Genomic DNA, 72,089 nt, shown 5'->3' with positions numbered 1-72,089 from the left:
AGTTTGTTCAGCAGTTCATCTAAAAATAATTATTGTCTTGGATAATATGTTAAATATTATCTGTGGTGTGCGACTCAATAACCAAAAGGTTCTTCGTGCACCAGGTCCTGGGAGAAAATATTTTGAACATTTTTATTTGTCGTTTAAAAAACTATAAGCACTTAAACAAGAATGTGCAGTTTTCTAGTCGGCGGGCCGGACTAAACAATTAAAAATCTTTTGACAACCGGACTTCAATAAAGTGTTAATGGGCTACTTAATTCTAATTAACTGTACTATAAAAACCAAAAAATCTAATGGAAAATATAGCAATAAATTGATTTTTTTTTCAAGAACTAATGTATAATTTAGATGTAGCTAATTATAATATAATAGCAAAATTAAGCACAGTCCACAGATTTTATTAAATATTCAACTTTATTCAAACTACTTAAAAAATTTTCAATCTTAAATCTACGTCTTTTAAAGTGTGTTTATGGTGCGAAAGTTTACATTGCAAACCCCTAATTTAAACAATAAAAATTTTAAGTTTATGTCATTTTTTTAAATTTGAAGGTGAATAGTAACTCCCGCTTCCCACTAATTTGAATGTTTTTACAATTTTTGTTCGTAGGAAGGAAAAATAATTTTGTTATGAAATGGAATCTATCAAACTTCACCGAAAAGTTTACTTAATTATGATTAACTGGAAATAAAACATTAAAGCTGGTGTGTTGATGTTCTGATATGTTAAATATAAACCTTATTACACATTTTAAGTAGAACTACACTAAATTGAAAACAACAAGTATTATTACAACTATAATTTGATTAACGTTAGAATAGAAATGCAGAAATAATTATGGTTTGAAGCAGTTTATTTCTCAACTTAATTCTTAATTTTGTAAAAGAAAATAAGTGTTTTGTGTAAAATACAACTTTTTTTTCTACTAAAAATATTAACTTATTCATGATTATGCCTTAATCGTTAATATTTACGGTAGCTTAATGATGTCATAAGGTAGTAGCGCAAATAAACTACTTACAATCATGTTTATACTTAAAATTTGTACTTACATCATGTTTTAGAAATTTTGTCTTTAATTAAATATCTTATTGTAAAACAGTTTTCGAAATAATTAAAGGTTTCTTTCTATGTATTTAATTTACGACGCTATCCTGCGACGTCCCTGAATCTAGTTATATAGACAAGTTGTTTTTGTATTGTAATTTTTATTATTATTGTTTATTAAAAGACAAAAAAAGCGCTCGAAATATTTGGTCTTAGGAACTGGTGCACGAGTATCTTTTGGTTATCGAGTCGCACACCAATTGGATACTTTTTAACGTCTTGTTCAAAACTTATAGATTGAATTAGAAACGGAAAAGTTCAAAAATTTTATAATTTGTAAATACCAATTTAAACTTACTGTAATAGTTGCTATTTTATATTATTCACATTTTTTTTAGTTTCACGGTTAATAGTAATGTGAAATGCTAATGAGCTTTTGTAACGTAATAAAATACTGTTGACCGAGCATAAAGGAGAGAGGAGAAACACTTCTCTGCTAACCATGTAGGATTTAAGTGATAGTTATAGTAGCTTTGAAAGAATTTGGTTTAAACAAAGCTGTTATAAGTAAGATTTTTGTTTAAGTAATATTTATGTTACGTATTACTAGATTTGTTTAATTATAATAAACTGAAAAGTTAATTTTGATTACTAAATCGTTGCTAACTTTGTGGTATATAAAATCTTAAAATACTTTTATAACAAAAGTTTAAGAAAGAAAAGCGTTTAGTGAAAACCTGCCTCTAAAAGATTAGACATACTATGTACAAAAGAATTCATTTTGCCTCAAATATATATTCGGCCTAACCCTTTTTTACATCTTCACACTGAGAATAAAAGTTTTCTTTAGAAAATTTTAGTTAATAACAAACTTAATCACTATTCTTTTTTCTATTGCACTAATAAATGTTACTGTGTGTCAACGGGTTTTCATGTGTTTGTATAATACAGAAAGAACATTGTTTAAATTTGTTTTTATTATATATTCCAGTGAACTTGATTCACTAGGATCTTTATTCTCAAACGCTTAGATTTATATTTTAAGTAGAAAATTTTAATATATATTTTTTTGAAATAATTAGAAGTTTACGAAGTTACCTACTTTAAAAAGCATAAGTTTTTATTTTGTAAGAAGTATCATAAGTAAAATTTGAAAAATTAGTAAAGTTATCTTAGTAAAGTTAGTAAAGTTTAAGTTGACAAATTGTAGATTGATTGATTTTTATAGATAGATCGAATCTTCCTAGCTTAACCATTATTACCTCTTATTTAAACTTGTTTTGAGAATGTTATGATTATGAAATTATAAATTTTTCATTTAAAATTAGCTACATAGGTGCCTTAAAGACAGTTTAATAGGTATAAGTTGAAAATTTATAAATTGTTAATATTCTACAAAGTGTCAATTTTATTCGGGTGTCGATTTAGCACAAGTCATAACAAAATGATAGTAATGCAAAATTGACGCTGAAAAATTGTCCATTTATGAATATATTATGTATACTAAGTTAAAATAGTTGGATATCTTAAATACTAAAATTTTCTATTTTAATTCTCTTTTGCAAACAGTATATTTAAAATGAATATTTTGAAACAAAAATACGGAAACGGGTCACTTTTGCACGGTGTCATTTTTCCCGAAACATTAATTTTGCATAATAAGTCACTTTTGCAATAAGTAAAGGCAAGGATTAGAGTTAGGTAAGGGTCAAATATGAACATGATCAAAGTAATTAATCGCGCTAAACTTACCTCTGAATAAAAGTGACTATGTTAAAAAGTGAGTCGCGCAAAAGCGTCTTTTTTGCAAAAGTGTTGCTAAATGCAAAAGTGCACCCTTGTGAAAAGTGACACCTACCTATACAATGCATAACATTCGAGTTGGCTCAAAATGCCTACTACTTCTTATGACACCATCACCTGTCTTCCCGGTTATATTTTTTGACTAGTTTAATTTTGTGTTTCATTTTTACTTTTTAGTGTGAACTTAAGATCATCAAAAACTATAATGTTTTTTATTAGTTTGATTATCTTCATTTAACATAAGTTTTATAAACACTTCATGTTATATATGCTTTGAAATAATAGTTTAAACTATGTATCATTTTTATAATATAACAACTGTATGATATAATAGTATTGAATTTTACCTCTACTTAATGTTTATCAATATTGCATTCTTAATAAAGTAGCTTGCTAGCGAGCGCCTCAAGTGATGAAAACTTACATTTTTGCATGAATGAAAATAGTCCTTAGGCCATTATTATATAGCCTTGGGGGAAATATATTAAAGCAGATCCGTTATAAACAAAGGTTCTCTATTTCTTTTTTTTTTCTATCATTAAAAAAAAATTTTAGTTCTTTATTTCTAAAAATAAGACACATTGCACTTATGACTTAAAAAATGACATAACAAAACAATACAGCATAATATGTTTGCCAGTAAATATTTTTTTTTACCTTATAAACATGGCCTAGACCTATTTCATTAATCGAGCATTTTTGTAAAGATAACATTGAATTTTGTTTTATTACTTTAATTTTCTGCTAAATGTAATACTTCTTTGTTTAAAATACGCTTTTATTTAAACAAAAATAATTATTGAATTTTGTTAAGCGCAATTTATATAGCCTAGTAAAGTTGTTGAAAATCTTGAGAAAACTTAAAAATTTTTTGAAAAAAAATATTTAGTAAAAAGTTCAAAAATTGTATTATCCGCTTCAGTAGGTTTTTATTCCTTACTCTGAGATCTTGTGGTAAAGTTGTAGAATCTAAATCAGTTTTAGTTCACTTAAGTTGTTTAGTTGACGGGTATCAGTGGTTGTTAATAAACAAGTTTTTATGTTGTGTATTCATTTTTACAATTAGTTTTTATATACATTATGCTACGAAGATAGCAGCTTTGTTGTGTTACACAAAAATAGTAATTGCGGGTAAAGTTGTAGCGTCATACAGCAAACAGGTAAAATGTAGAACCCAGTACCGCTCTGTTTAACAAGATAGTTTGATACTTCTTACTAGTTGATATCATAGCAAATGCTAAAAAATTTAATTAGAAACAGCTAGTAAAAATTCTACTTTTCAATTTCGCAACTAATTACAACGATTAAAGGTTAATGTAAGTGAAGCGTAGGTCTTGGACTACTTCGCATGTGTTGTTCAAATGATCCAAACAATGAGTCAAAATTTTTGCTTTTATCTGGGGACATTTAAAAATCTAGGCTAAAGCTTAAAACTTTAATACTTGTTTCTTTTACTATTAGAATGTTTTAATTAACCTAGTTAATTTACAGCAGTTACAAAAAGTTATTTATAGCTAACTACAACATATTGATTTTCTTTTTTCTAACCTACTATTTCTACATTTTTTTAAGTTTAAAAGTTCATACTTTGACATGGTGTCTAGTTCTAACAAAGCATTAAAGTTTCCAACTTTCTTTTTTTACGAAAAATCAATTATGCGAGACTAAAGTTTTTCATAAAGCTTAGATTTTTCATGCGAGAATTTTTTCATTTGGCGTAACTTGTCATGGAATGAATCATTTTTAACGTTTGCATAATTGAAATATCAATTCTTTTCAACAGTTTGCACGTGTCATCACTTTTTTACAATTGTTAATCTAAAATCAGTATAACAAATTTAACTAAAAGTTTCACATGCAAAGCAGTTCAATTATTAAATTTAAACTTTCAGTAAACCTGTTTTTTTTTGAGTTTTGATTTGCTTTAAGATTTATTGCTACTCATCACTTTATTAGCTGAATTTTCATTATACGGTTCTGAGAAAAAAAATTTCAACTACAACTACTAATTAAGTTTTTAAAACTAGTACAATGTATTTACAATTAAGTGAGTTTCAAAGCTTTTATACCAAAGATATTATTTTAAAAACTAAGTATAACTAAGATCAACTAACAAAATTATCTCAGACTATAATAATGAGAAGTCATTTAAACAAATTTTATCAGAGTAGCTTTTGCAAAGATGTATATTTAAAGTAAGAGTTTTTTTTGACATTTATTATAACTAAACATTTTTTAAGTAGCATAGCTACGTCAGTAACATTAAAAAAGGTAAATTAACAGAAATATTAAAAAATAAAATTTATCAGTAGTCGTAAAGCTAATCAAATTCTGTGTACACTAAGCTGCAGAAAATAAAATCGGTGTACCTCATAATCAAATTTTAATAAGTGCAGTTAGTGGTGGGACTACGTAAACTTTTTTATTAGCGCATTTCTCCTATAGTCCTTAAAATTCGTAACCCAGTTTGTACTTATATGCAAACCGTTCAACAACTGAAGCTGATTTTTTTAATTTTATCCTATTTTTAATTGACCTCTTTATTTGCTTTACCTTATTTTCACATTGATATTTTAGTTATATGGCTTTGTCTTATATACTTATTAATTGAACACTTCTCCGCAATTACTATGAAATCCCTAGTTCAGTATTCTCTAAATACTTTATTAAACATTAACTACATATTTAATCTAACTCTAATTAGTTTTTGTGTAATCTCAAAATATCGTGCACCCCTAAATGAGTTTCGTGTACCCTAAAAATTTCACGCAACCCAAAAAAGTTTTGTGAACACCTTGACGACCACTGCACTTGATAATACGTGTACTGAAATATAAAACCTTTTTTTTTATTTTAACATATAAAAATTTTTTTTTATAAATAATTATCCTTATTATTTTTTTAATTTTCTACTTTATATATGTTTATTTATCATCATTGTTGTTTTATATTTAAAAACACTTTTCAAGAACAAAGGATTATTTTGAAAAGTGTTTGATAGATTATATTTTAAGTGTGTTTATGGAAGCAGTGTATATAATATTTTCCTATGATTAAACAGCTCATAGGACTAAAATTAACTTCCAGTAACAACATTTTCGTGACAAGATGCAGATTGAAATTAAACTTAGGTAACATTTAAGTTTTAAAATTGCTTTTATTAATAATATTACTGATTTAAAAACTTGTTTGTAGAACAATTTTTAACTAAACTAAACAAGTTTTTCAAACCATCGGTTATAATAAATATTAGAGAAAAAAAAGAGTATTAGCATTAAATCTTGGCTTTTTTTATTATAATTACATTTGAGTAGTAATTGCCTTGCATGTTTAAACCACAGCTGCAATAATTTTAGATTTTTTTTATTTTAACGGTCGCCAAAACAATTAGTTCAGTTTTCTAAATTTTAATTTTTAAGACATGACGAATCAAATACACACCTTAAAGGCTTGAATAAAGATAGTTTAAACCTAGTCTTTTTTGTACTACAGAAACTAATTTGAAACTTACGTAAGTTGATTATTTTGCATAAAATTTGTAAATTATATTTTCTGTAGAGCTTTTGGCATTGCAAACTTAATGAAAAGTTATTTAAGTTACTATAAAAATCAGGATGTCTTCATCAAGACTATATTTAGTAAAAAATAGTATTCTAAACGATTTGTCTAAAAATACGCATGTTACAACCCAGAAAATGATACATATTAAATATGTAAACCAATATAATCCAAAAATTAAAATTTTCTTCCTGTAAATGTTTTTTATCAAACTGCAATATACCGGGAATGAATTTATTCCTTATAAGTCTTCTGTATGTTATTTATCCTATATTAATAATAAGTAAAAAAGAGACAATAAGCCATTTTAGTTTAAATTTTGTTGATGATTTATACTTCACAAATTAAGTAAAGGTATCAACTTGATTTTTTAAATACATTGGGGTAAGATATCACTTTAGAGCAAACATTTTTAGCATTAAAGCCTTCTTAGCTCAAATTCTACAGATGAATGTTACGTCGTAATTATACAAAGTATTAATTTTGAATTTTGAAATCCAAAATGTTAAAATAAGCGAAAAAACACTTTTTGTTATCTTTGTAGTTTTTAATTGTTACGTCACCAAGTGTAAAAGATATCATAATAAATAAAATTATGCTTCAAAGTGTCAATGTTTTTACCGTACATAATTTTTTACGACCAGATTCTTTTAGTTTTCGTTTTTTTTAGGTTTGGACTTTTTTTTCAATATTTTTTGACAGGATGTATGTTTCAGGTAAATGAGATCTATTATTGATAAACACGCCTTAATCGTTTTAACAAAATTAAGTGAATGATATTGTTTGTGGACCAGTATCATAAAATTTACAATTTACAATATCTAGAGTCTTATGCGTTTTTTATACAAAAAAAAGAAAATATTTAAGTTGTAATTTAAATTATTAAAATTGACCATAGTTTAAATTTCATTTACCTATGACTACATTACTAAACAACTTTACACTAAATGTATACCAATTTGAATAAATTTTTTTAATTTAAGTTTTTTTTTTTGTTATAATACGATGTAAAGCATTGTTGAAAACCGAAAATTACATTGCTAACTTTTTGTTGGTTTAATATTGCTCAAATTGAAAAAATAGCAGAAATCAATTTGATGTGATCAAATACCTTTTTACTATTTTAAAATGTTAAGTAACAGTTTTTGTCTAAATCTCACCCAATTGTTTACAAGTGTGCAGAATAAATCACGTAATCCGTAAGAGGTTTTGTCAAAACAATTCAATCAAACAATCTTTTTGTCAATACTGAAGTGATTTTTAAGCATATCGTAGCATTCTAAAACTTTAACTTTTTAACAATCTGCTAGTCGGTATGTAGCTTAAAAAGTTGTTTATGTGTTTTATGAATTTTTGAAACTACTGTGGCATACTACTTATATTTGAATCAATGTCTAATTATGTTAGTTACAAAAGTAAATATATGTATATATATATATATATATATATATATAAACACAGTTATTTAAAGTTTTTTATTTAAGTTTCGGTAAACAAATAAAACTAGAGCTAAATATTTAATATACACTATATAAACTGCATTTTAAATATAAACACAATTATACTTAATTAACTGAATAAATCTTCAAAAAGTACGCTTAGAAAGGCTTTTGAATCATTTATTTAAAAAAAAATTGTTTCATGTAGTTTTTTAACCGATCTTTGCATTAATACGCCATGAACAAATTAAAATATATGAAATAATGTTTTAACTTCTATAATGTACATTTAATTTTTTATTTCTAATTTAAAAAGCTTATGATTGTAGCAATAAGCTACATGAAACAATTGTTTTTTTTTTTGTTTTTTTTTTAATAAATGTGTTTTATATTTAATACAAAATCTTTAGTTGGTAGATTATACAAAATAAATTAAAGCTTTAAAAAATATTTGTACTCATGTCATTTCTGTCGTAATTTATACCAATGCTGAAAGAAAACAACAACATATAAATATAGGGCAAAGTAATATGGTTAATAAGTTAAATCTTACAAAAAACACTATTAATATTAAGAATTGTAATATCAATTATCAGTTGTAATAAAATAAGCATTATCAGGTCTTACATTATATTTTAAATTTTTATTAAATTTTCTATAAAATGATAGTAAGCTTTTTAGTTTATAAAGTTTAAACAGTTTTATACAATGTTTTAAAGGATAAACTTGTTTAAACACATTATATATAAGTAAATCTTATAGATAAATAGTAAATTTTTCTTAATAATTTTTTTGATTTAAACTTTAAATGTAAATTTATATATTGAATGTAGTCCTGAGTTTTCAAGTTATAGATCCTAGACAAGAAATTAACAAAAACAGTTGCTTATAATCGATTATGTCTAACACTTCAATACAAACTAGATTTTTTAAAAAGTGTTCACTAAAGTTCAATACTATCCATGGTTACTGAATAAAATTTGTAAAGTTTTTTATTCAATTTATTTTTGTTAACAAAAAATATTAGTTTTTTACAGTAAAATCTAGTGCATATTATTCAAAACAAACTACAGTTATACTTGAATAAATTTTACTAGCTATTATACACAATAGTCATTTAACATTCAATACTTACATATATACTGTATTTATGACAAACTTTATTTAGCTTAAATTTTTGTAGAACTATTTTAAAACTATGTGTGGCAGCTTCAACCTTAACTTGTTCAAAATTCAAAAGTTTTTATTTGTTAATGACCAGATTTGAATAGTTTTTTTTGCACCAAAGTAGTGAACGTCAACAAAAAACATTTGTAGTTACATAATTTAAAGAATGACAAAAATTTTGTTGTAACGTTTAAAATTTTAAGAAGTATTAAAATATTTATATTATTTAAAAAGAAGTAATAAGATATTCAGCATTAACAAAAAGTTGTAATATAACGAGTTTTCTGTACGACTACGCTTATAAGAAATTTTTTTTTAATTATATTTAAGATATATTAATAAACTTTTAATAATTAATTTCAAAAACATATTTATAATCAAGTTAAATTTTAACTAACAAATAAAATAAAATGAAAAAATTGAAAAAGACTTAACTTTTTTTATTGCTTTCAAAAAAAAAATAAAAACTGTGTTTTCAAAATAAAATTATGATTAATTTATTTTGAAAATTATGAACTTTACTGCACTTAAAAAATAAAGCATTTTATTGTAATGTAATTTTACAAGATTACCTAAAGATAAATTGTTTTTTTTAATAGCATTTGAAATGAAACATTTGAAAAGATTTATTTGTAAATTTAATGAAAGTTTTATCTTAATATTTTCGTATTGTTGTTGTAAAAATTGCTTTTATTGGTTTTAGGTGATAAAACAAATATAATAATATTTGTTAAACTTTATTCAAGAAACGACGATTTACTGCAAAACCAGTTCATTAGACAAAACAAAACTACAAAAAAATTAAGCATTTAAGATAGTTTACAAAAAACAAAATAAAATGCGTTTACTAAGCAAAATACATATTCAGTAATTGTAAAAATTTAAAATATTACAAAATAATATTTGTTAATGAAATATAAAAAATAACAATTGAGTTACGTTTCTGCGTTTTCCTCGTTTATCTTATTTATCGACAAAATACAGCTTTATTAACAAGCAATTCAAGGGTTTTGCGCATAAAACCGTCAAAACATTTGTTTTCACTCGACTTTTAGAAGGTTTAGCAGCTTTGCATTACGATAGGGTTTAGCACTCGGCAGGCACTTGGTAGACGAAGATCAATTTCAAAAAATATTTTTTTTTGGCGGTTGTTGAAGTTTTAGTTGCAACGTTTTCTTTTTTGTTATGTTTTCAGTAAATAATATTTATTACTTTTATAGTTTTTATGTACCATATTTAAGAAATTAGTGTAAATTTATATAGTTACTTGTCCCAGGTCGTAATTTTACCTTTCATGGGCTAATGTGGCCCGCAGGCTGCAGTTTGCCGATCCCTGGAAAGCGACATTAGACTCAAACTAAGTTTCTAAGCGGCGACCGAAGAAAAGTTTTAATCTGCTAGGTCTAATCTAAGCTTCATTTCTTAGCAAATGAGGCTGCGTAAAAATTGATCTAACTAAACACACCTAAAAACAAAATTAAGTTAAACGATAACTTAACTTATAGTATTCAATTTGAACTACATGCTTTTACTATTAACTTCATATATATGTAAAAATTTTACATATTCATTATAATTGATTCGATATATAAACATTTTTATCGAAACAAAAAGTTTTTCTTCAAGAAATAGTTCAATTTGTACATACCAAAACGTTAAAGAGCTTTCGTTGACTTAATCTAACTATTTTTAAGAAAAAGACACATCTTGTTTGAAGTATTTATATCACATTTTTTGTGAGGACTTTTAGCCTAATAATCTTTAAGAAAATTTCATATAAAGTTTACTTCATTTTGAACTCAATTTAAAGCTCTCAATTTTAAGCTTACTCTTAGATTTCAATTAACTAAAGTGGATTTTAACTGAAATAAAATTTCTCAATAATAACAATATGACATGTATCTGAAATTTAAATTATTCAATAAAACCAGTTTTTCAACTTTGCTAGATACCAGTTTATAGGTCAGAAAAATTACACAACTCCAAACTAATAAGTGTAAAAAATGTATTAAAATGTGATAAAAAACCGCAATTGTTACATATGCTTATTTGGTAAAAATATTGTATTCAACTTCCTCCTTTAAAAAATATCAATTGATTTTAATAAGACAAAAATAAGTTTTCATCAAAGTTTGTTAAACTAACTGTATCCCAAATTTAAAAAGTGCTTTTAAATATGAAGCACTAATAAAGTTTGTCTTATTCTATACATGGCCTGATTGTGTAGAACTCCTAATAATGGATTTGAAATTTTCTTGAGTTGAACATTGCAAGATCAAAACTCAGTTGTCAACACATATACAAAAAAATAATTAAAACTAAGCTACTAATTGTTTTTACCATTTCTCAAAGTTCAAAGTTACTTGAAAATTGTGAGCAATTGAAGTTAAACAAGTTTCTAATGGAAGGCACTAACTAAAAATGTGAATGTAGGCCTTTAATGTAATTTTAATTTTACTTTATATTCAGTTTTCATTTATAATTTAGTTATATAGAGAAATTAAAAAACCTAGCATGATGTTGCACTAATATCAAACTGAAATCATATTTTATTCCAGTTCTGTTTTAACTATAATTTTAGGCTAAAAATCTGTGTTTAATGCCTAATACGTTTAGTCAAAAGGTATTTTTTTAACCAAGCTTTATAAATAAAATTTATTTATTATAAACCATAAAAACTAGAATATTAAATCGCTTTTATTTTACAGATTTGTAGTTGAAATGAAATATTGTATTGATAAAATCGATTTATATTGTAAAATTAAAGCAATTAGATGTTCAAAATAAATATTAAAAAATAAGCAAGGTTGATTTTATTGTTTATATACTTATAAAATGTCTTTTTTAGCCTAAATTTATGGTTATTATAGAACTGGAATAAAATATAATTTCAGTTTGATATTGGTGCATCATCATGCTAAGTAATTAACAAAAACTTTATTTTACCTAAAAAAATTAAAAAATCAGTTAAATATTTAAATATTTTGTTACCCATTGGTGTTAGGGTCCTAATAAAAGGTTTAAAACTCTCTAAATGGAACATAGTAAGATTAAAACCCAGTAGTTGACAAAAACTATGGCCACCCGGTAATAATCAAAAAGAGGTTACATATTTTGAAAAATACTCATAATTCTAAGAAAACTAGCAATGAAATTTTTACAATGCATTAGTACTTAAGAGTTAAAAAAACTGTTTAAATCTAAAAGTTGATTGTTTTTTTTCTTCTACAACAAATGTCATGTACTTAATATTTTTAAATATATAATAAAAGTTGATGTTGATTTTCTTAATCATATGTTAAACCTCCCTGTGGCTTTTGGTTGATTTAATCTTACACATATCTTAATAGTTTCCAAAAATTAAAATTGATAAGGTAAGGCCTTAAAGGGGTCCAACATTTTAGTTTTCAAAATATTATATTTGCTCTTCATTTGAAGATTAGAGTATATATTGTAAGATACTGATTGTAGAACTTCAAAGTTTCAGTTAAATTTTGATATATAACTAGACTTGTAAAAAATCAATACAGCCATGTGGAATAAAATGGTTTTTAGTCCAATTTTCTTCGATATTGAAAAATTCACAAAAAATTCTATCTTCTCTTTTACTTATATTGCAATGTACTAAAATTTTTTAAAATGTTCTTTTTAATATTACACACAACTTGGAGGAAAAATATTATAAAATCTTTATAAATTTATGAACAAAAAAACTTGACTTCCTTTTGTTAAGGGCATAGGGGGAGTAAACACCCTTTTTTGGTTTTTGATCTTATTTTATATAGTTTTTACTAAGCTACAAGATGCTTTTTACAGATATAAAATATTCAAAATATTTTTTGAGATATAGCCGGTCAAAGTCGGAGGCAACAATAGGATCCTTATGGGAGGCGCAAACTAAAACGGCAAATAACTAGAAATCACTGTTTTTTTTTTGTTTATTTTTTATATAATTTTTTTTTTTTTTCAAAATTCCTTCCGACAGAATTTTCTAAATATATCAAGGAACATTTCCTGAAAGTTTAAGGTAGTTATCTCAAAAAACGTAGGAGAAAATAGATTTTTAGTAAAATAGTCTATTTTGCCGTTTTAGTTTGCGCCTCCCATAAGGAACCTGTTGTTGGCTCCGACTTTGACCGGCTATATCTCAAAAATTATTCTAATTTTTTTTAATCTGTAAAAAGCATCTTGTAGCTTAGTAAAAACTATATTAAATAAGATCAAAAACCAAAAAAGGGTGTTTACCCCCCCTATGCCCTTAATTTAAAAGAAAAGTAGTTAGTAAAAACAAAAAAATCTGTTTTATAAAATTGGTTAAAACTTTAATACAGATTAGACTGAGAAAGTTTTAGCAATTATACAAACACTGAAAGGGGGTTAAATTTTTCTTAAAATAGTTTGTTTTTTGTTACAGTTTGCTCTTTAATGAACCTAAAGGAACTTTTAAGGTTTACTAAGGAACCTATTCAACTCTCTATCTTAGGTTGCTTGTATCTCAAAAGTAAAAGTTATTAAAAACAGCAGTTATTAAAAAAGCTGTGCCAGTTTTTATTATAAAAACAAATTAAAATAAAGTCATAACAATTTTTCTTTTGTGTATACTTAGTAGGATAAAATATAACAACTCAACTTATAAGTTTTCAGGAGATCATTATACTTCCTATTTGAGGAAATTTGGAAGACAGCTCTCACAAAAACAAGAACCTAATTTTTGAAAAATTACTGCAATTGTACTTACAAAAGTTTGTATATATATATTATTGAAAACTTATATGTTTATTACTTAGATTTCAAATCAATCTATTCAGTAGTTGTGATTTAAAAAAAAAACATATGTAAAATTCTGTATGAGAAAAAAAAAATTCAGAATCAAATTTGAATAACACAATGGTCTTCAGTAGTATATAACAATTTTTCATATTTATTTGTGCAGTAACTATAAAGAAATAAAAGTGATATTTATAATAAAAAAAATCTGGCTCCATAATCATTAAATGGATTGATTTTATGTTTAAATAAATGTATTGCAAAAAGGTCTTCATAACATGATTGCTAAAAAACCTGAAATTCTTTAAAAACCTGGAATTTGACAATTTTAGCTAAAAAACTTGGAAAAACCTGGAATTTTAAATAGTTTTTACATAGATAAAATGTTTTGTCATCATCAAAATTTTTTAGATTTTATTTCTAAACTAAAATAGACCTAAACATGTACTTTTAAAAACCTGGAAAAAAATTTCTTAAAATTTAGTAGCTACCCTGATATACTATTTCTTGAAACTGTTAGACTAGTTTAAACCAGAGAAACGTGCTTCAGTTTCAATGAAACAACTACTTTGTAAATGTTGTTTCTGAACTTCAATGATCTTTTAACAAACGTGTTACCAATCTACTGTATTAGTAATCAGTAAATGTGAGTAAAGCTAAATTACAAAGTGATACTTGAACAAAAAATATTTTAGGTTAGTTTAACTATGTCAAAGGGTTCTTGTGATGTAACTTCCTAGCTTGACTTTTTAAACAAAATTTAGAGAAAAAAAGTGTAACTGATGGTTTTCTACTCTTTAAAAGATTTTATAAAAAAAGGAATTTCAGGAAATGTTTTTGTGACATTATAATTTTATTTAGAACAAATATCAAATATATGCAGAATTAAGGGCATAGGGGGGGGTAAACACCCTTTTTTGGTTTTTGATCTTATTTTATATAGTTTTTACTAAGCTACAAGATGCTTTTTACAGATTTAAAAAATTCAAAATAATTTTTGAGATATAGCCGGTCAAAGTCGGAGGCTACAATAGGATCCTTATGGGAGGCGCAAACTAAAACGGCAAAAATAGACTATTTTACTAAAAATCTATCTTCTCCTACGTTTTTTGAGATAACTACTTCAAACTTTCAGGAAATGTTCCTTGATATATTTAGAAAATTCTGTCGGAAGGAATTTTGAAAAAAATAAAAAATAAAAATTTTATATAAAAAATAAACAAAAAAAACAGTTTTTTTTTTGTTTTTTTGTTATAAAATTTTTATTTTTTTATTTTTTTAAAATCTGTTCCGACAGAATTTTCTAAATACTGCAAGGAACATTTCCTAAAAATTTGAGGTAGTTATCTCAAAAAACGTAGGAGAAGATAGATTTTTAGTAAAATAGTCTATTTTTGCCGTTTTAGTTTGCGCCTCCCATAAGGATCCTATTGTAGCCTCCGACTTTGACCGGCTATATCTCAAAAATTATTTTGAATTTTTTAAATCTGTAAAAAGCATCTTGTAGCTTAGTAAAAACTATATAAAATAAAATCAAAAACCAAAAAAGGGTGTTTACCCCCCCCTATGCCCTTAACAATTACTTTAAAGTTGAACTTAAATTTTAAGTAATTTGTTGTACTTTTTTATTTAGTTAAATTTAAAAGCTTGACAAAATAGTAAAGTAGTTTATTGAAGCAAAATGGGGTGAAGGTTTTGAAAATACAAAAACATTTGTGCTCTTATATGAAAGCAGGGATTTGTCTGCTAAGCATACAAAATAGTCCATTTGTTATTTTGAGGAATTTACATGTTTTAAGTACATATATTAAAAAAAAAAAGTTATAAATGTGTTTATAAGTTATTTGTAAGTTAGTGCTAGGACTGTTAAAGATATTATGCCATAAATTGTCCTCTAAAGAGTATTTTGAATATACTAAGGTGTAGTATTAAAAAATAAAGGGTTATGAAAAATCTGTAAATTTTTTTTTTGAAAATTACTTGAAAAAGGCTGTTGAGTGTTGGCTCCTGGCTTAAATGTATAAAATTTAAGTCACTTCTTGTTGGTAATAAAAAATAAGGGTATTTAAGAAACAAATGGTTTTTTTTATAGTATCATCTCCTGCAATATGTAAGCAATAATTTTCTCAATTTCCATTCAACTGATAGATCTCAAATTAGTTGAAAAACATTCCTTATATAGTTTAAAATATTTATAGAATTAGAGTTTGAAAAGAATTTAATTATAATAACTTTAAAAGAAATAAGAAAAACAAAATAAAAAGTTGTATTTTTTGTTATTTTTTTATTTTCTTTTTTTAAAAGTAAAAAATCAACCTTAATTTGATGAAAATATTTAGGTATTAATTGTGGACTTGCTTTGTAGTGGTAAGCCACTTTTTTAAATGTTGATCTGATTTAAAATTTGTTAATTTAGCTATCAGTTGCTTTTTACTGTTTTGTAAAAATCAAAATAGTTTTAGAGATATGAAGGTACAAAGTCAAAGATTTTAAATGGCTCCTTATGGAAAGAAAGTAAAAACGCAAAAAAAGTTCTTTAAAAATCTATCTTTTCCTACAGTTTTCAAGAATCCTTTCTGAAGTTTTTTCAGTTTAATCTCAACTAGATAATATACATTTTTGTTGTAAGATATATTTGAGTAGTTATAAAACAAAAAATAATTGATAATTTTTTGTTTGTTTTTGCCATTATATTCTAAAATTTAATTTTTATAAAATTCTACAATAAATGTTTTTTAATTAATGTAAAGAAAATTTACTGAAAATTTAATGTAAATTGTCCAAAAAATGAAAAAAAAGATAGATTTTTAATGAATGTTTCAAAATTTCAAAAAAAATCACAATGAAAAGATTTTTCTTTATGCATTTGTATTAGAAACTTTTTACACAACTGACAATGTCTCAAATGTTGATTTTTGTTTTTTTATCTAAATAAAAGTGTTTTATAATATAAAATAATAGTTTTCATATAAAGTCTAATGTCTATTTTGGAACCCCAATGGCCTTACATTTAATTTAGATATCTTAAAACTTAAATGTTACTTAAATTATTAAATGTTAAGGCCATAGGGGGGGGGTAGGCCATGTTTTTTACAAGTTGATCTTATTTTATAGAGTTTTTACTAAGCTACAAGTTGCTTTTTACCGTTTTTAAAAATTCGAATTAGTTTTTGAGATATGACCGGCCAAAGTTGGGCCGCATAACAGGTTCCTTATGGGGAAGGAAAAACTAAAACGGCGAAAAAAGACTAATGCATTCAAAATCTATCTCCTCCTTCATTTTTTAAGCAGTCTTCTTCAAACTTTTACAGTCTATTCTTAATACAATAACAAAAAAACGTTATTTGTGACTTTAAAAAATTTCAAGTAAAAATACCTTTTTTTTGAAAAAAAAAAATTTTTTTTGATAAAAAATCACTTTTTTTTTTTAATTTTTGTCATAAAATTTTTATTTTTTTAAATTATTAAAATTCACAAATAAAGTTTTTTTCTCATAATGTAAGGAACATTTCCTGAAAATTTGAAGAAGATTGCTTGAAAAATGAAGGAGAAGATAGATTTTAAAGCCGTTTTTAAAAACTTGAGAAAAACGGCTTTAAAGTTACCCTTTATATACCCTTTATAAAGACAACCCTTTATATAACCGGTCATAAAAAAAAAGCTACTTAATATTTTTAAAATCTAAAAAAAGCATCTGAAAGATTATGAAATTTACTATAATATAAGTCTATATGTTATTTTTGGTCAAAAAATGGCTTCTACCCCCCCCCCCCCCCCCTATGGCCTTAATCAAAATAATCTGCAGCTTAGTTATCATTGAAAAAATAGAACGATGCGAAAAAGAGTATTATACATCTTGCCCATACCCTTAACAAGGTTGCCATTCACTCAAGCTACTCTGGCTGGGTTGGAATTTAAGGAAAAACACAATTCAACTCAGGCTACTTTGAATTAAAAAAATACTTAAGCTTGTTTTTATATTTCTTATAAATCTCATGACTAGTTTTTGTAACTTAGTTTTTTATGATAATTTTATTACAATACTATTTTAAGTTTTTTTTTAAGTTTTCAAGGTTGGTTAATAGCTTTTTTGATGTATAAACATAACTTATAGTTTTCAATTTAACTATCAACTCAGGCTGATTAGGTCTTTCTATGATTTGCTCACCAAGGTTGTCTTTATTGCCTCAAAGAGTGGTAACATTGTCTTAATCTTTTTATTTGTTATTTTTATATTTGTCATGTTATAAAAATACTGCAAGCTAAAGTTGAGCTTTAGTTTTATTGGCCACAAATTAGCTTATTTATTAAACATATTTCGATTTAGTGTTTAAGCAAATGGAAAGTCCAGCAATTTTCACAGAAACGATAGTTGATATATGAAAACAAAAGGTACAAACAAAAAGAGTATATCCTTTGTTTAATATTTTATGAATAAACAACCTTAAAAAATATATTGTGTTCAACTTATCTTTTAATTTTATTTGTAAGTTAAAGATTATCTAAAAATCAATCCAATTTATTACTTTGTTAGCTAGAAACCTGAGGTTTTCAGAATGAAATGAAAATTGAAAATATACTGATGGACTTAAATTAAAACGTCTTAGATTACAATTTAAGTAAAGAAATGAACAATAACTTATCAAAAATAATTTAGAAATTTCAGTAATTGGTATATTGAAAAAAAAACAGGTTAAGGCCATCGGGGGGTAAGCCATATTTTTTACAAGTTGATCTTATTTTATAGAGTTTTTTTCTAAGCTTCAAGATGCTTTTTATCGTTTCAAAAAATTTGAATTATTTTTTGTGATATGACTAGTCAAAGTCGGGCCGCATAATAGGTTCCCTATGGAGAGGTAATACTAAAACAGCGAAAAAAGAGTATTTTATTTAAATCTGTCTCCTACATTTTTCAAGCAATCTTCTTCAAACTTTCACAGTCTAATCTTTATACAATAACAAAAAAACATTACTTTGGAATCCATACGTTTGTATTGGAAACTTTTTATAAAAAGTAAAATATCTCAAAAGTTAATTTCTATTTTTGAATTCTATAAAAACTGGCTTGTAGTTTGTATTTAAAGCTTTCATATATAAGCTAAAATTAATTTTTATATAAAAAAGTGTTGGAACCAACCTATGCCCTTAAAATGTTTAAGAGAAGAAAAAAACTAATATATAATTAAGTCCTAATTTTTTGCATTTCAGGAACCTTTATTTTATATCAAATTGCTGATATTTGACAACAAAAAAGTTTAAATACTGAAAAACTGTTTTCATTGGATTTGAAAGTAATACCTGATTAGCATGCAATGTTGTTAAAAAACAATGTTACAATAATGAAAAAAAAAAAAATTCTTAAAAATTGTAAATTATGACAAGGTACACTTAAAATTCCAAACTGTTAAAAAATTTTTAAGTATGTTTATACAAATTAAGTACAATATATAAAAAATGTAATCACTAAATTGATTTCTGTTAACCTAATTTTTTGATAAATTTTGTGTTTTTGAAAACATTGTAGAGCTGGGTAAATTTAGTTGATACAAGCATTTAGTTAACATATTAAGCCAATTTTATATTTTTAATTCTGTTTTCACATTAAGTTTTATTTTAATTCAATTACCATAGTAAAAAAATTATAATTTAAAAATTTTAATTCAATTCTTCAGGTTATGCAAATAATTGATCATTTTTAAATCCTAAAATGAAAACCTTTATTATTTTAATCTAATTTTAGCAAGTGAATTTATTTTAAGTAAACTTACATGAAAATATATTTTTTATTGCAATAGTTTTAGAAGTTATTAAAATGATATTTAATTTTTACAATAAACACAGATTAGATTGACTTATTTTGTTTAATTTTTCCAATTTTTTTGAAAGTAGGAATAGATAGACAAAATTTTAAAAAATTGCTTATTTTTATAACACAAAAGTGTGTCATTTAACAGAAAAAAAAAGTTAAACAATAAGTCTGTGAAAAACATTTAACATATTAAAACTTTTTATTACTGGCTTTAAGCAACTGTATTTTTTAGTTTCGTTTCATTAAAACCTTGTTAAATATGTTACCAACAAAATAAGTCAAATTATAAAAAAAAAATTAACTATGTACAAGAGGGAGTCGTGTAGTATTCAAAATATTTCATTCTTAAAAGAATATAATAAAATTTACCAATGAAAAATTTTTATATTTTACTTTAACTCAGAGTAAATTTTTTACTTCAACTACTAAATTAAATACTGAGAGACATAAATAAGTAATTATTATATTAATTTTCCTAATAAGAATTAAAGTATAGTGCAATTGTTTCATTTGGCAATCTCAGTTTACTTGAATAATTGAAATTTTATTGTTCAAGCTGTATGCAAAACTCCAAATGCAAAGTTTTATATCTTTGTCAGTAAAGTTAATTTAAATAGAAAATCAGGGTTGTCACTCTCTCAAGATAACTTTGGCTGTTTTATAATTTTAGAAAAACTCAGCTAACCACGTTCACCTTGTTTTATATTAGGATGAACTAGTAGAATTAAGAACAACTTGTAGGAAAGGGAACTTTTAATTTCCAACTATAAATACCATTAAATAAAAAATATTTTGTTTAATTTTGGTTGTATTCTCTATTTTTTCAAATATTTGCTTCCTTTAAATTCTATGTACTATTAAAAAAAATATACCTTAAAATACTAATATAAATTTGAAAATGAACTATTAGAGGAGATAAAATTTTAGTGAAATTATCAAACTTCCAAAAAAATTAGCCTTATAAAATTTCATTTTCTGTTTGTATTAAAAATTTTTTACAAAGCGCGCCTTATTTTAAAAGTAAAACGATTTCTCTTATTTATAAAAAAAACATCTTATATACTTTAAGTTTACAAGTTTATAAGAGCAATTTTTAATTTCCACTGTTATTAGTTATAAATTTCATTCCCAATGGTCTTAACAAAATATTATTTTTAGTTTCTCATTGTTGTGGTGCGCCCCTGTGTGCAGAAAGTATTTTGAAGCACTGCTCTAAAATATCTATATTGCTTCATTAGTAAAAATTGCTTAATTTTTATCTACAAAATTGTATAACTTCTTATCATGTGCAATAATAATGTTCAATAATATATTTTTTTATAAATGAAACCAAATTAAATAACAATAAATATAAAGTAAAGATTTAGATTGTACAATATTAAATTTTTTAAAACTTAGTTTTTACTTTTTATTCGATTTCTTATCATATAAAGTGTTTAAACCTGTGAGTTTTTGTGACTAAAAGTAGCTAAGACACTGAATCAATAAATATTATAATAATTTCATTCATCAAATAAATTTTTATTTCTTTTTACAGTTTTTAATAAAATGACAAACTTGAACAAGCACTGGATGTTCAACGAGGTGCTGAAATGGAGGTTTGTCAGCTCCGCTTTCTGGTCTGCATTGAGTGGGTTTGCAGTGTCATTTATGCTTCTTTTTCTGTGGAAAATTGACACCCTCAACCCCCTAGTGCACGTGTTTGGCTCGTTAGCATCAGTGTTTTCAGCCCGCTTCATCGTAGTGTCCTTGTTCTTTTCATTGCATGCCGTCCTGATGTCGCTTTACCACTTGTTTGCTCAAAATCCTGGCAAAAAAAGGAAAACGACTTTGCTGGGGTGCATTTCTGAAGCTTTTAAATATGAAAACATAAACAAAAGTCTGCTTGAAGCGCTGCTTGGAAGCTCCTTCATGTTTCTTACATTTACTTTCTCCAACAGCTCATACTCCTCACTTTTCCTTGAAGGTGGTTGGAGCTTGAATGAGAAGCACATCATTGGGCTGTCTTACGGCTTCATCCTTGGCTTCTTCATGTCAGTGACAAGCCAGGTATGTGGTCCATCAAAACCTTTGATGATGTCACAATCTGCTTTCATTCAGAGGATTAAGCACAAACTAAAAAGTCTCTTTTTTGACAGCTTCAAGGAAAACTACAACTTTTTGTTCTGCTTCTTGCTGTCATACTACTTTGTAGGTCAGCACTTTTTCAAGCTGGTGACCCAATCTCTCCTAATGCTCCCTGACCAGTACCAACCAGCCCTGTCAATATGGAAACCCCTTCAGCTTTTGACCCTCTTGTGGGCATTAGCAGTGGGAGGGTCCCTATACATTTTCACTAGCAAAACAGTCAAGCTGCTTGTGAACTTTTCAATGTCAAGGAACCACAAGTTTCAGATACAGACAGCTTTTGACGATAAACTGAAAATGTTGGTTACTTCCAACATGGGCAAGAAAAATCCAAAACTTATTCAACAAATTGCCTTTTCCTCCCTCTCCCAAATGGTGGCCAACAGTCAGCAATGCAGGAAGCAGATATTCGAAGGGGATTCCCCCAACCAGGGAGCTTTTAAGGTGGTGGCTGAGGAGTGCCTGGGTCACATGAAAAATTTCAACAAAGTGATTGGAGAGTGCTGCAGCCAGATTGCAAGCGGCAGCATGTTCAAGAAACCAAAAGAGAAAAAGGTAGTTGTTGATTGGTTTGTTATTTTGTTAGTTATTTTCATCACTAACATAATTTTATATTAAGGCCATATGGGGGGGTCCAACATTTTTTTACAAAAATTAACTTTGGCTTTTATATTAAAGCTTTAAGTACAAACTACAAGCCAGTTTTTATAGAATTCAAAAATATCATTTAAATTTTGAGATATTTAATTTTTGTAAAAATTTTTCAATATAAACGTATGGACCGCAAATTTTTCAGGGTCAATTTTCTTGGAAATTTTAAAATTCACTAAAAATCTATCTCCTCCTTCATTTTTCAAGCAATCTTCTTCAAATTTTCAGGAAACGTTCCTTACAATAAAAGTAAAAAACGTTATTTAAAAATTTTAGTAATTTAAAAAAACAAATATTTTATTACAAAAATTAAAAAAAAAAGTTTTTTTTTTCAAAAAATAAATATTTTTACAAAAAAAAAAAATTAATTCCCAAGTAACGTTTTTTTTTTATTGTTTAAAGATTAGACTGTGAAAATTTGAAGAAGATTGCTTGAAAAATGTAGGAGGAGATAGATTTTGAATGAAGTAGTCTTTTTTTTTGCTGTTTTAGTTTTCCCTTACCATAGGGAACCTATTATGCGGCCGGACTTTAACTGGTCATATCTCAAAAAATAATTCGAATTTTTTAAAACGATAAAAAGCATCCTGAAACTTAAAAAAAAATCTATAAAATAAGATTAACTTGTAAAAAACATTGTTTACCCCCCCGCCCCATGGCCTTAAATATTATGCTGAAACATTATATAATAATTTTTCTTTTAAGAGAGTTTTATCACAACAATGTATTTTTACACTTTTTTTTAAATGTTTTGTAGTTGGTTTAAATTTAAGTATGTTATTTATATTTCTTTGTTTTTTTTTCTGAATTAATAGTTTTCATTAAGTTTTAAGTGTTATAAAAAATTTTAACAAAGTGCATTTTAGTGTTAGCACTTTGTATTTCAAGTATACTCTAGTTGCTAGACACATTTTGTTTATAAATCACAAAATAAGATGGCAGTATTGAAAAACCGTTTTTGTAAACTTTTATTAAAAAGTTGTAACCAATAATTTGATTTATTTATGTTGTTAAACTGTTTGTTTAAGTAGGAAGTACTAGTTTTTCAATAGATTTTTACTTGATACTTTGTAATCACATAATTTATAATGTCCGAAACTATTACTATATTTATGGTTTTAATATTAGGAGTGTAATTGTAATTTTTGAATTTAATTTAGAACTACTTATTTAAAATCATTTTGAAACAAAATTGTAGAATCTATTTTTATTAGGATTTTTTAATATTCTATAATTAACAAATGTTGCTGTAAAGGTTGTCGATGAAGAGCCAGTTGTGACTTCAGCAATTTCGCCCATTTTGAGGAAGAGGGCGATCAACCTGAACAGGAGGGAAACGCCGACCAAAACCGAAATGAAAAGTGAAGTCACTTCCCCAAGGCTGTGGACCACCAACAAGCACATCAACGAAATTTCAGGTTGATATTTTGAAATTTAAAGCTTAAACAGTTTATTATTTAGTTGATCTGAACAAAACTTTGTTTTGTTTTCATATTTGATTTAAATGTAAATTAAAGCATCTTGCAAAGTTTATCTGAAAGTAAAGGTTGTTATTAATGTTGTTAAACAAATTTAAAAGATTGTAAACATATTTAGATATGTTTACAATTGTTAAACTTTTTAATAAATGAATATTTCAATTCCAACTTGGTACAAAATTTCAGGCAGTCCTTTCGTAACTGACAGCGAAATAAAGGCTTCCACCAAACCCAAGCCCACCAGCAGTTTCGTTGACAAACAAATCGCCAGACTGGTCGACTGGCTCAAGTCCTTGTCACCAGTCAAATTGTTCATCACTGAAAACCCAAACACCCACTTCTTAAACTGCTACAGCGACCACGAACTGGTCAAACACTCGATGAGAATCCTGTCAACATTAGCCAGTTTTTCAATACAAGAAGACAAGTACGGGTTGGTGCAGCAGAGACTCCCAGACATCCTGAACAGTTTGTTCGAAACGCTCACTGTGTTAGATAAGAGCTTGAAGCACTCTGGTACAGTTGAAGTCACGAGGCACCAGCAAAGTATGAGGGCTGAATGCGTGGCTTCGGTGTACAGGGTGGTAATTTCATTCAAGAAGCAGTTGGACAGTTTGAGCTTGAAGCCCGAGCACCAGAACAAACTGATGGCGTTTTCGCAGTACAAATGCTGATTTTTTGAATTAAAATACTCACAAACTTTATTAATTTTTGTAGAAAAAAGGATGTTGAATGGTATGCAGTAGGTTTAGTGGTATTTAAAGTTGTAAATGCTTACAAGAATATTTTTTATACTTAACATCAATTTTTAAATAGTATAAATTTAGTGTATTTATCAGTTGTTAAAAGCGTTTATGAAATAAATAGATCTATTGTTTTTATACATGTATGTAAACCAACTATAAAATGTTAAGACTATGCTTTATTGTTTGAAATGTTAAGCTGTATGATATTTGTTCTTCAAGCTTAAATGCCATTAGTTGTTTCTAAAAGTGTTTGATTATTGAACATGTATTTATTTAAATATTTTAGTGCAGTTTTCTTAGATAATTCTCTTTACTTTACATTCTTATTGTTATAGCTGCTTTTTACAAAAATTAAAACATGTTTTTATAGGTAAATATTTCGACATCAACTAGAAAACTTTTTTTTTGTTATGTTGCAAGTTTAGTTAGTAGATATTAAAAACTTTTAAGTGTTAATTGTAAATGTTATTCATTATTATTGTGCACATTCTCAAATGTCTTTTTCAGAGTAATGATTAGATGTTGTTAGCGAGAGGTATAACGTTTTGTGTCTAATGTTAGGAAATTTCAAACAAACTGTATGTAAAGGTTCAATAGAAGCTGTTTTATATTTGATTTTTTAGATTTATAACAAAGCCCATACATTGTCATATGGAGTTGAAGTTTTTAATATTAACCGCATGTTTATGCACTTTCGCCCATGGAGTCATGCAGTCTTCGAAGCCGAGACCTGGCAAGTACGAGTTCGAACTGACTCAGGATAAACCTACATCACATCCAGTAAGTTACTGTATAAGTGTTTGGAAGTGTATTGTTACACTTTGCATAACGTGCATCGTTGGTTTTAAGTTATTTAAACTTTATAGGTGCATATTTGAATACAAAAAATTTAAATACAACTTTCGGTTTTCAGGTTTTATGTATTTTGTAAGTTTTTAATGTTAACTTTCCAACATTTTGGTAACTGCATTGTATCAAATATTTTTTTTTGATATAATTGAATTTTTCATAGTCAGTAAAATTAAAAAATATCCTTAAAACAAAATTTGTGACAATATAAAACTGTGTATAAAAACGTATAGATTGTCTTTATTGTGCAAAATAACTAAAATTTGTCCACAATGTTTTATACAGTTTATTCTAAATAGGCTTTATAAGTATAGCTTTTTATCAAGAAAAATGTTTTTTTTTTTAGTTTTATCAAAACTATCATTAAATTGTGCATACCAGTTTAATAATTATTAAACAAATTAAATAAAATATTAGTTGTAATAAAAATGTATAAATAATTTAAAACTAATTTAGTCAACTTTTACACAATTCTTAAATTTTGTGATAAATAAAAAAAATTTTTATGATATTTAAACATTTCCACTGTTTTGTTTCATAAAAAGAAGTTCAACATGAATAGCCGAACAATTTTGTAAAAGTTTTTCCACAATAAAATCATTAATATAACAGGTGATATCAACAGGATTGTACAAAAACTCCACTGTTTACATCACAGTTAGAACAATTGACGGTGAAACTTGCACCGAAGGCTCGAGTGTGGATGTTTGCTGGACTATGCAGGTTGATAATCAGTCATTGTTTGTAAAATAAGAATTAGACCTTTAATTAGTTTTATTGTTGATATACTTGAAAGTATGCAATTGTATTTTCATTAGAGTGTTAAGTTGATTATAATTAAATAATTATTTTCTAAGTTTGTTATATCATGATTTTTCTTTTTGTAATTTGTTTGTAGACTATTTTAAACTATTGCAATTACCGAAGTAAACAGTAAATCATTAAGGTTTTTTTTTTTTACTAAAGTTAATTGATAAACTAAATCTGTTTAAGCTGGTGTATTATTAAAATTAAGTTAGCAGTATATATAGTCCTTGAATTAGTTAATATTTACATATAACTCTTAGTTTGTATTCAACTTGTTTTATTATATTGATTAAAAGAAAATTAAAACAAATTTATTGTTATATGACTTTTGATTGTTTAATATAACTAATGATACGCTAAATAACTTTTTATCTTAATATTTTTAGGGTGTCTATTTAAATCAGTTGTAGTCAAGTTTTAATATACTTGTAGTATTTTAGGTTTTTATGGCTTAGAAATGAGCTTCCTAATAAAAATGTTTTTTTTTTTATGCAGAAATTTTGACTTAAGTAACTTGAAACTTTATACAATTTTTTTAAACAAAAAGTTTTCAATTGCTTGCTTTTGTGCGTGACCTGCACTGAATGAATAAATTTATTTATAAGAAATATTTGATAAACAGTAACTTTATATTTTCAAGCTATGTTTTGTTTCTACTCAAAAGTAAATTTCTTAAACTATGCATTTATATTTTAAATGTTTCAAATTAAGTTTTGTTTAACCTTCAGAAAAAATATTATGCAATTAAAATTAAAACTTTTTAATAATAAGTTATGACTGATGTTGATAAATCAAGTTCTGTTGCAATTTTCAATTTTATTAGTTTGCTTATTAAATCACTAGCATGCTATGTCTAGGTATAAATTGATTATTATTCCCTTGCCCTCTGTAAATATTGTATAATTGCGTTTAAATTAACTTTAAATTCTTTTATATTACGTAAAACCTTTACAAATGATTTTGTCATGACAACAGTTAGTTTAGTCTACTAACTAATAATTAAATAGATATATATACTTATGTATATTAATAAAACACTAAGTTTTCAAATACAATTTTTCACTATTCTGTTAAACAAAACAGATCTTCAGTTTGTTTATATAGACTTTTATTTATAGTTATATATGTATACTTTATTTCCAACAAGTAAACATGCTCAACTGAAAAAAAAACCTTACAAACTAAATCGCACAGGGACTGAAATGCATGATTGATTACGGAGAATCGGGTGAAGAGAGCATCTTGATGGCAAAACCATGGGTTTCCTACCCACTAGACGTCGAAGGGGTGTACGCTTCCAATTGCGTTAACAGGTGAATATTGTATTCAAATATACACCACTAATCATGTATTGTTTGATTCACAAGTAAACTTAACAGAAAAGTGTGTTCAATACATAATGTCAGGGTTGCCAAAAAACTTGGAAAACTGGAATTTGAATTTGACAGTTTAGGCTAAAAAACCTGGAATTTGAGAAAATTTGAAAAAAAAAACCCTGAAAATTTAAACAATTTTTAAATATACTTTTCATTAGCATTTGAGTGAGTTGAAGTTTTCTCAAACATTAAATTAATCAGTTAGATATTTTAAAGCTTTGAAAAATAATTGCATTTGCTGGTAGGATCCGTGTAGTTATAGTTAGTGCAAGTTATAGTTATCATAAGATGATAGAAAACCTTCATTATTACTGCGTCACTAGACTTGTAAAATTTTCAAGTTTAGAGTTTCTGTTAAACGTTTTAGCTTTACTGAAGAGTATATGGAATGTTACATTTCATATACGAAACTGTCGCCTAAATATAAATAAGTATGTAATAAAGTATAATATAATAACCTCATAAACACAAAAATACATGTTTACATCGAATCTTCCACAACAGAAACAACGACGCCGACCCGATAGTGGTGAGCTGCGGGAAGAAAGTGACGCACGTCGACACTGTGAAGAACTGGTACAAGACGGGGGCCAACAACGAGGACGCTTCGGTGACCACCGAGGAAAGCAAGAAGGAAAGGAGGAGGAGGCAGGAACCCGCTGGTGAGGAGAAAGTGGCTGAAGATCCCAAGGAGGAAGTTTCGGAAGTTGCTTCTGATGTTAGTGAGGAGAAAGTCGCAGATAATGCTCCTGTTGATGCCCAGCCATCTGTGAGTTGTTGTAATAATAAGTTATATGTATTTAGATGTTATAAGTTGTACTTATGTTTTTAAAATATTTAACAGTTTTTAATTACTTGCCAAAGTGTTTTTTTATGAATAAAATTATTCATATTTAAAAAAAAATATCTGATGTTTATAATTCACATTTTGATAATGGTATAACTCATAAGGTTTGTATGTTTTTAAGCTTTTTTTTTGTAGAGAATACTTTCCATGTATACTCCAAGAAATTTAAGTTGATTAAACTTGGATAAATAAGCATAGAAAGAGATACATTTACTAATTGGTATTATTTATACTTATGTCTTTATTATGTATATACGTCTTTCAGTTGTTTTAGTTTTATTATCAATAAATACTTGTTTTTTTAAAAACTAAAATAAAAATCAAGCACAAATAAAAAATAATCCTTCACTAGTATGAATTGAAATTGTATGTACTTTTGTTTTGGTTAACAAATAGTTCTTATTATTAAGATAAAATGTGAGTGTGCGGCTATTCTAATATTTCAGAGTTACTGAGAATTATCTATTTTTATATATATTTATTACTTTTGTAATCTTAATAACTAGAAAGACATGGATTACTTTTGTTTATATCTAGTTAAATTTATTTTTTGTTAAATTCTAAAAAAGTTCATTACTACCTACTCCAATAATCAAGTATTTAAGGCCATAGGGGGGGTCCAACATTTTTTTTTACAAAAATTAACTTTGGCTTTTATATGAAAGCTTTGAGTACAAACTACAAGCTAGTTTTTATAGAATTCAAAAATATCATTTAACTTTCGAGATATTTAATTTTTTATAAAAATTTTCCTATATAAACGTATAGACCGCAATTTTTTTGGGTCAATTTTCTCGGAAATTATAAAATTCACTAAAAATCTATCTTCTTCTTCATTTTTCAAGCAATCTTCTTCAAATTTTCAGGAAACGTTCCTTATGATAAAAAGAAAAAAATGTTACTTTAGAATTTTAGTAATTTAAAAAAATAAAAATTTTATCACAAAAATTAAAAAAAAAGTGTTTTAAAAAAAAAAAAAAAAAATTTTTTACAAATTTTTTTTTAAATTCCAAAGTAACATATTTTGTTATTGTATAAAGATTAGATTGTGAAAGTTTGAAGAAGATTGCTTGAAAAATGTAGGAGATAGATTTTAAATAAAATGGTCTTTTTTTGCTGTTTTAGTTTTCCCTTCCCATAAGGAACTTATCATGCGGCCCGACTTTGACTGGTCATATCTCAAAAAATAATTCGAATTTTTTAAAACGATAAAAAGCATCTTGAAGCCTAGAAAAAACTCTATAAAATAAGATCAACTTGTAAAAAACATGGTTTACCCCCCCCCCCTATGGCCTTAATATTTACTTGTGGAAGGTATTTTTTTAAATTGTGTTTTATTATATATTTTTTAAGTTTTAAAAAGTTCAAATTTTTGTGAAACTGTTTATACACTGCTTTATAACAAAATCTAAGCAAATATAATGCCTTTACTATTATAAAAATGCTCCCGACTAGTTTTAGTATAAGTTTTGCCATTCAAAATTTAGCTTATAATTTATAAACAGTGAATCGACATATGCTAATTTTAACAGTTTACACGTTGTAAAAATATGAAAATTTTCACACCAGAAATCTTTCGTTCCTTTTTATTTTTATTAGTCATAAATTAAATGCAAGCATTTCCGTTGTTAAAATTGCCTTTGTTTGTTTTGCATTGGAAAATTGTATAAGTGTATTTTCATAAAATATATTTAAAAAATTCAATAGTAAGGTAGTTTTATTTTTTATAGTATAAATAAATAATGAAGATATCTGCATTTAAAGTACAAAGTTTTGCTTTTAGGAAATAAAGTAAAATTTTCATAAATTTTGTGTGAAAGCGTATGTATAAATCAAATAAGCATAGTAATTGTATTTTAAAACTAAAAAAATGTTCATTATCTAAACATTTAAAAAAATAAAAAAAATAAGTAAAAATAGTCTTTGACATAAGCTATATTAAACTTTATAAATATATTAATAACTGTTTGTAATTCAAGTATATACAACCAATTAGGTTATAAATCTATTTTAAATAGTTTTTTAACAACCTAATATAGTTGTTGATTACGAATAAGAATAACATTAATAGGAATAATTTAACGCGCTTTTCAAATTAATTTGTTATAATGTATTTAGTCAATTATTTTTTTAAATTTAAGTTTTGATAAAAGTTTCAAAATGAATAAAGTTTATCTGTAAAAAAAAGAATGATAAAAAATTAATACATTATATTGTTAGTCAGTTTTTAGTTAATTTATAAAATATCTATAATATATGGCAACTATTGTAATTTTTACTTGAAATTACTTGTAATTTTTATAGAAACTGCCGTATCTTATCAATTTATATTCTAATCATTTCAAATACAGTATAAGTAACAAATATTACTGCAATTAAAATAAATATATTAATTAAACCTATTTTACATGTGGTCATGAAGTTTTTCTTTATACTTTAGTATGCTTTTACATAAAAATTTGCTTGAGTATTTCGTTCGGGTTCTATTCACTCACTTATTAAACAAACAATTACAAAAAAAAGGCTAATATGTACTACTCTTCAGTTTAGCATATGTTATACAGTAAATTAAAAAACAATTAAGCTAGGAGCGCTTTTAACGCCACAGACTACTTTGAAAATAATTGCTTGACTTTAATTTAATTTCATAAGTTTAATAAATAAACTTTAATTTTTTTTGACCTACATCAGCATGAAGCTTTCTTCTCAAATATTTAATTTCAATACTTAAACTAGTTAACTAAAAGCCTACGATTTAAAAGTAAGAGAACAAGTCAGCAAAAATATGTTAATGCATTTAGAAATTACTCCATTAAAACTTAACAATATTTTCCATAGCAACAGAACTCGAAGAACCAGGTGGCAACGGTTCCCATGGAAGCCTTCTACCACATGATGACGTGGCGTAAAACGTCACAACAGAGCGACCCCAACGTAACAGTGCTACTGACTGTTGAGCTGAAGAACCCAATTTCAGGTTGGTAGTTTGTACATATTTTTATAATTTTAAAATATGTTTGTGAATATATTTAAAAATGAAAATTCAACTAAATGCCTATATTCATAGGTTTCCCTAATTATTAAAATCATTTGCAGAGAGTAAATAAATTAAAATATTAAAGTTTAAAAGATATTTAGTTTGGCCATAAAGTTTTATTAATGTTTAAATGCATCTATAAATGACTTTCTGTGTGTTTACAATAAAAAATAATGCCTTATATCAAAGTTGTTACATTCGAATAAAGTTTTTTTTCTAAGCCTGGGTAAAACTGTCTTTAATACATTTAAAGTTAGAAGAACGTTTTACAGCGTTAATAAAAGTATTTAAGGTATAAATTCAAATTTTCTTTTAAATTAAATGTTTTTTTTTAGCTTTTTTTAAATTAATGCATAATTACATTCAGGTGGATACCTGTCCGCACTGGACTACCCACTTAAGAATTTTTACATGGTGATGTGCATATTGTACGTGTTCTACGCGCTCGTGTGGCTCGTACTATCCGCAAAACACTACAGGGACCTGCTCAGGTACGTTTTGTTGTTGAAAAGAACAAAAATAACAAGAGTTTTTTCTATATTTTATACAGGATAGTTAAATAAAGGGATCTGCTCAGGTACGTGGTATATGTATAAGAACGAAATCGTCAAGTTTATATTTTTAATTTTATTTATTTTAATTTTGGTTTAATAATTTTGAACGTAAGTTTTGTTGTCTTAGTTTACCATGATATAACTGTTTTCTTTGTTATACTTATGTTTATTTTTTTATGAAGCCAAATAACAGTTGGTATTTCTTTATGGATGTTATAAATAAACAAAGTATAAATATTTATTAAATTCAACTGTGCTTGTTCCAAAAGTATTTGTTGGTTAACAGTAGTAACATTTGCATTTGCAAGTATTTAAAATGTTTACCTCAAATACTTGAACACTGTTAGTTTTAAATACATGGTTCTAAAAGCGAATATATTTAAAAACAAATTATATAAAAAACATTTATTTGTGTGTCTATAGCTTAAAATTGGACACAGTTCAAATTTAAAAAAATATACAAGTTAGTACATCAATTGAAGATGAAGAGAGCAGAAAGCATTCAGAATCGTTAAATAACATAAGATCAAAAAAAACTTTGCTGTGGGTTTGAAATTAATATCAACTCTAAGCTCTTTCAATGAGCGAATTCTAGAATAAACTGAATAAAAAAGGTATTGTTCAATTAACACAAAACTAAAATGAATGCAGGGTTCTAACAAACCTCACGTTCAAAGTTCAATTCAATAATTAAGTAATGTTTGTATAGTTATTAAACAAGTTGCACTAAAAGCCCCTTTTACATAAACTCAGGGTTCAGATCTGGATAGGGAGCAGTCATTCTACTAAGTATGATCGAAAAAGCCGTAATTAAAAAAAATTGATTAAAAGTACACAATTAATATTTTAATATAATTTTTCTAGAGTTCAGTTCTGGATAGGAGGAGTCATCCTACTTGGCATGATCGAGAAAGCTGTGTTCTACGCCGAGTACAACAACGTGGAACAGACGGGGATTTCCCTAGTTGGAGCGGCGAAACTGGCCGAATTCTTTTCATCCTTGAAGAAAACATTGTCAAGGATGCTCGTTGTGGTGGTGTCATTGGGATTCGGTATTGTCAAGCCAAGGTTGGTTTTATACTATTTGGTTTGTTTATTATAGTGAACAACATAAATTTATTTGTCTTAGTTTATTTTAATTTTTTATTGATATAAACTTGTTGTAAGTCATGAGTAAGTGTTTTTCAGTTATATTGTTGTGTGAACAAATTCTGTGAACTTAGCATATTTTTTTCATTAAATGTACTTGATATTCAATTACTTGATAATAATAAACAAATGAATACAATCATAACTTCAACTTAACATTTTGCAAAAGCTGAACATGAAATTTTTACATACACTAGTTTAGTTTAAAAAAGTATTTCACTGTAAACAGGCTAGGGCCTCAATTGCAGAGAGTAATTGCTGCGGGACTTCTATTCTTTACATTGTCGGTAGTCGAATCTTTCTCGAAGCAAGATCTTGAAGAAAATGATGGAATTCAACACAAGGTATGTTTAAGTAATTTGAATTTGTTATCAAAGTAGTTGAATGGTCGCTTCAGTGCACTTTATTAGGCTTAGTCAGATCTCATCAGCGGTTTCTCGCGACTATGCCTGCCTGATGAGTCCTAGTTAGGACGTTACCGATTGTAGGTTGTCTCGGATTCTGTAGTTGATGGTCGTGTGGTAAAGTTCATTATTTATTACTGTCAAAAAATAAAAATATTTGTTTTTTGAAGTGTGGCAGTTGATAGCATTAAAAATAATCAATATAGTAACATATGATTTAAAGCAAACATCTAATTTTATGCAGTTAGTTAATTTAACTTACTTTAAATTAAGATTATAATAATTTAAAAAGTAAAACAAACTTTAGTTGGTTAATTATCTGATATAATAGTTATCCAGTGTTATGATTAATTAGAATTAGGTGTATTATATATGATTTATTTAGTTATTAGATTAATATAAATTGGTTGAAAATACAGAAGTCATTAAGTTGTATACTTAATTCTTTTATAAAACGTTAGAACAAAATAGTAAAGTTAGCTGCAATTAAGTATTTAATGTTGAAGAAAGTTAGTTTTGTCTAAATATAGTCAGTAGAACAGAATAACTAAGTTGTTTATACTTAACTTAGTTAATAATTTTTTTTATAAGTAGAATTTATTGTCAGAAATTTAAAGCCTTACACCAATCGACGTCCTTGAATTTACACATTTTTTTATTCTTGGAAAATTAAGTGCTTTTATTGAAGCGTTATGACAATTATAAATAAATATAAACCTTTGAAACTTACAAAAATATAAAAATTATTTCAAAGTTTGTAAATGCATAAATATTCTATTTTATAGAATAGACATTGAATGTACTAATTTTTTCAAACTAAAAAAAAAACTTTGTTGTATACCTTTTCCAACAACAAATCAGGTAGAAATATAGAATTGATTTAGTTAAGATAATATCAATAAATACTAAACCATGTTTTATTTGTGAAATACTATATTAAAAATTTTTATTACCATCAAAACAGGTAGCAATATGGATGTTCATCCCATTGGCGGTTGTCGACTCGATTATATGCTGGTGGGTTATAGTGTCTTTGTTAGGTACGATGAAAACTTTGAGGTTGAGGAGAAACGTCGTCAAGTTGCAGTTGTACCAGCACTTCTTCAACACCATCGTCGTTGCTGTACTTGCTGCGTTGGCAGTCATATTCTATACCAAGTTGGTTTGAAAAAAAAATTAAAATTAATTCATTAGTTCTATTGTCGGAAGGAATTTGTTGTATTTGAATACCACTTGCAATTTAACATGAATATATTTTTATTTCAAATTTTTTATAAAACAAGCTTTTCGAATATATCTCTGATTCTTTTTCAAAAAATAAATAAAACAATAAACAGGTTTGACTATTGATATAAAAATACGGACGGAGTTTTTTACATTATAATAATTAAAAACAAATTTGTACGTTAGAATGTGATAAAGCTCATGTGGCAAGTTATACTTAAGTTTATTCTAATTCAAAATAATATTTTAGAATATTTACAAACTAATAAAGGAATTAATTAACTAAAGCTTGTAATTAAGTTTATATAAAAGTATTTTAGATTGTTCAGGTATTTAAAGATAATTTTTTCAAATAAATTTTGTTTAAAATTTTATATTTAGATACCAGTTTGATAATGGCTAAAATTGTTAAAATAAACTTTCAAACTTATGTTTTGAATTAATTTTGCCTTTGTACAAAAGAAAGCTGATAAACTTTGATAAATAATGATGTTACTTACAAAGCAAGGTTGCTAGTCACTCAGTTTAAATTAGCTAGTTAAAGATTTAAATTTAATTAGAGAAGCTTAAGATTTTCTTTTGTTATAACATGAAATTATTTGAAAATTATAAGTTTTATGTTTTAGTTCAATTAATAAACTTTTTTATTATTTTTATCAATAGATAAGTTCAAGTTGAGGATAAGTTTTAACTTCTTGAATATGTGATTGAAACAGGCTAAACAAAGGAATCAATTTAAGTTGAAGTTTCATTATTTAAAACATTTATTGTAAAATTCATACACTTACTGAGTTTCACATCAAACAGCTTTTAAAACTGTTATTCTTATTCACAGTTTTTATTCCTTTTGAACAAGAATCACAGTTTGAAAGTAAATAGCAAACATGTTTTATTAAATTCTTTTACAGGTACGTGCGATCAGCGGAATGCTTGGATTCGTGGACTGACATCTGGTTGGACATCGCTTTGTGGCACGTTCTGTTCAGTATGATTCTACTGGTCATCATGATACTGTGGCGGCCCAACATCAACAACCAGATATACGCCTACTCCCCCATGATCGACGGTTCGGACAGTGAGGATGAAGAAAACGAAGCCATGTTGGGATCAGGTGTGTACCGATTTGTATACTAAAAAAATATCTGCTGTTTGATTAGAAATTTTAACGATTAATTTATTTAAGTTTGTAATTTTAATATCTTGAAATTTCACATACTGTGTCTCTTCTCTAATGAAAGTAAAACATTAGCTTTGAAAAAAGATCCAAGTTTTATTATCTTTATTGTCTTACTAAAAGGTTAGAGATTGATCTTTTTTTTCTTGGTAATCAGTTTACTGTTTTCACTGTTTCCACTGCCTGATCAGGATACTTTTGTCAGACATAACTAAATATTTGTTATCCGTTTGTAAGTATCTCTGCAATCACTACTTAACTGCGGTGTTGCAAAGGGAACTGTTGGGTAGATTTATATATTGAACAAGTAGCTTTTTGTACTGTGTCAGCAGAAACATGTTACTAGTTCTTATGCCTTTGTCTCATGGATAAACGCCTTTTTCACTGTTGTATGTTTGAAAACTTATCTTCTTTACACGCTTGTATTTTTGTGGCTACGATGTGGAGTCCATTACTTTTTGTTTGAGAAGTTGTATATCAAATTTTAAGGCTTTTTAGCTAACATTATATTCTAACAAAGCATCCTATCTAGTTTCTCTTCTATAAGGAAGGATCAATTAAAACGAACGCCAATTTATCATTTGTTTTAACATTCCACAACTGACCACAACTGTAGTGCCTTCATTTAAGTTGATTTATTTGTCGCTAAAGGACACATTTATATTTGAACTGATTAAAATGACTAATTTATCTATGCGGTGGTACTGATTGCACCCACATTTTTCCTTCTTTCCGAAACACCATTCATGAGAGGAAAAAATAAACTTATTGATTTATTTCTCCATGGTTTCTTTCATAGGTAACACTAAAATTAAAAGTTGTGCGCTAATGTTCGCCTAATTTTTTACATATGTTTTCAATTACAGACTTTTCAAAACATAAGTAGAATACATGATTAAGCAGGTATAAATTAATTAGTACAGCGATATATTTGATTGCTCTTATCAACTATTTTTTTAAAGTTGTAACTTAGGTATAGAAAGTTATGTTGCAAGTTTTATATTTGTCTTCACTCATATTATGCGAAACAAATGTCATTTACTTTTAGATAAATTTTGTTTTGTTTGTTATCATGTTCCATTAATTAATTATCCATGTTCAATTAAAACTTTTGTTAACGAAGTTTGTAAGCTGATAATTATAAATATATTTCATTTACGAATTAAAATTGTGCCAATTACGAAATAAGCTTAAAGACAGATTTAATTTAACATAAGAATATATGTATTTGTTTGTAATTAATTACAGAAGTAACTTGTTCATGCTCTTTTTAGTATGATTAGTTAAGTTCTTTAGTAAATAAGTTAAGTTACAATAATCATTTTAAAATGATTGATTGCTTTTGTATTAGGTATTCCTTAATTTTATGATACAGATGACAAATAGTTATTTTTATACTTATTGATTAATACTTTAGCTTTGAAGTTATTAAAAAGCTGAATAATACAAATTTGTAAATCTATATTCATAAACTAATTCACAGATATTAACCTACATATTTTTTCAACTTCTTTCTACTTTTTTTTTGCTCCAATATAAGCTTTAATTTATCAGTTTTTGCTGCAAAAATACATTAGTTATATATAAAAATATATTTAGAAGGTAATCCTTAATTTGATTAATGATCATATCAAAAAAAAGTTTTTTGTTTCAAGTTTATATAATGTTATATTTTGTTTTAGTATGTATTGTTGTAGTTATACAGTTTTATTAAAGTTTTAGACTGTAGTTTCAACTGTCATTTTACTATCGTGAGATACACAATCTAAATAGTAAATGTTTATAGCTAAAGCTAAAAGTATAAAGTTTTATTACTCATTTTAAAAATTATCGTGCGCAGTAAAAAAGCCTCTCGCCGATCTATTGTGCGTAAAAGGTAAATTCAAATGCAGGCAAACCGTTTTTTTCCTACTGCGCACAATAGATCGGCGAGAGTTTTGTTTTCACCACAGGTTATACTCAGCACATAGCTACCTTTTTATCTTACATTTGTACTAAAAATAAGTTCGTTATTTATCTTATATAAAAAATAACTGTAAAATATCTATTTAATTATAGTACCCGACTGTTTTTTCTGATGGTAATAATTAATCATTTAACTTACTATGCAGTGTACATGCAGTTTAAGTGGTGTTTTTGGGCACGGTGTTGTGACTTAATTATTAGTTAAAATTTTAAATAACTTATAATATTATTATTAGTTTTGTGCTTTTGAGTATTTTGAATCTGCATGTAAGTAGTTTATATTCTAAATAGTTTTTTAATAATTATCAATATTACATAGTTTTATATTACCTAAAGTTTCTATAGCTTTAAGTATATTGATCTACAATTAAATGATAAGTACACATCACCTCGTAGTACTTTAAATCAATTAATTAGTTTATCAATTCATTGATTAGTGTTTGCTGTTTTACTTCTTTTTATTTATAACAGATCGGTTCAATAACACAACTTCTTAATTCTTTATGTATTTGAAATAATTGTGAAAGCTCTTTGCCTGGCTGTTTTTTTCTGAGCATAAAATAAATTATCTGACTTCAGTGCAATGTAAATGCAGTTTATATTACTAATGTTTTTATACGTAATGTTGTGACGTAACTATAAGTTAAAGTTTTTGCGTAATTGATAACCGTTTAGTTTTTGTGCATTAGTATCTCTTTGACTTTCATTGAAGTTATATTGAGTTTTTTATTTTAGAAATTTTTACAAGTAAAGTTTTGAGTCTTGTCTTAAGCTTTAAAGTAATGGAATAAGTATCCTGTAGCAAAACCATATGTTAAATTATGTTTTTTGAGAGGGCCAATGTTTTAAAATTTTTCTTATTAAGGCACCTTATTTAAATGTAATTAAAAACACAAGATTTCTAGAAGAGAACAAAAAATATACAAATTCTTAACATTTAAACATACTTTACTATGTAATTTTAACGAGTTTCAATTATCTACATGCATATGTTAAACTACTTGACACAATTCTTTGTAGCATAGTTGATATGTTTGCAAACAAGCTATATAACAAAAACTTCTTTACAAATTGCCATGCAACTTTACTGTCGTTCTAACAAACATCTTCATGTTAATGCAAAATTTTAATGAATCACCCAGGACTGTTTTCAAAATACTCTTTTATCACCGTTTTCGTTATTTAAAGTTCTTTTTGATGGGAAGCTGAATGCAACAAACGAGTTTCAAGTACTTTTCAGAGCTTTTTTTTTAACTAATAACTCAACGAAAAAAAAACTTACTCTTGCAAAAACCTTTAAATTTGGAGCAAATGCATTTTTCTATCTCTTTATAATATCTCGCATACAGTTTGCTTTATGTTTTTGTAAGCTCCAAGTAATTTTTTTTATCACAAACTTAATTCTCAAAGCCATCTGGTATGAATGCACTTATTTATTAAAATTATCAGAGAATGTTTTAAAATCGTGTACCTTCTGAGACTAAATAAATATGAAGCTTCCAACACATAAGTATAAAATTACAATCATGAATATAAGTACAATCTAAAAATAATAGGCTTTATGTGTTATAAATATTAAAAAAACTAATATCAACTTGACAGGACTGGCTGAAACGACCAAGTTGCGTCAGGTGGGTACGTCAGACAGGAAGGAGAAACTCTCTCAGGCGGAACAGCAGGACAAGGACCTCCAGTGGTTGGATGAAAATATTCCCCAAAGCATGGCTGATCAGGTTTGTCCTAGTACATTATTATTTTTGTTATTACTGCAAGCTTATTGTCCTACGTTTGACCATGGTATCAAAACCTCGGTCACTTTAGCTTAAAGGCATATGAAATATATTTACATTTAGATATCTTTACTTTCTTTAAAATCTTTATTTGAACCATTGATTATAGAAATATCCCCCGAATTATGGTTGATCAGGTAATAATTGGTTCTATTATGATTCGTTTGTTGTTTCCCCAAAACAGTGATCATTTATAGATATATATACATTTAGTACAATATTAAAGTGAAAATATCATTTGACAATTGTTTATTAAATAAAGTATAATCAGGTATGTTTGTTAAATTGCATTATGAATAACTGTATATATAGTTTGGGAACGGGTCAAAAAGCACTGGTGTCACTTCAGCACAGAGTGACACTTAAGAACGGTGTGACAATTTAGCACAGAGTGTCACTTTAGGACGGCGTCACTTTAGCACGTACTGACATTTTAGCACAAAATTTATTATGCTTTTTTTTTTCTTTGCTTAAATCACATTAGGTACTGTATTGTTTAAAATATAAAAACGAACTATGCAACATGTAAACTAAAAGTTAACAAGCTTTAAATGAGTTACAAGTTTAAACTTTAGTTAAAACTAAAACAAAAAAAAATTAAAAATGTTATTCTGTTTTACTAATTAAATTTAGATGAAAATATATTGATACTTTTACTTTAAAGTTTTCGACATAAGACTATTTTAATAAAGCTAGCAATAAATACAAGCTCTAGGACTATTAACACTTTTTTTAAATGCTTTATTTAATTTTAATAAGGCTAAACTTTAAGCGTAAGTTTTAAAGAAAAAGTGAGGTATATAAAGATTAAAAACTTTCTTATTTCATTTTAATCCCATAAAAAAAACTTAATTAATAATTTTATTTACGACGATATTTTTAAAAGTGTTGAAACTAATTTTTACAATTATTTGTTTGTTAAGTTAACTATTTTAGATAATTAAACATCATTTAAATGAACATTATAAAATATTTAAAATTATTACGTGCAAAAATGTCACTCCGTGCTAAAGTGTCACCCCGTCCTAAAGTGACGCTGTAGTTTACATATATTGTTTGCTTTCGATTATCTTAAAGTATCTGTTAGGCGTACGAAGTTTGTGTTAAAATTTAAAGCAACACATTTACTCAAGCGGTTCATTTTTAACAGAAAACTTTTTAATCTTAAAAATTGTAAAGTATGGTACAATGTTTAGAAAAACTATTTTTATGTTCACAATATTTTAATTTTATTAAGTTAACTTTATTCACATAATAGTTTTTCAATTTTAGGCGCTTCCAATCCTCATAGATTCAGATGATGATGTCAAAGAAACAAAACTTGAAATGAGCAAAATTGATTAAAATTTTAAAAGTAAAATATTGTTATTCAGCTAAAAGTTTAAAATAGTTTTTGTAATTTAAATGTAACTTAAAACATTTTTTTGTTAGTATTGTTTTCTTATCTATATCAACTTGAAATATCAATACATATGTTATAAGCCAACTAATCTGATTATCAGGTCTGGTTAAATAAAGTTTTAATTTTTCAAAATTTTATAAAGTTTTATGTATCAAAACATTGGTTTCTACATGCTTAAGCAAATGGCAAAAGACGTTGTCATTATTATCTTACTTAAAATACTTTTACTTGACTTAGAATGTATAATATACATTTCCGATGCTAAATACACATAGACTTAAACTAAATTGTTAAAACAAATTTTTAAACTTGTATTAAATCCTTTGACATTTAACTACACCATCCGCCCTAATAACTTGCAATTTTTATACTTGTAAATCCAACTTTATGTATGCATTTTTGTTATTTGGTTTTCAGATTTTTTCCAAACATTTTCGTATTAGACATTTATTTCATTTAGGTTTTTCATTTATTTTAAGTATTTAAATTATAAAGCTAATATTTAGATATTGTAACATTAGAAATATAAAAAAACTAAAAAAAAGCTTGTGTTTACAAAATGTAATCTACTTTTATTCATTTGTTAAATGTATACTTTAAATTCAGTATTTAATTTATTTATCTGATAATAATTTTAATTTGTAATTCTTGTACATAAACAATGGCATTCTTGAAAATAACTGCTAATTGAACAACTTATTTAGTTTTTGTTTAAACTTTTTCCAATACAGTTTTATTTTATACATGTTGATTTTTGCAGTTTTTTAACGTAGTGTTTTGTCTGATTAAAGTTTTTTTAATAATTTATTTTTTACAACCTTCTTTGGTGTCACTTTATTTATTAAATTAGAATTCACATAGCGCTTAACAATACTTAAAATTTTATTTATTTAATAAGCTCTTATATAAACGACTTTGTAATACAATTTATCTATGAACAATAAATATGTTTTTTATTACAAGCGTTTTTATACAGATGTAATATGATTTTACTTTCTAAACATGTTCATATAGAGATTGCCTTTTGAAGTTTCGTGTACCAAAAACTAACTATTTTTACTTAGTTCATCTTTTCATTTTATTTATACAATATGTTTTTACAATAAGCTAAGTTCATAATACTTATCTATATGTTAATAAAAGTTTAGCGTTTGTTTATTTGCACATTTTTGGTATTAGTTTATAAATAGTTTTAAATTAAACGTGTGTTTGTTTGTTCAGCAAATATGTAGTAAGTTAAAAATAAAGTCTGCTTCAATGAATTTACTCTTCAGTGTACAAGTTATAAGCATTTCAAGTTTTCGTCTGCTTAGTAAGTAAAAATAAGTAAAAGAGAGTTGTTAAATTGTAAAACAAGATTAAAAATTATAATGTTATAAAGTTATAATGTTATTATAATAACATGTTATGTAATTATAATGTTATTAAGTTATAATGATTATTTAAGTTATAAGGCAATGTTAAATGATAAGTAATTACATCGCCTTTTAACTTTGTTGTTAAGTTTCACTGCATTAAAAATAAGGACTTTGATCTTTACATACTTTTGCAAGCTTTATTTAAGAATGAAAACAATAATTTTTTTAATTAAATTTGTGTTAATATGGGCATTCCTATGTTAAGATGTAACTAGTAAGAGTTCAATAACGTAAAAGGGTAATTACCTATTAAATTGGTGACCATATTTATTGTTTTTGCCAAGTTGGTAATTATGAAAACGAGTTAAGAAAACCTTAAATTCATAACTAATAATGGACTTTAGTGTATAACTATATTAATTTTTTAGTAGTTAAGTTCTTTTTTAAGCACATGCTTGTTTTGATAACCATTTAAATATAAACTAGTGTGTTTAGTACTATATAGTCCAGCTGTAATATTTTTTTATTTACTTTTTAACTAGTTTATTGAAAAAGATTATTTTTAATCACTTAAAAAGTAGTTCGTGTCTAGTAGTTATTTAAATTTTTACTGATAGTTTTAAAGATTAGGAGGTTTAATAATAAACAGGCAGGTTTAGTTTACTACAAAATAATAATGATGTTTCCTATCAAATAAGCTTTTTAGTTGGTTTTGCCGGTTAATAGCTCCCATATTGTTGCAAAAAACAATGTTATCAAGAACATTTCCATGTGAACAGGACTCAACTAAATAACTACTACTTTTTATGTTCTAACTTTAACGTTTTTAACCAATATTTTTTGTGGATTGATAATTAAAAATTTGTTTATTAAGAAAATATTTGACTAATTCTGTTAAAAACTGGGGTCGACAAGCATTTGATGGTGGCGGTTTAAGTTCTAATTTAAAAAACAATGATATCTTTTTCTTACTTGTGGATTTAAAACTCCGTAATATCTTGGGCTAGTTTCAATTCCAAGAACTGGAGTCAATAAACTGCGGGCCACATCTAAAAATTTATTTGACTAATTTAATACGACTTTGATTTCAAAAATATTTAAACTGTAGTGCTTCAACTGAAATCTATCGCTAAATTATTTTTTTGATGAAAAAATATCAAAAATTCTGTTTTACAAAAAAATGATAAAAATTTGACTTTATCAAAGCGTAGTAAATTCGTTCCCTTTTCGACTAGCGACCCCAAAGTATCTAGTCTAAGTTTCAAAATTTGGTTCAGTTTACCAAATTTACAATTGCGGGCCGCAGTTTTACCTTTCATGTGCCGCATCCCATTTGTATCACAATCATGCTCGCAGATTGTTTATTTGCCCTTTGTGGGCCGCAATTGTTTACCAACTCATAAGTTATAGCAATTACCATCAGGAGCTTATAAATTAATGTTTATAATTTGGTTATCGAGTAGTGGCTCCACATGGAAATCTTTTAACGTCTTGTCTAGGACTGAAACTAATAGTATATAATAAAACTTTTAAATAATCCAATCTTCTTTTGAAAATCATCAATTTGTTGCAAACGTATTTTGATACTAGCGTTTTCTTAGTTTAAAGAAAACTGATTTGTTTAGTTTAAGAAATTATCTAATCAAATTTTCAGTTCTTAATAGTGATGATATTAAAAACATCATTTAAAATTTTGTTAAACTTTTTTTGGGATACTTTCTTATCCAATTCATGGTAAGTAACTGTAACACATCATTTTAGAATTAAGATTAATATTTTAAACAGTTGTAGTAATTATTGTTAAAACTATGTTTATTAACAAAGGTTAAAAGTTTTATGTTTTTATTTAAGCTTAATAAGAGTTTTTAATTGCAAAAACAAATTATTTTGGAGTATTATTGTAGTATATTGTATGTATTGTATATTGTAGTATAATTGTATAAGGAGTATTACAATTACTTGAAGAAGTTTGTAAAGCAGCTGCAGTAAAAATGCATATTATAGTTTTACCGAAAAAAATCCTGCAATTAGACTTATAACTTACATAACTTAAGTTTAAAAGCAAAAATTAGAGGTTTTTGAAGCTCAATAGGCTAAAAAACTATAAATAAAGTTAATTAAAATCTACTCATTAGTCTATTTAGTAAGCTTTATACGTAACAACTGTAAATGTTTAATACCTTATCTAATTACTGTTAAAAGTGTGCAAAAAAGTAAAAAAGAAATGATAAAATGTTAACTATTATATTTAGCTACCTGATTTCAAGCTAAATTCTATGATATATACTGGTTGCATCTCAAGTACTGTATGTTCTTTAAAATAAACTGTTTTCTGGCTCGCCTTATAAATAGTTTAAAGAAACTTTTATAATAAATTGATAAGTATAGCTTAATCACCATGAAGTTTCATTTTAAATGAACAATTTACATTAGGACTAAAGTAAACTAATACCAAAAATAAATAAGTTTTCTAACATAGTTTTCGGGTTAATGTGTTTTTTTGCATTATTTTACGACTAAATAGACGAGTATTACGACTATTTAGACAAATATTACACATCTACTACAACCTAATTATTTCTACAAACATGATACAAATACAACAAAAGTTGGAGTATGCAAGTGCTTTATAATTTAAATTAGATTTTTTAATAAAATACTAAATACTTTTTCTTTATTCTATCTTGGATAAGTTTTAACACTAAATATGTAGTTTTTATGTTTTTTTATTATTTTAAGTTTAGCAGTTAGAGTTGTCAACTCGGGTTCAAAAAACAGATACAATTATTTTATTCAAAGTGCTTTGTTATTAATAAAATTTTCTATTTCTAAGAGATTCTTGCAAAAATAAACTCTTTATAAAACTTAAGTGTTCTAATTAAATAAGAATTCAATTACAAATGAGATCTTTTAAAGGGTTGAATATTCTTTTACATTGGAATTCTTTAAAACAAGATTTTTTTTCAAAACCTTGATTTCAAAACAATTAATAAGATTTCGTAATCCTACAGTGATTTCTATAAACAAATTTCATTTTTGTTACATATATAATTTTAAATGAAACTAAATACCATTTCAGTCCTTAAATTAAAATTTGGGATAGCTTATACCATAAGTGAACATAAAGCCCTGAGCAATTATTTTTTAAGGTTGCTTAGAAGTTACTATAATTTTAAGTCTATAGAAAATTCCAAAGGGCGACTAAAATTTGATAATGTTTTAGTATATCCTTGTTTACACATGGATTTTTTTTAACGTAGTATAAGTGGTAAAAACAAAGTAAATATCAGTTAGTGTTTTCAAAAATGTGCACTTGTTCACACTATGTTTGCAAAACAATTGTAATGTTAACCAGTTTGTTACAAAGTTTAAAAACTACTTTACTTTAGTGTAAGGATTTACAATATGAAACTAATGGTACACTACAAAAAAGTGATTTTAAAACTAACATGAAAACTATTAAATAGACTTATTACTTAGTTATACATAAAAAATAACAACATAGTTTTTATGGAAACAAATGTACTTTAAAGTCTGTAAAGATTTCTAAACACAAACCTTTTGATAGTAAGATTTTTCTATTTTTAAATCTATAAGTTCTTAATTATGAACTTAGTAATCAAGTTTTTAGTTTACAATAGCTTTACTATTTTTTGAGTTGAGTATGAGTTGTTGTCTTTACTTTTTAAATTGAAACAAGCTTCTTTTTCAAATGTTAAAGTTTTGTTTGGATATTAAGTTTGTCTAGAACATTTGTTTCAGAAAAACTGTTGAAAAAATATCGGAGAGATTAAATGATAACCATTCATATAAATATTTTGATCAAAGCTTGTTGAAATAATCTATACATATTTCAAATTTAGTTAATGGAAACTCATTAAGTAGTTATCATGTTCAAATATTGTATTTCTGAAAATATACAGTTATAATTGCTATAAATTTCTTTATAAGTTTAATATAACCCGCAGTGTAAGTAGGATAATATTGTTGTTAGCTTCTTTATAATATATTAGTATAGAAGTTATAAAACTTTTGTAATTTTTTGAAACATCTTATTGACCTATTCACAAAGCAAGAACTTTTTTTGCCCTTTTACTACACCATTTAATAAAAATTTTAAATAAAAGTTTTAAATAAAAGTTTCAAATAAAAAAGTTAAAAATAACTTAAAATCTAGTTTAAGAAATCGAGAAATACATACTACTATCAAAATACTATCGTTAGCTTCAATAGAGCTACTTGAAAATAATTAAAAAGTCAATTAGTTTATTTTATACATATTTATCTATAATATCGCATGAATACATTATATGCAGAATTTTACTAGAAACACTTGAAAAAAAAAAAAAAAAACTTGATTGATATTTAAAAAGTATCATAATTCATTTGATTTTAGTGTATTTCACATATCTAAGCTTATAACCGTAGCCTGATCAGAACATGTGAACACTAATCTGCAAAAAATATTCAGTTAACCCCGAGTTAAGGTTTACTTATCTATTATGTTACAAAGATTTATGTTGAAATGAGTTATATAAAGAAATAATAAAAGTACATATAGATTTTTTAAAATAAGTTCTTTGTATAGTAAAAAAAGGTCAAGTTGTAACTGAAATTGCCGCCCGAAAAGATTTCTATTTTTGAAATTTAGTCTGCGACTATGAAATGCCTGCCGACCCTAGAGTTAGGTAAATGTACTTTAACTTTATCAGAAATAAAAGTTATAAAGAAATAATCAGTTTTATTAAAATGGTAGGTATGGTAGTAAAACTTGAGTAAATTTAAGAAAAATTGCACAAAGTTACATGAAATATTTAAGTTTTATAAAAAGTTTGTAAAATAAACTGTTTATGACGTAAATCTGAGGCAGTCAGAGTCAGTTACTTTTTGTTATAATAAGCTGTGTTTTTAAATTTTAAATATTTTGATTGCTATATGGACCAAAAAACTTAAACTTAATAAAATTTCAAGATTAAGGATTATTTACTAAGTTGAAGATAAAAATGTGGAAAAACTGAACAAAGTTAGTATTTTGTTTTATAAATACCAGTTTAAACGAATGTTTTCATATAACTTTTTTTTTGTTGAAAAATTTTTCAAATGAAGCAAATATATTTTTAGCTTGTACAAAGCAAGTTTTAGTCTATCTTCATGCATTTTACTAATTCAAACAGTTCAAAGTATAGTTTTTAAGTTCATATAGCTTCAAAGACAACATAGATAAACTTAATTAGTTGATTAGTTTAAATTAAAAATAAAAAACCAATAGGAAAGTTATTTACAACAAAAAATGTTTTGAAAAATCCTAAATGTGTGGTAAACTATAAACAAACCGATCAGATGCTTGCAATGAGTTTAAATTTTATTTTCTTAAATATAACAACATAAAAATAATAAATCTAAAGTTGAGTTATCTGCAACTAAATTAAGAAACATAGTTTGCTTGTTTTTATATTTTGTGATTAACTTTCAAAAATGTAGATGTTTTAGATTTTATGAACTATATAGTTTAAAGTCTATGTTTAATATTTTTAGTAACCTTTTAGCTTAAAAAAAAAACTGTTGTATCACATTATAACAAAGTTCTAACGAGGTATCGTAGATTTAATATTTGAAAATAATTGTTTCAATTGTATTAGTTTGTATATGATCATCACACTTAAAATAACAGTTTGTTAATTGGGTTTGATTTTTTTAATTATTTTATATTTTACTAGCTAAAACTATAGGTTAGCGTTAACAAAACGAATCTTTATAACTATAAATTAATATACAGTAAGTTCTTAAGCTAAAGGTTACTATCTATTCATTTTCTTACAAAATTATTATGTTAAACATTGAAAATGTTATTAAAGTATGCTATAAGCTTATCCCTACTTAAATGTAAAAATAAAGCAGTAATGGGTAAAAAAAGTTTTGAAAATATATAACAAAAAGAAAACAAGCCAAGAAAAAGAACTTACAAGACTTTATGAATTCTGAATTCACTGCCAAAGAGAAAATAAATAAATTACTAAAAGATAAAGTAAAAGAAAAGCAGAAGCTAGTGGTTCTTGCTACGTAAAAAATAACTACTATAAAGGATCATTGGATAATTACAAGTTTGTGAAGATTTTGTATGTGTGTGAAACTATTTAGAAACTTTGGTCAACTATATTTAGTTCTGGAAAAACATTTAAAAGAAAAATTTTACACTTTCGAAGATTTTATAATATTCAAAAATGTTGAGAGTTGTGGAACTAATAAGACATTTGAAAGAAAACAGTAATGTTAAAAAATTGGAAATAAAACTTAATTATCTTGGAGCTTATTTATACCTATGAAATTAAATAGTTTTGGAATGAACTACGCTTCATATTAAAACATGACAAATCGTTTGAAGATTGACGACTGCAAGTTTTTCGGTTGCGGCCGACCGAAGAGTTTTAATGAGAACGAAACCTGTTAGTCGACATAAAGCTTGTGGTCTGATGATAAAAATGAACAATCAAAACCTTTATGTTATCTTGAGCTCGTCTCCCGGCATGCAAAGTTCCAGGCTATAGCTCTCTATACTTTCGCTTATGCTTTTGTTAATCTGTTGAGTGATATCCGAAGTTTATAATTACTACCAAAAGTAAACTATTTTGATCAAAAAGTGAGAAAGCTAAAAAGAAAGTAAGGAAAATTGGAATTAGTTGTTCTTACTGAACATTAAAAAGAAATCGGCCTTGAAATTCAAATAAATAGAGATTCTATTTTGATTTGATAGAACATGGAGATTTTAACTTTCATTAAATATTTCAACTACCTTAAATGTAGAGTCAGAAAAAAAATAAAGTTTATAAAAGTTTGAAAGTTTAAAAATTTACAATTGAATGGATGCCAGTAAAATAATGAAAATGTTAAAAAGTCGAAATATTAAACTAATTTAAAGCTTTTTAAGACAAAATGAAAAAAAAAAGTTGGACTGATTGAAGCAAGTTTTTCGGAAAGACCAAAGCAAAAGTTAGTTGTTGCATATAGATAAGTTTATTGTACAAATAGTTTTAGATTAAAGAGGTAGTGCTGATAATTTGTTTTAATCCACAACTTTATTTTAAAAGCATCTTAATTTTATGAACTTTTAGTTTTTACCTGCTTAAATCATGCTCACCAATTTGAAATGATTAAAATTACAAAATTACTTTCTAATTGCAGTACTACAAGAAAAATTTGAAGAATACAAGCGTTTAGCTTATTAGAAATATAACACATGAAAATTATTTCAAAATTATTTATAAAAAAATGAAGAAATCACAATTTTGGAGAACCGAAAACTAAGTTAGTTTTTTTTATTTATAGATTTTCTGAACTATTTTATATTTTATAACTTAAACAAGCACATTTAGATAGTTACGTTTATGTTTTTGCCAAAAATTAATTTTGCGAATGCTTTGTATTTACAATCTTTAAACTCTCCTTTCATAAGAACGTTTATAAGAACTACAACTGTCGATATTTTTCATCATATATAGCAAACTTATTTGTTTTCATATTTAATTTTTTAAGATTGTTGAATAATATATATAAGAATATATATGTCACCGAAATGTTTCTAAAGGTAAGTTAGATTATGAAAAAAGTAGGCATTAGGTTTACGATATTTTTAATAACAAAAGTTAGCATTCATTGTTGGCTTTCCCTTATTTTTATACTTGTAGTCCAAATGAATTTGCTTTGAGTTCTGTTTGCAAAGTATTTAAAAAAAAATTAACTCTGAAGTTTTCGGTATTTGTAGACTTGTTCCTTTAAAATCAACCACGCAAATATTCATTGTAATTATCATTTATATAAAAAAACAAGTAATAATTTAGAAAAAATCTGTGCATTTTCAATAAACTTTGAGCACCTTAAAAGTTCCGTGAATCCCAATGTCCGCTCGCAGGGCCTGGCAGCCACGACGGAACAGATACTGCCTCTAAGTAACTTGAGATCATCTTAATATACTCCTACTTACAATATTAAGCAATATAAGAATATCAGAATATCAAATATGCTTATCAACATAGGGAATATAAATATATGGAATCAATAATAATAACAAATACTAATATGAACATTTAACAGGATCTAATAATTTTAAATTATTATATATAAATACATATAACTTAAACTACCACTAATATACTAGATAAATCACTAATATATTAAAAACAACTATTTTTTACTAAATTTTATTATTAAACAAATTAGAAATCTAAACTCGCAATTAAAGATAATAAAGAGAGATAAAGATCATTTACAAGCAGTTCAATACAGGTTATACCAAGTTTTCTGAAGCCTTAAGATGTTACTTTCAAAACATATAATATCACTCTCAAAACCTATCATTCAACTCCAACCATCTAAAAAATGTCTTCAAAAAACCACAAAACTTATTTATTGTTACGTATTATCTTTTGATTTTAGCGTTCTTAGAAATAAATAACTATTCTGTACTTTTTCGAATAAACCTAACATTACACCAAAATGTATCGAACATCTTGGAGACCACTGGCCTAAACTGTCACCTAATAATTAATTTATTTAAAAGTCTAAAAACATCAAAAAAGTAACCTGTTATAACTATTCGTCATATTAGCTCGGAAGTCTCATTGTAAACTTCCAATATTTAGTTAAAGTTTTGGTATCTAAGTTTTAGCAGCTGAAAATTTATTTGCTTATAAGGTAACAGTTTGCATATTTTCAAGAAACAACTATAAATTTTTCCGACTTTCTTTTAGCGACGAACTTTATTTTGTTAACTCTGCCGTATATAAAAATAAGCTATAGTTTAACATTATAAGTTTTAACTTTAAAAAAGTTAATTATAAAATATCTCTTATTAACAACAAAACAATCAAAAAGTTAGCATTTATACTTAACTATTATGATTTTAGTTGTTTGCTAGTTTTTTGCAGAAAGTTCATAAAATCTAAGTAAAAGATTAGTAAACAACTAAACGTTGAAATTTTATAAAATTTCTCGACAAAAAAATAAAAAAATAATAATTAATTTACTTCAGAAATTTATAAGACTGGCAATTTTTAAACCAAACGTGCAATCGCAATATTTGAATCATAAACAGATTAAGCCACATTAGCAGAAAGCTCATTGAGTCTTGTTGTAGTGTGACGGTGTTTCTTCTAATATTTGCTGAATCAGCAGAAGCAAAAAAAAAATCATAACTTTTAATTTTAGTTTAAAAAAAATAATTTTATAATAAAATTTTAATAAGTTTGGTAATGTGGATTAGGAATAAGGGTATTATTTAAAAAATAAAATTGCTGACTCATCAAATCAAAAAAAAAAAAAAAACAGTATTAGGGAAAACACCGTCACATTACAATCAAACCCAAGCACGTTTTATACGCTTTGATAGGTTCCTTACAAGCATTGCTTAAACAGACGCATATATTAAAACTTAAAATAACTAAATAATAAATAAATTCCAATTATTAAATATTTTTAGTAGAATAAAATTTATCTTTTAAAAGAACTAACAGGTTTTTTTATTACTAAAACATTAACAACATATAAAAAAAATTGTATTAACTTTTCTGCCTTAAGTATCTCTAGAGAAATAGTTAAATAATTATTAATTTAATTTATGTATTCTTTCTATTATGACTTAAATGACTACATATCTAGTTTTCATGTGTACTCTTGATTTAAATGTAGCAATTAGAGTTCTCAAATCTGGTTCAAGGAGATTATGCAAATACTATTTTATAAAGAGTTCTTTAAAAAACAGTGTTCAAATCTGTTTTAGGTGTTCGAAATAACTAGATTCTTTTTCAAACAAAATATTGTTACAAATAAACAGAGCTAAAACATTCTATGCGAGTAAGAATTTAATTATAAACTTAGATTTCTATCAGGGTTAAGCATTGTTTTAAATTTGGAATTCGCTGGAATAATATACTTTTGTTCTGTGTTTGGTTATTTTAAACTTCGCAGTCCTACAAGGGTTTTGAAAATTGCTAATATGTGAAATACGTATTTATTTTTAAGTGAAATAAAAGATCGTTGTAGTCTTTTAAATTCAAACTTAAAATAGCTAAGATCATCAGTAAAAACAAAAAAGAGCAACTACCTTTTAGGGTTGGCTCATAAGTAGTACTTACTAATTATTTTAAGTCTATAGAAGGTTTTATATCGATCTAAGTTTTCTAACTTAAGAGATTTTTTGTTTAAATATGCGAAAAAATTATAAGTAGAAAAAGTGATAAAATCAGTTCTAGCAGTCAAAAGTGTGCACCTGTCCAGTATTTTTGGGAAACAAATGTAATGTTGACCGGTTTGTTACGAAGTTTTAAAACTATTTTAGTAATAGATAATAAGAAGCTATTGGTACACGACGCAAAAGTTAAATATTTTAAAAACCAACATAAAAACTCCTAAAAAAACTTTTTACTTAGATATACATAAATGAGTCACCACATTATTTTTATAAAAACAAATGTACCTCAAAGTCTGTTAACATATCTAAAATCAAGCTTTTCATATATAAGTTTTCTATTTTTATTTATAATCTAAAAATTTTTAACTTACGAACTATAGATCTAAGCTTTTATTTTATAATGGTTTAACTAACTTTTTAGTTGAGTAGGAAATGGTTTAAAATTTAATTTCATACTCAAACAATAACTCCAATAAACAATTCATAATTTAAGTCGTTATGAATAATTGCTGTCATCATTACTTTTTAAATAGAAACAATTCTTTAAAAGATGTTATGTTGTTTGGATATGAAGTCTATCTAAATTGTTTTGTAACAGGAAAGTTATTGAAAATACAGCGGAGTGATTAAATGTCAACAATTCATATAAATTTTTAGTCAAAGTTTGTTGAAATAATCTATACTTAAAATTTAAATTTAGTTAATAGAAACTAACTTTGTAATTTTGAAAGTTTACACTCAAACATTATATTTACGAAAGTATGAAGTAATAATTTCTTAACTTTTTTTATTTATCTTGAATATAACCCATAGTGTAAACAGCACATAATACTATTAACTTCTTTATTATATATAATAATAAAGCTTATAAAACTTTTGAAAATTTGAATAAATTTTTGATCGCTTGACAAAACCAGGAATCTTTTACTTAACGATCTCATAAAAATTTTAAATAAAGTTTTCAAAAAAACTGGAAATTAGTTATATAAACCGAAAAGTATAACAAAATCAAAATATTAACAGATCTTTAGGTCCAATAGAGCTACTTGGACATAGTTAAAAAATTGTTCAATTTATTCAATACTTTTAATTTAGTATTAAAAAAAAACATTTTAGACGTAGGTGTCTTCAACAAACACTTCTTATAAAAAACGGCCATTTTGATGTTTCTAAAAATGTAATCGTACTTAATTTTATTTTAGTGCATTTCCCATATTTAAGTTTATGTTTAAACTAGTGATCTACAAGATAATCAAAACCTGTGCACACTAAACTGCAAACATATACTCATCAGACCCCAATTTAATTATTAGATTACATAGTTTTTGTTGAAATAAATTGTACAAAGAGAAAAATAAAAGTCAACTATATATTTCAGAAATAAACTGTTTTTATAGTAAAAAATGGTTAAGCTGTGACGGACACTGTAGTCCGCGAAGATTTCTACTTTCGAAATTTTGTCTCCGCGATTTCCTGCAGACCTCAAAACAAGTTGATGCATTTTGTTCAGAAATTATAATTTTTTTCGATACTGTAGTGAAATTTGCGAAAATTTAAGACAAATAGCTCAAAATTGCATAGAATAATTAAATTTATTAAAAAAATTGGTAAAGTAAACTTTCTATGACGTAAACTTGAGGCTGTAAAAGTCAGATACTTTTTGTTGTAATAAGTTGTATTGTTTAATATACAAAATTTTCAATTGGTAGTTGGTCTTAAGTACTTTAAATTAGTAAAAGGTCATGTTAAAGGACTTTCTACCAAGTTCAAAGATATGGAAGGAACTGAACAAAGTAAGTATTTTGTTTTACACATATTAGTTTGAACGCTTCTTTCCATATAATTTTCTATGTTTAATTGTTATTTTATTGAAGCTATACTTTTAGCTTGTACTAAGCAAGTTTTAGTGTATCTTTATGCATTTCACTAATTAAAACAGTTCAAAATAGAGTTTATAAGGTTGTATTGCCTCACCCACAATATATATAAATTAAATTAATATTTTAAGTAAAAATAAAACAAAATGGAAAGTTATTTACGACAAAAATACGTTTGAAAAGTCCCATTTGTGCAGAAAACTATAGTTTTTTTTGTTCCATTCTTGTAATGAGTTCAAATTTTACTTCCTTAAATATATTTACATAAAAATACTAAAATTAAAGTTGAGTTACCTAGAACTAATTTAAGAAACATAGTTTATTTATTTTTATTTTTTGTGATTAACTAAAATAAAAAGCAGATTGTTTTAGGTTTTATGGACTATATAGTTTAAAGTCTATGTTTAATGATTTCTAGTAACCTTTTTGTTAAAAATAATTGAAAAAAAAAATAGTGTGTCACATTATAACAAAAAAAGTTCTAATGAGGTATCGTAGATTTAATGAATAGATATTTGAAAATAGTTAATTCAAATGTGTCAGTTTGTAAAATATTAGCACACTTTTTATAACTCTTTTAAACCTGGGTTTGTAAAATTATTAACATTTTTATATTATACTAGCTACAACTATAGGTTAGTATTAACAAAACAAGTTTTTATAACTATCATTTAATTTACAGTAAGTTTTAAGCTAGAACTTATTATTTATTCATTATCTTACAAAGTTGTTATGTTAAACACCGAAATTGTTAATAAAGTATATTATAAGCTCTTACTTATTAAAACGTGAAAATAAAGCAGTGATGAGTAATAAGACATTTACAAAAGATACAACAAAAGAAAAGTAAACAAAGAAAAAACTTACTAAAGTATTGACAAAACTTTGTGAATTCTGAATAAACTGCCAAAGAAAAGTTATATAAAAATTTTAAAAATCTCAAGTAAAACAAAAGCAGAAGCTTGATGTTCTTGCTAAACTAAAGATAATATTAAAAGGGATTGTGGAATAATCTGAATTTCAAGTTTGTGAAGATTTCGTATGTGTGTAACTTTGGTCAACGGGATTTAGTTCTGGAAAAAAACAATTTTAAGCGAAATTTTATACTCACGAAGATTCTATAAGAATCGAAAAGGTTGGGAGTTTTAGAGCTGAAAGGACATTTGAAAGAAAACAGCTACGTTTAATACTTGAAAAAAAAAACATCTTGGAGCTTATATGTGCCTATGAAATTAAATAATTTTGGAACAAATAAAGCTTCATTTTAAAACATGACAAGTTTTTCGGTTGCGGCTGACCGAAGAGTTTTAATGAGAACAGCACCCGGGTCTAAATCGACTTAAAGCTTGTGGTCTGATGATAAAAGTTAATAATCAAACCTTTATGTTATCTTGAGCTCGTCTCCCGGCATGCAAAGTTCCAGGCTATAGCTCTCTATACTTTCGCTTATGCTTTTGTTAATCTGTTGAGTGATTTCAGAAGTTTATAATTACTACCAAAAGTAAATTAATTTGATCAAAAAGTGAGAAAGCTATAGAAAACTAAAGAAAGTAAGGAAAATCAGAATTAGTTGTTCTTACTGAACATTAAAAACAGCTCAGACTCAAATTTTTAAAAGAATTTCAAATAAATAAGGATTCTAAGTTGATTTGATAGTACATGGAAGTTTAAGTTTTTATCAAATATTAATTACCTGAAATATAGAGTCATAAAAAAAGAAAGTTTTTAAAAGTTTGAAAGCTAAAATATTATGGATGCCAGTAAAAAATGGAAAGATTTAAAACTGAAGAAAATCGAAAAATAAGACTAATTTAAAGATTTTTAATGCAAAATTGAAGAAAGAAATATACTGCATGATGAAAATTTTTGAGAAAGACCAAAACAAAAGTTAGTTGTTACATATATACAAATTTATTGTGCAAATAGTTTCACATTAAAGAGGTAGAGCCGATAATTTGTTTGTTCGACAATTTAATTTTAAAAGCATCTAACTATATGAATTTTTAATTTTTACCTGCTTAAATCATGCTAACCAATTTGAAATAACTAAGTTTACAAAACTACTTTCTAATTGCAGTACTCAAAGAAAAGTTTGAAGAATACTGTTTTTTTTGCTTGTTATAAATATTATAAATTAAAATAATGTTGAATTTGTTTACAAAGGAATGATGAAAACACAATTCAGAAGAACCGAAAAAAGGTAAGATTATTTTATTTATACTTTTTTTATTTGTTTTATATTATATAATTTAAACAAGCACATTTTGATAATTATGTTTATATTTTTGCGAATGGTTTGATATTACAATATTTAAACTCTCCTTTCATAAGAATTGAGCTGTCGATTTTTTGAATATAGCAAACTTATTTACTTTCGTATTTTAGTTTTTAAGATTGTTGAATCACATATATAAATATATATATACGTTACCGAATTGTTTCTAAAGGTATGCTAGATAATGAAAAGTATGTATTCGGTTTACGGTATTTTTGATAATAAAAGTTAGCTTTCATTAGTGGTTTTCTAGATTTTTTTTACTTATAATCTAAATGAGTTTGCGTTGAGTTCTGTTTGCAAACTATTTAAAAAAGGTATAATTTTGAAGTATTCTGTATTTGTAAATTTTTTTTTTTAATTAATCAAGCGAATCATTATTGTATTTCTCACTTTGACAAAAAGAAAGTCAAATTTTATAAAAAAAATGTTTATTTTAAATAAAATTCATGCACCTTAAAAATTTCGTGAATCCCAAAGTAAATCAAACAGCATGAAGATTACTGGCCTAAACTGTCACCTAATAATTAATTAATTAAAAAGCCTAAAAGTATAAAAAAATTACCAATTTTAACTATTCGCCATATTAGCTCGGAATTATCATTTAAAAAAATCAATATCTAATTAAAGTTTTGATATCTAAGTTTTTTTATTTTAATTCTTTTCTTCTTATAAGGTACCAGTTTACATATTTTTACAAAACAACTATAAGTTTTGACGATTTCCTTTAGTGACGTACCCGAGTTTGCTAACCGGGCTGTATATAAAAACAAGCTGTAGTTTAACATTATAAATTTTAACTTTTATAAAATAAGTTCATAAAATATGTCTTATCGACTAAATAAATCAAAAATTTTGCATTTATACTTAGTTATTATGCTTTTTAGTTGTTTGCTAGTTTTAGCGGCAAGTCTAAGGTTCATAAAATCTAAGTAAAATACTACTTGATAAACAACTTAACGTTTAATTATTTAAAATTTCGTTATAAAAAGTTAAAAAACTTTCAATAACTTACATTAGAAAATTACAAAACCTGCAATTAGAAAACTAAATGTGCGAATCGCAAAAATTGAACTACAAGTAGATTAAGCGACATTAGCAGCAAATGTTAGGGGAAACACCGTTACATTACTATTAAATCAAAGCACATTTTATATGCTTTGATAGGTTTCTTACAAACAAAGCTAAAACAAACACTTATATTAAAGTTTGAAATATCTAAATAATATATTAATTTATCTATAACAAACAATTTTTATATAATATTTTTTATCTTTAAAAAAACTAAAAGGTATTTTACTATTAAAACATTTTTCAACTATCAAAAAAAAAAATTTATACTTTTCAGCATTTAATAACTCTAAATAATTAGTTAACTAATATTTACATTATAGAAAAATATTTAATAAATCATTAGTATAATATTTAAATAAATATTATACTAATAATACAACTACTTCTTCCACAAGGTTTTGTCAAAACTAAGTTTAAGAAATGCCAAGTACATCAGCAATTCATATTTTACTTTTTGTTTACAGTATTTTCTGTAAACAAATTCAAAGTTGCTTTAAGTACTGAAAACAAAACTTCTCTATAAAAATCTATCCAAATTTGTGCTTAAAGCAGGGTGGCCTATTAATCTAGAATACTGGTAAAACCTGAAATTTAAAAACTAAGTCAAAAAAAAACTGCAAAATCTTTTATTTTGAACAAAACTTATTAAAAAACTGAAAATTGTTAAGAGTTACTACATGAAGAATAATAAACTTTGTATTAGATACAAAATATCTATCATTGTGTACTATTAATTTCTTAAAGTATTTAAAAAATGTCATTTGGTATAAAATACGTTTAAAGTAGCAATATAGTATTTTAAACATTTTTATACTACTTCAGAGTTGCAAATATTTAAAATACTCATGATAACTAAGTATATTTTAAAACTTATAAAAATCTCAGGATGACTCAGGTTAACTCACAATGACTCAAGATATTATGAATTAAAAACAGATTAAGATGACTGAAGCCAGTTGAGTTTTTCTATGAAATATTTAGGGTAATTTGAGATTTTGTGTAAATAGCAAGCCAGTTTTTTTTTTATATTTTAGAAGAAAGTTGACTCAGTATCAATATTTTATAAGCAATTTTGTTGAAGTTCCTGGTTTTATTAATTTTCTAAATAAAAAAGTATATATAAGAATTTGAAAAAAAAACTCATGATAAAGCGGAATAGTTTAAGGTCAAACAGGAAAGTTTATTTTAAACTATGACTACCCTGCAAAAAAAAAATTGATTTAATTTTTTTATAAAATATTAATAACAAAAATCGTACTTTCAAAAATCTTAAAGAAAGTTCGAAAACCTGCACAGGGTTGCCTTAGATAACTAAGAAACATTTGAATTTGAGAAACTTAAAAAAAAACTTGAAAGTCTTGGAATAAAAAAATTCATAAAAAGTAACCTTGAATTTTAGACTAGATATGAAGTATCTATCAAACTTTTTTTTAAATTTTATCAGTAAAAGATTTTCAAAGTAGTTTTACAGTGTTTTTATATTATTTTTTTTTACTGTTTAGTACAAGTTTTTACCTCAAATTTAATTTTTATTGAAAATAAATCAAAAAAACAGTTGTTTAAAAAACTTAAAAGAAATTCCGAAAACCGGAAACATTTTCACAACTCCTTGGCTACCCTAACCTGGAAGAAATTTCAAAAAAAGCAGATGTCACCTTGTTAATGATTGAATATGATATAGTGTACAAGATTTGTGGTTCAGAATTTAATATTGTACTAGTTTCCTTTAACTGTTATAAGTTACAAAAAATCAAAATTATAAAAACTTTATACAGGAGAAAAACTACTTAAAAAGTTACAGATTTCATTAGATTAAACTGTTAACCTTGAACTTTTGAGTGTATAAAAAAAAAGTTAAGGTTTTCAAAACAATCATAAGGTCAATAACACTTATGTATTAAATTATTTACTAGAATGCTGCATTTGCAGCTAGTTTAATATAATTATTGCAAATGCTTGTGTTTACATATAAAAAAATATATAAAATGTTCATAAAAATATTTCAAAAGCTAACTTAGTTATGTATATACAAACGAAAAACCTCTAATATAAATAGAGCACATAAGTATCATAAATAGACTAATTTTAAAAGTAAAGAAACATGAAGACGAATTGTGTAGCTTAAGTCAGTAAAACTTAACTCTTGAAAATCTGTGCATAGAAAAAAAAAGAGAAAATACTTACTTTAGACAGTTTAGTAAGATTAATTCATATTATATACCAAATGATCAACAAAATCTTTTACTTTAAATTTTACATTAAGATTCTAAAAAATAATGTTTAAAGTTATCTAATCAAGATTTTTATTTTATTTCTATAAATGAAAATGACATAAAGAGTAATGTATAAAAATATACTAAAATAATAAATAAGTTGTTGAAACATTAAGTTTAAAAACTAGCTGGGTTGCCACCTATTCAAAATAACTGGCTACTTTAGGTATTTTCCATAACATCAAGCTAGTTTTTTTAGGTGTTTTTTTATTTATTTTTTGTTTTTATTTTGATATTTCCGGGGTTTTAATAGTTTTTTTAATTTTTTTATTTACATTATATTAAAATTTTTTCAAATTAATTTATTATTTAAGCCATAGGGGATAGCCATGTTTTTTTATTAGATGATATTATTTTATTGAGTTTCTACAACGCTCAAGTTGCTTTTTATCGTTTTTCAAAAATTCAAAAACTTTTTAAGATATGACCAGTCAAAGTCGAGCCACATACTAGATTCCCTATGGAACTGAAAACTAAAACAACGAAAAAAAAAAAAAACTATTTCATTTAAAATCATCTTTTCCTGCATTTTTTTTCAAACTAATACAGTCTAATCTTAATACACTAACAAAAAAACGGTATTTTGGACTTCTAAAAAATTCAAGTAGAAATACTTTTTTTTGAATATTTTTTTTTGTCATGAAACTTTTAATTTTTTCAATATATTAATTCACAAGTAGTATTGTTTTTTTTTCTTTTAACTTAAGGAACATTTCCTGAAAATTTGAAGAATATTGCTTGAAAAATGAAGAAAGAGAAATATTTTTAGTAATTTTTAAAGTTTTCGAGAAAACTGACCCCAAAAAATTTGCTGTTTATACATTTATATCGGAAACTGTTTACAAAAAAGTATCTCAAAAGTTAAATGATGTTTTTGAATTCTATAAACAGTTTTCTTGCAGTTTGTACTTTTAGCTTTCATATAAAAGCCAAAGTTAATTAAAAAAAAAAGTTAGACCCACCCCCCTATGGCCTTAACTACTTTTTTTATTAGTAAAACAAATTTTATTTAGTTTAAAATTTTAAATTTTCAAAAAAAATTTACTGCCATAGGACAATTAAATTTTTAATTAAAAAAATAAGATTGACCCTTAACTAAAAAATTAATATGATTACCAGGTTTTCCTAAAATTCGCAAATCAACTAGTTATTTTTTAATTCAGGCAAAAAAGATTCTATAGAATGTTGATTTTTAATAGAAATCTTTAAAAAATTTCATCAAGTTTGTATAAAAAAAAAAGTTATTTTTAAGTTAAAGTTGTTAAAACATTTTAATGCTTTATCATTAAAAAAAAAATTAAGCATAAAGTTTCTTGATAAATAAAAAAGGTTTAAAAAGCTTATGTTTATGGTTATTCTTAAAAGATGTATCAGTTATTTGCTATTTTAATTTTTTTAAATGTGTTTCAATGTCGCAGGGATTAATTAAACTTTAAGTTTTATCAAACATTAAAGTTTTTGTTTGAATTCACTATACTTAAAGTTGTTATTACTATTGAAACTGTGTTTTTTTTATTAAGACTACCTTTTACTATAGCTCTCCAATATCTATAGAAAAAAATCAATAATTATATAAAAATAATTTCGTAAGTAGAGAAAAACACAAATTAATAAGATCTAATTTGACTTGTAATATATATGATTAAAAATATTTTATTTTAGTCCTTGCCTATAGATTTTAAAAATTTTCTGAGTATTTATGATAGTTTACATTTTTTTAAAATGTTGTGTATAATTTATTAATTGAATCTACAAAACATTAACTGTATAAGACTTGTTTCATTTCTAATACTAAGTTTTAAATACATTTGATAAAGGGCACAAACTTTATTTAAATCTGAATAGTGTAACAGTTTTTATTACAACTTTATAAATTTGGAGTATACTACAAGACAAAATTTACAAAAATGAAACAAATTTGAAATATAATTAGTTATGTAAAAAGTTTCTGATATTTTCGTATAGAAAAAAAGAAGTTATTCCCTTGTATCACAGGTTTGGAAAATTTACTAAACATTAGTTTTTATGTATTTTTAATCCTTTTTTATATTTTTAAAATAAGTGAAAAAAATTTCTTACTTTCAAAGATTATACTAAATAAGTTGAAAATGGTTGGTCATTGTATGAGATTAATTTTAAATAAAAAAGTTTATTTTTTCCTATAAGTTTGCCTCTTTAAAAGGAGCCTACCTATTTCTAAATTTTGATTGGTTGTAAGTAAGTCTTTTGTAAAGAACTAATATAAATAAATAATAACTATAAACTGCAACCAGGTAGCTTAATGTAAAATATAAACCTAGTTTGTTTCTTTAATAATTTACTTTCTATAGCCTTAAGTACCTGTGAGGTTTTACATCAAAGTGAACAGAAATATTTACATAAAATACATCAAAATATGTGCTTGATTTTTGTCTAAAACTTATTTTTTCACATTATTTAAAATTTGATAATGGCTTACCAAATTCCTAAAAGACCACCTGTTAAAAAGTTTAAAAGAAGTCCTTTTGTATTTTATATCTACCCTATAATTGTAATTTACCAATTTAGTTTTTCTCCCATACTATTTATTGACCCTGATAGCCAAAATCGCTCCAATGGAGCTATATTGTTTACTTTAGAAAAACCTGCTTTTAAACCTAGATTTTTTTTTGAAAACAATAATTTTACATGCTTATGTATTTTTGAGCAATATACAGGTTTGTAACTACATTTTTTAACGTCCCACAGATTAAGTCAAGACTTTAATAAATGAATAATCTATAGTACAATTTTAAAGAAGGTTTCAAACATTCTTAACTGGCTCATAACCTTAATTTTGCAAAAGAGTTTTATATTTCCTAAAATAGATTTTGAGGTATAAAAGCTCACTAAATATTTTGAAGGTGTAAAAATTATTTTATAATGCTACTAAACAGTTTTAACTTTACAGAATATTCTTAATAAAAATGGACATGTCTGTAACAATGAACGAAAGACCTTTTCTAAATCAAAGGTTAACCAATGACTACTTTGAACTAATTAAGAAAAATAAAGTATTTAAATGTATATTACTCAAGTGGTTCTGTGTCTACTTTTTGTTTTATATTTTAGAGTTGGGCAACGTTTGAGCCAGCAGGCTATATTTACTTAAAAAAATAGCTTTCAATTGCGACTTGATAGACAAAATATTATGGGTTGCATTATTAAAGATTAGTGTTCGTTGCAAAAATGTAATCAAGTCTAAATTTTTTAAGTTCTATTGTGCAGAGTTGTCAGAATACTTATGTTGCTATGCAAAAAAAATGTTTTAGTTTTAACATGTGTGGCTTAAAACTTATTGAAACTTGGCAACTTTGCTAATATGTATTAAATTCGAAATTCGGTCCACATTAAGAAAAAAGTTATTAAGTTTACAGTTTTTAAACACATTGTTTTCTATTGATTACAAGTAGCTGACATGTTTCTTTTTTAAAGGTAACATAAGGATTGCCTCACTCAGGACACTCAGGATGTTTTGAAGTTTTTTTCTCAGGATGACTCATGATTTTGTTTTTAAACTCAAGCTGATTTAAGATAGCTTTGCTTTTTATAATTTTTTTTTTTTAATATTTGGGCTGTTTTATATATATTTTTTGGAATAAAGTTTAGTTTATTTAGTTGAAAATTTTGTTACTTTATATCCAACTTAGTTTAAAGAACTTGTTTTTTAATAATTTTGAAAGGTAATTTTTTCTTTAAAGTTTGGAAAAATTTGGGGTGGTTCAGAACAATTTTTTGACTATAAAAGTGGCAACCCTGATACTGTAACAGAAGTCTAGTGTATTTGTGTAATTAAGCGTGCGAAGCAATTTAAACTGCACTTGAGTGTTATTAAGTGTTATTGTTTTTTAAATAAAATATTCAGTTATGTAAAAAATAATCAAAGTAAAGAAAATATATTAACAGTTTAAATTTAAGTTTCAAAAACTGTTTTCAAAGGTAGTTTAGTGTGCTGTGCTTGATTCATTATCTCTTATATCAGTTGTTCTGTTGTTAAGGAAAACAAAGTAAAACTATATTTAGAAGTATAATATTACTGTGTAACATTACTATACTACTACATTGCTATCTGTTAACTAAAAATAATTAGTTTTTCAAAGAAAAATGACATGAAAGTTTATTAATTCTAATACCATGATAGGTGCATAACTAAGTTTAATAAAATCTGATATTTGTAGTTTAAAAAAATTAAAATAATTTACTGAAAAAAATATTATATGATACCTTTAATATCTCAAATCTTTCTTAGTTTTAACAAGTTTTAAATTAAAAAAAAAACCATATTCACATAACTTTATTCAAAGTATCAACAGCATGCTTTTATAGTTTATAATGTAACCTTAGTTTCGAATTTTTCGAATGTCAGACACAATTTTCCCTTTGATAAAAATTTCGTGCTTTTATTTAATGTTTTCCCATTAATAAGTTCTATTTTTTTCTCTACAAATCTTCTAAATTTTTTTTTTTTTTTAGGTTTATAACGTAAAGTTTTTATTAAATTTTAGAAAAAAAAAGATCAGTTGCAATTTTACAATATTTACCTCAATATTATTAGTATAAAAAGAAAATTCGGTTAAGTATCAAAATAAGCACATCATATAAGTTTTTTTATGAAATAAAATTCGTTTTTAACTAGTAAATTTAGTCCAAATAAAAACGTAAAAAAAACTGTTTTCAGCTTTTTCAGAAAAAATTTGAAAATAATTTTTATATTCTATTTTTTTATAATTTATGTTTATTGATTTTTATTGTTTAATTAGAGAATTTTTAACTTAATTATACAAAAAAGATGTTTAGTATTTTTTTTATTTAATAATTTTTAAGTTAAAGCTAAAACCAAATTTTGTTTTCTACTGTGCTTAAAAAAGCCAGTATTAATTTTTATATTTCTTCCAAAGTAAATTTCAAATCGTTCCATATATAAATTAGAATCAAGTATAAAAATTTTCGTGTTTTAATGTGACAGTATCTTACTAAGTTTATAATGTATAAAAACTCTGAAACTACACAGCTATTAAGCTCACAATTTCATAATAATCACCTTTTAAACAATTCACTTCGAAATAACTTAAGAATTAAAAACTGATGTAAAACAAATTTCTATTTCAGTAGTTCTCCTATTGAAAAGAAAATAAGTAGTTTTAAACATACGTAGGGTAATTTAAACTAAACCTATTAGTTTTTAACAGTTCACCTTTATGTTATAACTTAGTTAAAAACAACAAAAACAAAACGTCACACTTCTTTTAAATAAAAATATTAAGTTAGAGTTTTTTGTGTTTTAATAAAACATTTTCAATTCTGGTGAAAAAATACTTTCTTATAAATATATTAAGAATTATTTCTGTATGTTAGTTAATGAATAAAGTTTAGATCCAAGACAATTTTTTTAAATGTATATTAATTTATAATTTACCTGAATTCAAGGTTTTTCAATGTAGTAAAAAAATATATAAGAATAATTCAATATTTAGAATATAAGCGAACAAAATATCATCAAATTTGTTTTTTTATTTTCTTTAATTAAGTAATAATTAACAAAATTTGTAAACAAAAAGTAAAAAAAAAAACGTTAAACAGAGCTGAAAAAAAAGCTTAGAAAACTAACTAAGCAAAATAAAAGAAGTTTCTTTTCACATAATATTTAATTTAAGTTAAAAAAAAATTTTTTTTTTGATTTATTATTAATATGTTTGGGTTAGTTGGGTTAGGGATAAGGATATAAATAAATAAAAAACAGCTTAAAAGGTTAAAAAAAACTTGCAGACTCATCTATTTTAAAGCTCTGACTAACCTTTAAGTATACTTTTACTCTGTTCTATAAAATATAAATTATTTTTAAACAGTTTTTTTAAAAATTGTACTTAATATGCATCTTTTTTTATGGTATGTTATCTTTATTTTTTTTGTAAGGAATAATTAGTGCAAGATGTCCTTATGTACATGTTTTATCTTAAATATATTATTTTGCAACATTTTCTTTTTCAGTTCTACATTTTTGCAAAAATATTCGTTGTTTGACCAATGTATAGTTCTTTGCTTATATTACATATTGCATCATATATCCCATAATCTCTGCATTCCTAATTTTGTTTGTATTTTATTTGTACTCTACAACTGCCAAAACTTTCACGTAATGCACATCCCCACATTCAGGAGTTTTATGCTCTCATTACTAATTTTCATTATATATATATTTTTTTTTTTAATTTTTTAGGGTTTTTGGTCTTTTATACAATAATATTAATAAGTCTGTATATTTACATAGTTTGTTTTCGTTAAAGTTTATAAATTGTTTAAAACTGGTTGCAAACGTGACTTTTTTGGTTTGTTTTGATGACTTTTTTTTATTTTATTGTGTGTCTTGTGCTAATATTTTTAATGTGCTATTTATTAATCTTTAACTATAGTTTGATCTTATTTATTTGGTTTTTAAGATCATGAGTGCGTTTTAATAGTTCTCTGTTGTTTCAATTAACTTTTTTGTCTTTTAGCTTCGGATAAAATAATCCTTCTCAACACATGTGATGGGTGGTAAGAGTTTCTATTAAAGAGTTTTGTTGGTTTTGCTGGTCTTATGTGGTTTATAGTTTTAAATCCTTTTTTTTTTTGGATTATTTTATCCTTTTTCAAACATTCAAAAGTTTAAGTTCTTTCGTTTCTTTTTTTTTGTTGACACTATTTTAAATTGCTAACTCAATTAATGTGTTTTAAATTTTTCATTTAAGGTTCTTCGCGCACCAAGTCCTAAGACCAAATATTTTAAGCGATTTTTTTTTCTCTAAATAAACTTAACTATAATTAAGTTCCTTTTAATTAAAAAAACTAGTTTTATTATCTGGGTAAAGCAAAGTTATACATTCTATATATATTTCATGTTTGTAACTTGATTTAAATATTATTTTTTATGTAGTGTAGTGGAGTGCAACGCTTGCTTACAAAAGGTTTAAATTTTCTTGTTGGTATACCTTGGTTATTTTTATATAAAGTATTTTAAAAATTAACGTTATTGTTTTCTAAGCATATTTCAATTGAAATATGTGGTCGTTAATATAGTATAGGTGTCAAATATGCACGAAAGGACACTTTTGCACTACCGACCAATTTGAACGAAGACACTTTTGCAGGGGAAAATTTTTACTTTTTATTGATTTATTTTTTCCCTTGTTGTTTTAATCTTATTCTTTTACCCCAAATTCTTACACTAGGTCGGTAACTTTTTTATTAATAGTTTTTTGTACTTACGTTTTCTTTTCTTTTGTTTTTTCAAAAATTATTGTTTTAAGTTTATTCCTTTTTATTTTATCTTATGTTTTTACACTCATGCAAAAACGACCACTTGTGCAAATGTTTCTTCGTGCTAAAGTGACCCATCGTGCATATTTAACCCGTCCCAATTTTTAGCATAAATCAAGGTATTCTTCAACGGAGTTTACTATTAAGTTTCGTTTAAGGGAAGGGTATGCGTTTTTACATCTGCTGTAATTATATTAAATTAATCTTTTATTTGTTTTTTTTTCAATAATTCTATACGATATTGGTTGCTGTTCTTGCAGTATTCGTTATGTGAAAATTACAGTAGATTGTTGCAACATTATTATTAGGTTTTGGAGCACGGTGGTAATTTTAGACCGGAAAGTTTTACCAGTAGCCAAAATTATTCTTATGTTTATTGTTTAAGATTGCAATAGTTTAATTTATTCGTTTTAAAGGTTGGGTGTTGCCTGGGTTAAAGTTTTTATATCACTTTCCTATATGATCTATATTATCTAACATTGTTCCACTTTTGTTTGTATTTTTTAATTGTAATGAATATTATTAAATCATCAGTTACATTAATTTTGTTTAAAATTTCTACCAATGGTTCTGCTTTTGCTTTTGTTAGATTAATGCAGGGACGTAGCTTGGTACGTTTCTGCAAATCTACAAAAACGTATACTTATGTGCGAAAAAGCTTGCTTTTAATTCAGCTTGAAAAGGCTCTGCTTTCTTAGCTGTTAGTATTCATATATACTTAGTTATGCACTCCTGAGAGATAATTTGACGTAGATGTACTCTTTAGTATTTTTAGTGTCGTAAAAATTAAGCGAATTAAATACACCCAAATTGTAATTTTTAGCGCGTTAAAGCTTTAATTTGTCAAAAAGCTGCATTGCAAAGTTGATTCTAATGGAAGCTGTAGCTTCAAAAATCAAAATCATACAACTTTATGTTACAAGAATTTGCATAACTTGTTGTTACTATTGACTAAGTTAAATGTTTGATTTTGAAAACGATATAAATGTTTTTGAATTAAGTTGTGATTTTTTATACTTATTTTTAATGAATGTTTTCTAGGTTTACACAAGTGGCATGACATAAAAAGTCATAGAGGGTGTTGAGCAAAACAAACTGTCTTGTATACAATTATCACTCGTAGTTCAACATTCCATTTTTGATGTATTAACATAACTGCATATTTTCAGATTAAGTTCAATAACATTAAAGGTAGTTTGAATTGCTGTGTTCCCGCTAGGACGTTATCACACGTTATTTCAGATGTTTTAATTTTTGCAGATTAGTAACTTTTTTGAGATAGCTACGTCCCTGGATTAATGTAATTATTTAAAAATGTGTTTTTAGTATTACAATTTTTTTTTCAGAAGTTATATGTATATAGTCTTCATGTTCAAAATTGTTATTTTTCCGTTTTTGTCTGAATTTATTATGTTTATTGTATTTTGATTAATTATGTTGTTTTTGTTTTGAAGCTGTTTTCATTTTATTATTTAAATTGTTTTAAAATTAAAATGTTGTTCAATTTTTTTCATTTAGGTCATTTACTTTTCTGTGTATCAGTTTTGTATAACTTTTTACTTCTTTTATTTTGTCCTTATGTGAAGGTAATTGTAGTTCTAGAATTGAGGAGTTTGTCTTGCTTCTAAATCTTTATTTTTATAGAAACGGTTAAAATTGCACGAAGACAAAAGTGCACGAGGTTACTAAATTGCACGAGAACAAAATTGCACGAGTACACAAAATTGCACGAAGATACTTTTGCACGAGCGCACAAAATTGCACGATGAAAATTTGCACCAAGGGTCAATTTTGCACGAGTTACATTTTTGCATGAGAGTAGAAAAAAAAAAGAAAAAATATATAAAAAAAGGTAAAAGATAAAAAAAAAACTAAAAGATAAATTATTAAAAAAAAAATAATAATTACTGACCAAGAGTAAGGGTTAGGAGTAAAAGTAATAGTAAAAAACAATAAATAACTAATAAAAATTATTATCAAAAAAAAAAGCGATTAATAACAAAAACTACAAATCGAGGGTAAGGGTTAGGGGTAACAGTCATAGTGAAAATAACTTTAAAAAAAATTAGTTATTGACCGAGGCTAAGAGTTAAGTGTAACAGTAATTAATAGTAAAAAGAAAAAAACTGAATTAAAAAAATTATTTAATTTAATAAAAAAAATTGAAAAGACAAAAAGAAATCAACCCCTGCAAAATTTTCTGCTCGTGAAAAACTGTCTTCATGCAGTATTATCTTCATGCTATTTTGTCCCCTTAAATTTTGTACGTTCGTGCAAGTTTGACAGCTGCTCAATTTTTATGAAAGCCTTTCCACTGAGTTCTTCTTATTAGTTATGTAACAAAATGTTAATTCATCTTTTCTACTTCTTCTGTCCATTGTGATGTTAGTAGAATGTTTAGTCCATGGTTTATAAGTATTAGTTGGTCATTTGTTATTTTTACATTTGATTTATTTTACAAAATTATCGTATAAACTTCTGAACTACAAAAGAAAACGTTGAAAATTTTTGGTCCTAGGACCAGGTGCGCGAAAAACATTTTGGTTATCGAGTCGTACATCACAGATACCTTTTAACGCAATATCCAGGACTTTTACCAGAGCTAATAAGATTATTAACTTAACAAAAATTTGTTTTAGTTTATATCTGTCCGTATCCTATTTTTTTTTGCTGTTTATTTATTTTGCTGTTTAGATTAGAAAACACTAGAAAAAAGGTCACATTTATTAAAAAAAGTGCACGATTATTTAAATTCAAACAATTCAAATTCTTAAAGAAAAATTGTAAGAGCCAAAAACTAAAAAGTAATGTATGTTTATTAAATATAAAAAATACAAATGTAGGTCATATTAACATCTACAAGCATTTTTTCTTTTTGCAAAAAAATAGATATTTTTTGAGATATGGCTTAAATAAAGTAAAAAACATAGTCGGTTTTAGTATTTTTAAAACATCTTAAAACATATTCAAGGTTTTGCAAAAAAGAAAAAAGTGGTTAGTACACTTTAATAAGATCTACAAAAGTATTTTTATTTTTTCAAGTTTATATTATTTATTGAGATGCGGCCTTTAAATACTTTTTTAAGAACTTGAATTATCGGAATTTGAATTGTCTTGTAACCATTTAAAAATACCTGGCTTCATGATAAAATAAAAATCATTAAATAAAACAGAAAAAATTAAAAAATAGCTACTTAATAACAGAAAATTGAAAAAAAATTGCTGATATTTTCTTAGATCAGGTTTTGAGTAACTTATTATTGCTATGTAAATAATTTTTTACACACTGATAAACCTTGAATAACAGTATAAATTAATATACACTTATAAGAACTTTTATTAGATCAGAATTTGATCCTTTGTTAAACATACCCAAATTAAAATTTTATCATATTTCTCTACAAGTATGAAGTTTTTAACAGAAATGAAAATGTTGTTTCAATAAACGAAAGATCTCTTGCTCAGTGTTTTAATTTTGAAGAATTATGAAAGTTATTTTATTGACTTTTTACCAATTATTATTTATCAATATAAAAAACTGTCCGATTGTTGTTTTAAAAATAAAAACTACTGAAATACAACTTAATTAACAAATACATTGGCGAAAATCAGCAAAGCAAAAACCTGGACTTTTGTATGCTGTGAGACAAGCTCAAGTTTAACTTAAGGGTTTATCATACCAATTCGATCACAAGCCTTTTTTACTTGAAGTTTTTATTTACTGGAATATTTATATTTCGTAATAAAATGTTTAAGCTAAAAATAAGTTTAATTTGAATTTTTTTTAAATACTTAAAGATAAAAAAATTCTAAATATTTTGTTTACGTTTAACTAGCATTTCTTCAGGGGTGGTCATTTAGGAAACAGGAAACCAGTAAAAAATGCTTCTGATAGAATTCACATTTTCCTATTCGTTAATGGTAATTTAATTTGTTATATAACTTAAGTTTTTTAAAGTATAAGCATATCAACAAAAATTATTTTATTTAAGTTATATAAACAGTTTGGTTTTTTGATAGAAGTAATCACTATCTATTCTACTAAAGAAGTTGTTAACTTAGTTATATTTATAATTTTAGATTTTTAAAGTTCCTGCTAATATTTAACCAACAGTATATTAATCTTAATAAACAAATTAAGTAATTTGTTAAACTGTGTTTTTATTTTCTGGAACAATTATATTTAATAAGAAAATGTTTAAGCTAATTATCTGGATTTAATTAGTATTTAGTTAAAACTACAACTTTTGTGTAACAATTTTAATATTTTCTACAAAACAGAATCATCACTTCTAAAATTGTTTACTCATTTAAATAATAAAAAGTAAAGGCTAGTATACTTATAGGTCAGCCTGATTTGCATACTTGCTGAGTCAGCAAAAAGCTTTTTTTTCACATTTTTTCTAACTTTAGATATTAAAACTTATTTTTTAAAGAGTTTAAAATATGTTTGTGTAAGGTTGTTAGGGATAAAGGTGAAATAGAAAAAAAAAGGTTTAAAAATATTTGCTGACTCGTCAAATGTGCAAATCAGACTGACCTTTAAGCAAACTTTACAGTA

General features: G+C 25.4%; 2 protein-coding genes across 2 annotated transcripts; both read left to right on the top strand.

Moving 5' to 3' along the window:
* The first annotated feature begins 21,142 nt into the window (after nt 1–21,142).
* Nucleotides 21,143–24,819, top strand: LOC145836417 (nucleoporin NDC1-like). Its single transcript, XM_082944218.1, has 3 exons — nt 21,143–22,276; nt 23,628–23,790; nt 24,037–24,819. The coding sequence occupies exons 1-3, from the start codon at nt 21,143–21,145 to the stop codon at nt 24,522–24,524; spliced, it is 1,785 nt and encodes a 594-aa protein (XP_082800344.1). The 3' UTR covers nt 24,525–24,819.
* A 405-nt stretch (nt 24,820–25,224) lies between these two features.
* Nucleotides 25,225–41,891, top strand: LOC145837131 (transmembrane protein 87A-like). The gene is made up of 12 exons (XM_082944898.1): nt 25,225–25,376; nt 26,058–26,168; nt 27,447–27,565; nt 28,133–28,397; nt 31,314–31,452; nt 31,880–32,003; nt 32,931–33,134; nt 33,445–33,559; nt 34,584–34,777; nt 35,752–35,954; nt 39,585–39,715; nt 41,045–41,891. Exons 1-12 carry the CDS (start codon nt 25,248–25,250, stop codon nt 41,114–41,116), a joined length of 1,806 nt encoding a protein of 601 aa, XP_082801024.1. The 5' UTR covers nt 25,225–25,247; the 3' UTR covers nt 41,117–41,891.
* Nucleotides 41,892–72,089: the final 30,198 nt, after the last annotated feature.

Source organism: Thalia democratica, chromosome 5 (assembly GCF_965202585.1).
Source record: "Thalia democratica chromosome 5, ktThaDemo2.hap1.1, whole genome shotgun sequence".
Taxonomy (NCBI): domain Eukaryota; kingdom Metazoa; phylum Chordata; class Thaliacea; order Salpida; family Salpidae; genus Thalia; species Thalia democratica.
This window is presented reverse-complemented; position numbering and strand designations above follow the sequence as displayed.

Coding starts and splice junctions, on each gene's coding strand:
- LOC145837131 (XM_082944898.1), top strand. CDS start 25,248: ATGGAGTTGAAGTTTTTAATATTAACCGCATGTTTATGCACTTTCGCC. Junction 25,377..26,057: donor ATAAACCTACATCACATCCA/GTAAGTTACTGT, acceptor TTAATATAACAG/GTGATATCAACAGGATTGTA. Junction 39,716..41,044: donor CCCAAAGCATGGCTGATCAG/GTTTGTCCTAGT, acceptor TTTCAATTTTAG/GCGCTTCCAATCCTCATAGA.
- LOC145836417 (XM_082944218.1), top strand. CDS start 21,143: ATGACAAACTTGAACAAGCACTGGATGTTCAACGAGGTGCTGAAATGG. Junction 22,277..23,627: donor AGAAACCAAAAGAGAAAAAG/GTAGTTGTTGAT, acceptor GTTGCTGTAAAG/GTTGTCGATGAAGAGCCAGT. Junction 23,791..24,036: donor GCACATCAACGAAATTTCAG/GTTGATATTTTG, acceptor ACAAAATTTCAG/GCAGTCCTTTCGTAACTGAC.